Here is a 72,089-nt window from a genome sequence, read left to right as displayed (position 1 = left end):
TCACATAATTACTGTAAAATTAGCGGTGTTTCAATTTCATCGGGATGAAGCCTTTTAATAATGAGTACCATGTTTCTCGCACAGCGCCAATTTTTAGGTTTACAGACAAATTAGTTTGGTGGATTTTCCTTGACAAATACACGTGCTTTTTGTGCTCACTCATATAATTTTGCTCAGGTTAATGAGATCAATCGATTGGTATACTGTATGTCTCATCTTCTTTGGACTAAAAAAAATCGTTAAAAGCTGACAATAATGTAGAATTTAATAGACTTTAAATACTAGTAGATTTGAACAATTGTAGTTTTGTCTGTGCTTGTTAAACTAAAGATACATAGAACAGAACTAAAAGATCAAGGTGTATGCAAGGTGAACGTACCTACGGAAAATGGGGCTTTTGTTGACAAACATACTTGCCTATTAAGGTCAAACAACCCCTCCTTACGAGTGTCCTTGCTTTAAGGGTCATACTAAAAAGAAAATACTGAGGACAAGTTTTAGACCAATGGAAGCAAGATAATCGTTACTCTTTACTGAGTAGAGCAGAACCTGAATATTTCAAGTTTAGTTGTTGTAACAGTGCAACTATTGTTCAAAGTGCCTGGAGTACTTATTGTAAAAAGATGTTAAGCATTGTCTACTAAATGACTTAAACTAACAACTCTACCTTTCAACCTACGTACGTTAAAACAGATAGTCTTTTCTTCTTTCAACTGCCCACATTTGTAAGCATGAGTTCATAACGCTTGCGTCCAAATTACCCTTTCATTGTCCTGCTGTGGTCTTAAAGGGACGGAGGAACAACTCGGTTCATTCTTTCTCACGGAACTCTTTTTAAAGGACTTCGTTTCAGACAAATCTTACAAGTAATCCTCAAAAGGTTTTAATAATAATTGCTAATAAGTGCATCATTTCATGAAGCAGTTAGAAAATGAACTCTACATTTCAATACCACATGTTATCATTATCACAGTATATACATATCTTAACAGCTCTATTATGGGTAAGTTCAAAAGAATAGTCGCCATATTGGAAGAAACATTATCATGTCTTTATACGGTTAATGTGGAAGGAACAAGGAGGGTCTCACAAGAACTTCTAATACTGTCTTTCGTATTAATATCAGTAGCACCAGAAAATTAGTAACTTTCTGTTTCATGTCTTACATATTCTGTCTTAGAAGATATAAAGAAATGACGTAGAAGCAGCTTGGATAGGATTATTAAGAGAAGATGCCCTGTGAAAATGAAATGAAATCTTTAAGTTTTATGTCCCACGATTTTGCTGGGTAAGCTAAAGGAGACCGTGACAGGCCCGCAACCAAAGGGTGCTAGGGAGCCTGGCCCCCCTAAACTTTTCGTGACCCCTCCAAACCTTAACACAAAATGCTATTATTAATACAAAAAACACAATTATTGCTATTGGTAAGAGAATGTTTAATGACTTGGCCCCCTCTAACATATTTATGGCCCCCCAAACCTCTGTGGCTGGTTGCGGGCCTGGACCATAATAATGAGAAATGAATGAAATGGTGGAATGAAGAAAATGGTAGAACTCCAGAAAACCTAAGCACACGGTGTTTGTCCACCAAAAAGCTCACTTGGTGCGAGGTGAGATCGAACCAAGGACCCCATGCAACAGAGGTGAACGCTCTACTACTGATCCACCGCGGCCCCCAAGATTCCCTGTTGTTATTAATTATATCACATCTAAATAATAATAATAATAATAATAATAATAATAATAATAATAATAATAATAATAATAATAATAATAATAATAATAATAATAATAATAATAATAATAACAATAATAATAATAATGAAAAATAGCGAGAAATTGTAAAACTGTATCAAAATTTGGTCTTTCGCAGATCGACCTAGCATCGCTGAAGGGTTAGAGTTGCATCGTACTCCCAGATTTTTCCTCTGTCCTTCTTCGGAAATGCCGGAATGATATCTTTAGCGCTATTCGGTTTTCTATCGAATTCACTTACATTTTATTACGAATTGCTTTTACGGGAAAACAATAAGTCTTATGAATCCTGAACGTTGATATCGTAAATATAGCTAATGATTTCAACGTAGCTTCTTATTTATGGTATTTTATGGTTAGTATCATCTAATAATAATAATAATAATAATAATAATAATAATATCTAATAATAGTATCTAATAATATAAAAATGATACTGATTTTGTGCAATTGACCGGTAAACAGCTGAGTGATTTCAAATTAATTTTTGGATATAGTTATAATCTACTTTGAATTAGTTTTTGATTGCGAGATAGTATCCGAGAAAAATTAAGTACCTCACGAGACAGTCAAGAAGTGTGTAAGCCTGACTGCAGAGGGCGAGTGTACTATGTCAGGCATAAAAGCTAGACCTATTTTTGGAGTTGAAAGTGTGGCACGTGATTTGAAACGGAACACTAATATATTCATTCATCAAGACAACTTGGTTACAAAGAACATGTCACGATCATTATGTATTAAATTTTATCAAATTCTACTCTTGAATTCCAGAATCTTCTCAAAATTATGTGATGAAATCAGAAATCAATAAACGCAATTACTAATTTCACATACAGAAGTGCATTGAACACACACACACACACACACACACACACATATATATATATATATATATATATATATATATATATATATATATAGAAAGAGAGAGAGAAATTTTTCGAGTTAAGTTATGAAGTTCGGTTATTTCTCAATAATTCTAAATTAATAATTTGAATAACTTCTCTTGCTTGTGTATGGTAGCCCACTTAGCTAGATATATTTTAAATATTTGAACACACTCAATATGACTTTTCAAGGTAATGATATATATAGGATGTTAATGAACTATACTGACAAACTGTAAGAAGTAATTTCTTATACCAAAATAAGAGAATATCATACGAACTTGTCGGGAAAAGTGCATAGTTTTAGAGCTAGGATTGTCCAAAATCGTCGAAAAGCTAAATTTCAACACGTGCTATTTTGAATTGAAGTGGTGGTCCATATTAGCATAGAGGAACTCATACGTACGCGACCCAATAAAATGTATATTTCATCAACATGCAATTTGTGTGCAAGGGATTCCCTACATATTCTATAATCCGCAGACATAAGATCAACAGAAATCTCAGATATGCTCTGGTCTCAAGGTAGGTCCAAGGTAGCAAAAGGCAAGTCTTGACAACTGTGCACACGGAATGCTTCTCCGGAAAGTAGTAAGTATTAGAGACCGCCAGTTCCATGGTCTCTCGTGTTCGGAATAACGCATAGGCCTACTGTGTAGTATTTTGTCACGATATATTTAACTTTTTTTTTAAACCTCACATATAAACGTGAAACAAGACATCGCAACACGCGTTATTCCGAACACAAGGGATCGTGGTGCTGCCGTTCCCTAACTTCAAATATTCCTTATTCACTGTTGTTAAGGTTTGCCTTTTGCCTATTTTGGACCTACCTTGAAAGTAAAGCTTATCGTCAATTGTTCCGTAATGATGTTCTTTTAGAGAAGGTTTCCAACGGGAAAACAAAAAGAGGTCTCGGGGAGGCAAGTTGGGGTTGTAGAGTGGCTGCAACAGCGTTTCCATGTTAGATTTGGTCAGCTAGCTGGTCCACGACGAAAGTAGTGTGCGCTGGCTCGTTGTCATGATGAAGTTTCCAATCGCCATGATGTCTCGTCTGACGTGCCGGATCCTTACTCTCAGCTCTTGAGGACTTCTGTGTAAAATTTAAAGTTAACGGTTGTCCCGGGAGGTACAAACTTACAATCTTCCTGATGTTAAAAAACACAATGAGCATGGTCTTGATCTTTGATTTGCTCATTCGATCCTTCTTGGGGCGGGGGAACGCTGTGCTATGTTACTCAGCATCTTGCCTCTTCGTTTCGGAGTGGTACTGGAATATCCACGTGTCATCCTGGTGATAACATTGTCCAAAAAAAAAAAATCATTTTCACACATTTCCAAAACGTCTTGACAAATTTCCATTGGCAAGTTTGTTGGTCGTCGGTCAGAAATTTTGGAACAAGCTTCGTGCACACTTTTCTCATATGCAAATCCTTGGTCACAATCTCGTGAACGATAGTTTTTGAAATATTTAACATGTCGGGACATTAAACGAAAACTCATTCGACGGTCTGATTGCAAAAGTTCTTTCACACAAATCACATTTGAAGGTTAAGGGGAAAAAAGAAGGAATGTCACAAAATTGCATTTTCGAGAAAACGGCGTTTTAATATTGAAAACAGCGTAAAAAGAATAGCGTTACTCAAATTTTTTGCCCCTTTTTACATGGATATTTCTACATCTACTCATGCATGGCATATACAGTCAAATAGTACCAAAAGTCACCAACAGATAGGACAAAGCACCCGAAAAAGCACGCACATGGACATTCCTTGTTTTTTCCCCTTACCCTTCATTTTTGTTGTTTCAAGAGGTTGACGGGCGTTCAGTGCGGGATTTTTTCCAAAAACGTCTCGTGCCATCTGCAGACTTACCTTTCTGATAAACACTCATCCCCGGAGGCCTATTGAACCACTGAAAAAGATTCCGCACCAGACTTACCGATTTTTACATAAAACTGGATCCCTTATCTTTGTTTCAGTGAACGCTGCACCGCGGCTTAACAAGAGATGAAACAGAGGTTTACGAAAATCGCCCGTCCGTTACTTTCGAGAGCTCGGAGACAACTGAGCAAGTACTCGCTCGATAGTTGATTTACACTGCCATCAATCTCGGCGGATAGAGCATGCTGCAACATATAGTAGCTTTACAATAAAATGTAGGTATGACAATACTTTCCGAACAGACCTTGTATATCCTGTAGAGAATCTCTTGCATACCCATTCATATTGCTGAAATAAGAATATTTAAATTGCGTATGTATGTAGCTAATATGGATTGCTCCTTTAAGCTAATATGGATTGCTACTTCACAATTTCTCGTTGGAGATACGTTAAGTTGGGGAGATATAATTGAGGGTAGACAAATCGAGGTAAAGTGGTAGTCTCAGCACCTTTCCAAACATTGAAATCATTTGCAGGAATCCACTAATGAAGAATTGTCACTAGAATTCAACATATCATCATTGAGCACCTGTTTTGAGTCATTTAGCTACTAGAATCAAGGATTACTTCTCTCCAGCAGATTCTGAAAACTCATGGATAAAATATCCTTTTGAGTCTGATGTGATATAATTAAAAACTTTGTCTGAGGAGAGCACGATGCACTAGCTGATGGTACTTGTAATGGTTCATGTAGAATATTTTTTTAAAGGATGTACACTTAATCAGTTTTGGGCGAAAGTATTTTCTGAACATGGCAAGATAGGTTGAAAGTCATTGAAATGTGTAATTCCATTTTGTGGCACATTTTTTGTGAAAAAAAAAATTTCGATACTTTGTTTCCTGAAAACAACGTTGATGTTAAAACTGATTTAGAGCTAAGAATACCAAATATTGAACCAGGTGTGGAAGGAATTACCAAACTTAAAAATTGTGAGATTAACATTATGCCTTAAAAATTAAAAAAAGGGGCCCTCAAGTAATTTGGGACAATATTCTAGATATAGCTATGTTGATCCATCAGTCATGTTTAGATGTCTCAACGTGCAATGAAAAAAATACTAATTGTTATAGCCTTGCTTACTAATCTAGTGACTGGTCGCGTTCTTTTGATGCACGGGTCCTGATGTGGAGAGAATTGAACGTCTCAAGGCGGTTCGAATTCCACCTTAAACTGTAAGCCCGCTTCTCATACAGTCTCGGTGCTGAAAAGAGATGCTAAATTTCAATAAACAACATCCATTTGTTAGAGAGATTATGTGACTGTTGGATGACTCTGTATAACATTTGAAGAAAAAAACTGTAGTGCCATACGAGTAACTGAAAATTTAAGAACGAAAAAAAAAAAAAAACAGTTGAGAATACTCCAAGAGCAATGCCAAAAAGAACTTTAAAACAAAATCTTATTTACTTCTACAGGCTTTATAGCAATTGTTCTATGTACTTTATTGTTATAATCATTAAACAATTCTTGTGTACCTATTTAAAATTTCCTTGGTTACTAAATATTTTCTGCAAGTTTTGTTTTAAGAGTTCTGTTAAAACGTTCTACGATATGTTGTTTTACGAAGATACATTCTCAAAATGGAGGGCTCAAAATTGAAAAATTCGCAAAATATGATCTCTCTATGACCTACGGTTCCCGAGATATGGCTCCTTAAATCTTCTGAAATCTCAACTTTTTTGGTCAATATCTCGGGAACGGTGACTAGTTGGCCAGTGACCACCGGCTAGTACTTAGTACCAAAGTGTTCACTATCCTCTTAGGTATTGATAAACACCAATATGATCTCTCTATGACTTACAGTACCCGAGATATGGCTCCTTAAATCTCCTGAAATCTCAACTTTTTTAGCCAATATCTGGGGAACGGTGACCAGTTGGCCAGTAGCCACCGGCTACTATTTAGTACCAAAATGTTTACCATCCTCTTAGGTATTGATCAACACCAATATGATCTCTCTATGACTTACAGTACCCGAGATATGGGTCCTTAAATCTCCTGAAATCGAAACTTTTTTGGGCCAATATCTCGGGAACGGTAAGAGTGACACAAAAAATTCCATCACTTCTTTCAGATAGTTTTTTGATGCTCTATCGAATGGGGGGCTTATGAAAAATTCACAAATAACAGAGAGAGAGACCCACCCACAGATAGAGAATTCAGTAACGATTTTTTTTAGGTAAGTTGGAAATAACATATTCTAATACGAATATGAAAAAAATATACATAATCTATAAATCTATCATAACGATTATGACTATAAGCGTAAATTATGTATGGTGCTCAAAGATGATAGTGATCATGATATCTACTGCTAACAGCCTATTCTGAAGCCGGATATCCGGATTACACAATTTATCCCTGTATGAGTTTCAAATTAAATAAGATTAAAAAAAAAAAAAAAAGAACCAGATCATCAACTCTATATTCGCAAAATTCAATCTTCGTGTAACTGATCCACTGTCAACATGTCAAGTAATGGCAACAAAACCGGAAACTGTGATTTGCAGAGTTTATGCGATAACTCGTAAGACCACTTTTTTCTTCTTCAAGGACTTGACGATGGACATTGACCATCAGCCACTCAAGATAGGATAAAGAAAGAAAGAAAGAAAGAAAAAAAAGAAAAACTTACTATTCGCAATCTTGATGTGGAGTACGAGACTTTATAATAAAACAAAACGAAACAAAAACAAAGTGAAATGTCCTCTATGTCCATCCATTGTGTTTGTTATTCTCTTGAGCTTGTTTCTTTTTAAGTCCATCTTTCGTGTTTGTTGCTCGTGTTGCTGAAGAAAACGTAACTTTGCTGAAACTGGTCCTGATGTACAGTGTTGCCAGGTAGGAGAATAAATCCCATAGCGTTGGGATCTTTTGCGTGTGAAGCAAGCACCGTCATTTCGATTTAAATTGAGTTGAGTTGATTTTGATTTTAAAGTTTTTTTCAGCAACGAGGCTATATGAGACGTGGACCTACTGATTAACGTAGAATCCGAACCACATGAGCTCTCGCCGGGAATTAAGCCCGGGTCTTCCAGCCCAAAGGTTCGTACGCTAACCGCTTAACCACGAAGGAGCTCATTTAGAGTTAACTTGCGGGGGACATACGTCCCATGGAAGTAGATTTTTCACATTTTTTATTGATGAATGATTATCATATTGATACAAATGTATATAAATCTCAAAAGCATTTTAGAAGTTGCTACCTGGAGCCCGAAATGACGCCCCTAGTAGAGACGGATGGGATTAAGAAAACATTTTAGCCCGACGATAATTTCAGATTTTGCCCCGGTGGAACTTTCAATAATACATGGGGATAGGCACGTAGCCAGGATTTCGTGAAGAGGGGGGGAAGTCCGTGACATGAAATACTATGTCATCCTAGCAGGGGCTATCTGCTATTCTAAACTATTTTACTGAAACATATATTCGTTCGCTTAGACAGAATTTGGTAACGGAAGGGGGGTGAGGTGACATGAAATTCTGAAGGCCCAGAAGCTTGATCAATCTAAACCATTTTACTATCAACATATATGGCTTTGTTAGGACAATAAAATAAGGATATGTTGGCAAGTATTTTAATAATAAACTATGAAGAAATCTCGTTTAAAATAATAATAATAATAAAATCATATTGAAGATTTTACAATATTTACGACCTTCCTCAGTTTATTCAAATATAACAATTTTCCTTTCATTATGACAACTATTATAAAAAGTACATATTCACTATTATAAAAACTACACACTCAATAATGTTTGTAAACTATTTTACAATATCCGCGTACCTTTCTCTGTTGAATCAAATGCTAACAGAAATTTCCACACTAATTTTTGCTTTCATAATTCCACCACCTACTGTCGGTTTCAAATGATAGATTAAAGGAGCAGTAGAAATTCTTTCTTGAAATAACATGTTTGATATTGCAAGGATGCAATGACGAAAAATTATTATTAAAAATGTCAACTGTTACACAACGGCACTATGTTTTCAGAAGCTTAAAAACTTCCTGACTAGTAGCAGAAATTCTGAGAATTCAGTAACTTTTCTTGAAATTTCAAATTCCCTGACTCTTCCACGATATCTCGCTTATCTCGCCACCATGTATTTGGAAATAATACAAATTTCCTCATAAGAAAGAGTAACCACAAGCTTCCTGTAGTTTTTTATTTTTAATGTTGATCGTTCTTTTTCTCATTTCATTTTGTTCAATCCTTCCTTAATTTTTTTCATTTCTGGTCTCGAAGCGGGGGGGATCCGGACCCCCCCCTTGGCTACGTGCCTGATGGGGGTTCGGAAGATGAAAGTAGTATTTCGAAAATACTACTGATAGTCCACGTTAAGCACCCCGGGGGGAATTTCGTAGCTTGGAGAGATATCAAAGCTTTCTTTATTCTAATACAGTAGTTGGTTACTGGGCAGATAATTTTAGTAATTTCACTAGTTGTCTCTCGTCCGCGACATGAAATACTGTGGTCATCATAGCAGGGGCTCGATCATTCTAAACTATTTTACTGAAACATATATTGGTTCGTTTAGCCAGAATTTGGTAACGGGGTGAGGGATGGAGTGACACGAAATTCTGAAGGCCCAGAAGCTTGATCAATCTAAACTACTTTACTATCAACATATATTGGTTTGTTATGACAATAAAATGAGGATATGTTGGCAAGTATGTTAATAATAAACTATGAATACATAATCTATGCACACATAATGAAATATAATCGTTGGCCTTTCCTTAACAACCTTAAGGGCACGATGGCTCAGTGATAAAGCGCTTACCTCTGGTGCCAGGGTTCACTAGTTCGACTCCAGACCAAGTGAGTTAGTGACGGACAGCATAATGTCCGTGGGTTTCACCTTTTCCTCCCACATTCTCATTCCACTAATTCTTTTGTAATCATCCTCGTTTATTAATCATCTGTCTCCTTCGGCCTAAAGGGCATAAACGTAAAACTAGAAAGCTCATTCCATTCAGTTAGTTAACAGCCTTCTTCAAGGAACAGTAGAATAAACCTTAGTGTTGCTATATTCAGTTCAGAATGAGAAATAAACAGCAGTATTTATCGGTAAGGCAAGTGAAAAACAGATCGGTTATTGAAGTCACATTGTTATCTTCCTTATGATTTGTCCACTAGTACAGTGGTTCTCAATCTTCTCAAATCTAGTGTCCCCTTGGGGGAATGCGATTGTCCTGAATGCCCACTGTCACCTTAAGATGCCTCACCCCGACGAAATTAAAATACCGCTAATTTTACAGTAATTATGTGATATCTTCAATTAGATAAAAGGTCATCGAAATGTGGAACAAGAACGCCCTAGACAATATTATTTTGCATGAGGTACCGTTATCACAAGTCACCTAGTGGCCTTCCGTTTTCAACCGTTTAGAAACGCGAAAATAAATGCCGATTTTCAAAATGGCTGGAAATCGAAAGCAGATAAGTGAGTCGTGATAATGGTATCTGATGTAAAATGATATTGTCTAGGGCGCTCTTGTTCCACATTTCGATTATATTTTATCTATTTGAAGATATTACATAATTACTATAAAATTAGAGGTATTTTAATTTCGCTGGTATGAGGACTCTTAACTCAATCCACTCATGTACAAGCCTGAACGTAAGACTTGGACGAAACAGTCTAAGAACCAGAAAGAGGTTTCAATTCTTAAAATCAGCCTTGAAGAATATATAGCGAAAGGAAATTTTATTTCTGAACTTTCTTACTATATTTCTCTTCGCGAAAAATACAAATTTTTCCACTTTTTTTTTAAAAAAAACTTACTTTCCCCCTCCTCACTTTGCAAAAGAAAGTGACCAATGACTATTTCCTTGACCGACAGTTTTGAAGCTATAATAACCAAATATTTATCTTGGTTGCATATATTTCATCATTTCAAAATTATATAAATGCAGCAAAAAATTTACGCTTCAGAATTATTAAATATTTTATTTAATTGGAAAGTAATAATAGTAATAATAATAATAATAATAATAATAATAATAATAATAATAATAATAATAATAATAATAATAATAATAATAATAATAATAATAATAATTTGCAAAGAAGTCCTTTCTAATCCATTTAGAACTGACAATGTCCCCTGGGGCGCGTTAAAAACGTTGAAAACCGCTGCACTAGTATGACGCACTACCATACAGAGCAAAAAATCACCTAGTTATGGAGTCATAGTTACTGCTAATTATGTTTAGATTTGGTCTTGATTTGATTTTGAGTCTAGCTTCCCTTTCCGCAACGAGGCTATATAAGACGTGGACTTACAGCTAAACGTAAGATCCGAATCACATAAACGTCAGAAATCGAACACGGGTCTCCTATGTCGGATTCGCGTATCCTAACCGCTTAGCTACGAGAGAGGTTAATTTATATTTGGAGCAAAGATCATTATTTTCTGATTCATTTTGTGGCTATTCATTTTTATCAGTATCTTCACCTTACAGACAGTACCATAATTTAGAGAAAGATAGATATTGATTTTCTAAAATACTTTTCTTATGTTGCTATTGTGACAAGAAAAGTAATTAATGCCACGTTTTGCCATTTGTACAAGAAAAATCATGGATAAATCCCATTTATACTGATCATTGGCCATTTTTTCCATTGTATTCTTGCTTTTTAAATTTTGCCGAAACTTAAATATGCCGACCATTACTGAGGCACTTCATTAACACTTCTTACCGAAGGTAAATAATCATTGTTGATCAACTGAATATCGTGTCTTTCTGGAAAAGATCAATAAATAACATGTGACTACTGTTACAATTTCTTATCTCATCTTGTTTATTTTTTTGGTGTCACCATGCGTATTGCATTACCATGGGTAAAGTAAGGGTTATTTGATGTTTTTCTTTTCCTTCCACATTTTTACCCTACCATTTCTTTCATAATCATCCAGTTTCATTATTCGTACATCTCCTTCAGAGAACAAGCCTGAGACGTAAATTAAACAAATAGCAGTGTTACCAGCGTACACCACGTAAAGGAGTTTGGTTTACCATAATGTGAACCTTTAAGTTTGAATTATTGCATTTCCACTCAGCCTTCATTCCGTACTGAAAAACTTTACTAAAATTATTGAATATTTGAAAGTAGAAAATATTTAAATCTAGATTTATCGAAAAGAGATTCATTTTAGCATTGTATTCCACGGTCAGATAAGTATTTTGCATCCTGAGCTTTATATTACCCTGCCAATCTCATAGCACTGCAATATTAAGGATGATATTTATAATTACTCCCACAGGAATGTGTGGGAAATCAATTTTTGATTCTCCATATCTCGGGATTAACTGGATGTATCACCTCCATCAACAAACTCAATTTCCTAAGTTTTTCACCCTTTACATCTTCCAAAAATTGATTATGATGATTAAGAGTCTTCATTCCGGCGAAATTAAAATACTGCTAATTTTACAGTAATTATGTGATATCTTCAAATAGATAAAAGATAATCGAAATGTGGAACAAGAGCGCCCTAGACAATATTATTTTACATGAGATTCCGTTATCACGACTCACTTATCTGCTTTCGATTTCCAGCCATTTTGAAAATCGGCATTTATTTTCGCGTTTCTAAACAGCTGAAAACGGAAAACCACTAGGTGACTTGTGATAACGGTACCTCACGCAAAATAATATTGTCTAGGGCGCTTTTGTTCCATATTTCAATTATCTTTTATCTATTTGAAGATATCACACAATTACTGTAAAATTAGCGGTATTTTAATTTCGCCGGTATTAAGATTCTTAAGAAGTTCTTGAGATTCTTTTATGTCACCCAGACGGACAGACGGAGTAGGAGTTTTTGCTAAATGGAACTCTTTGAAAGTTTATTTAATTTTTTCCCCAAAATGTGGGGATTTCGCAGAAAGGGAAAATGAGGAAATCTGTAACAGAATTTAAAACGGATCTTTACTATGGTGCCAAGGAAGTACTCATTTTCAACGAACTTAAAAAGTACCGTTCCCGTTGGCCAAAAAGTCCCGATTTCGGGAGATTTAAGGAGCCATGTCTTGGGAACCGTGAGTCGTAGAGAGGTTACATTAGTATTGATCAGTATCTAAGAAGATAGTGAACAATTTGATACTGAATCGTAACCAGTGGCTGTTGACCAACTGGCCACTGCTCTGAGGTATTGGCCAAAAAAAAAAAAAAAAAAAAAAAGAACTTCGAGAGATTTAAGGAGCCATATCTCAAGAACCGCAAACCATAGAGAGGTGATATTTTGATATTTTTTTAAATTTTGAGCCCTCCATTTTGAGATGTGTCTGCGTAAAACAACATATTATAGAACGTTAAAGAAAACATGTAGAAAACATTTAGTACACAAAGAAATTGTCTATACAGGGTCTTTGAAAACAACATCGACTACGTTTGGGAGGTGATTCCTGACACCAAGATAAGACAAAAAGTATAGACCAACCTGCGTGCTCAAATGCTTCCTTTCGGAGTTATAGGCTGCCGAAAAAATGAAATTTAAAGGTCCATAGCTCCAACACTATGGGACCTACCGTAGTCGGATCAAGACTTCGCTTAGGAACTAATATGCACTCTATCCAAATATCCATGTTTCAGAATTCTGTGGTACTTTAGCAACAATTTTTATAGAGGTAGTTGCTGAGTACTTCAATTTTTATCTCCGTAGAAAAACCCCCTCTATAAAACTTGTTGTGTGGGTACCTTAGGACTCCGAAACTTTGATTTTTGGATAGGGCACATATTAGTTTCTAAGTGAAGTCTCGACCCGACCACGGTAGGTCCAATAGATTTGAAGCTATGGACCTTTAAATTTCATTTTTTCATATTTTCAGCAGCCTATAACTCCGAAAGGAAGCATTTGTGCACCCAGGTTGGTCTATACTCTTTGTCTTATCTTGGTGTCAGGAATCACCTCTCAAACGTTGTCGGTGTTGTTTCAAAACACCCTGTATATTAAAATGCTAGCTTTATGTGTTTGTCCCCAATGCTTTCGACAATGAGATCTCGAAAACCACACGTGCTAGAAAGGTGCCGTTTTCACTGGTCGGTTCCAAATTTTGTGTAGATTGTCCATTCTCATTCAAAATTTCAAAAATCGTGTTGTTATTGTTCTATTCAACATTTTAGGAGCCGTTTGGAGCCCATAAGATTAACATTGTTGCAGGCCGAAGTACGGTGTTAGGCAACCAGTAGAAAAGTTATGTATGGCGGGTTGACGGACATTGCAGGCGTTTTGCTTAAATCTGAATGGCAAAATCTATTGCATGGCAAAACCTATCTCAATAGCAACTTCAAAGGCCTCAAGAGACGCAATGAGGCGTACTCGGACGGAAATGGATTTATTAAAAAAATATTTCTACTTCATATCGTGTTACTTCTTCAAATTTGCTACAAACTCACTCCAACATCTATACATAGCAATTCACTTCCTTTGTGAGTCTCCTATCCTTTATTTGTGAGAGTAGGGAGACATGCACAGTGGGAAGGAGATTCATGGTCATAACAGAACGATTCGCTGAGTAGACAGCGTAGGTTCAGCTAGTAAATTGGTAAATATATTACAAGAATTGTTTAATGAGCATAATAATAAAATACATAGAACAACTTATATAAAGCTATAGAAATTAACAACAAAAAAAATAATTATTTTTAAATTCGTTCTGACAATGCTCTTGGATGTAGGTTAACGCATGAGCTTTTAGTAAATTAGTGACTAAAAATATAATAAATATATTCACTACTACAATAAAGAGTGCTAGTGTCTTACAATTTATTTTCCCATGTTGCCCGCCATTTTCAGTGTTTATTATTATTATTATTATTATTATTATTATTATTATTATTATTATTATTATTATTATTATTATTATTATTATTATTATTATTATTATTATTATTATTATTATTATTGACAACTGTTGACCACTAGTAATAACCTATGAATTTTTTTCCCCCACTGAGTACAAGAACATTTGACATTCGTTGGAGAGTTTCTTGTGCCTGACAGAACCTGGCATCACTGCGTTCGTTTCGTTCGTTAGCTACTGACTAGTTTTGAAGCTGCTTCTGGTAAATGGCATCCTCCTCCCTCAAAATAGTCGGTAGTTTTTCTTCTATCGTATATAACACGAGTGAAGGAAGGTGTCTGGAGGGCATAGCAGTCTTTCAGATCGTACATGATGATTGTGGGTAGTGGATGGAGTCTCTTGGGTTGAAGGTTACTCGGCAGGTGAGTTGCCGGTAGCTACAGTGCTAGAAGCTCCTTTAAGAAAAACTACTGCTGCTGCTGTGATCGTCGTAGATTCCAGGACAATTTGTTACCTCACTCAGACAAGGGAAGCTACTACCAGTGTTGTGAATTACACGCTTTTGTCTCCGAATCTTCGTGTTTTATCTACTACGCTTTTCTTCTCAAACAAAATGGGACTAGGGTGATAAATATCGGTCTGGCATGGAATATACACTTAACAAGGCTGTCCTTCATCCCTGTCTACGTTTTATTGTCTTTAAGTAATTGTGATGCTTCCCTTCACCGTAAAAAAATAATAAAAATGAACAGACAACTAAGTTTCTAATGTGTCTGCCTAATAGTCTGATATAAAAGCGGAGGAAATAATACCAGAAATTAATGGCTTGAATATGTGACCATTCCAGCACATACTCAGCTCCACAACAAATTGGATTTTTTTTGCGTACATTTTATGTAATCGGTTAGTAGACCCGCGTTGTTTCGAACGCTAATTCTGGTTGAAATATATATAGTGTAAATCAAAATAGCGTTTTGCTTCCTTGTGGTTACGAAGGATAGAATATACTCTTAAGCCAGCCGCTAATTGAGAGCAGAACAGCCTATCCTAGCCGAGGAGCAGTACAGGGAGGAAACTGTAAACAATAGAATCAAACCTCGTACAGAACATTTAAGCAAGAGCGGAGACGCGAGAAAACAGTGGATGAGTTTGTTGAAGCTACAAAATGCAACTTGTTGTTTGAAATAAAACAGCTGATGAGTTGGAAAAGTTCAGGGTACAAAATAAGCACAAGAAGGCGAATTTGAAATTACAAATAAATGATAGTCATTTATCAATCTCTTTCTGTTTGTGCATATTGAAAAACAGAAAAACAAACAAGCAAGGAATGAAAGTATTTGTTTTCATGATACTTGTATCGTAAACAAAACTAATATACAGGGTGTTTCAAAACAACACCGACAACGTTTGGGAGGTGATCCCTAACACCAAGATAAAGCGAAAAGTATAGACCATCCTAGGTGGACAAATGCTTCCTTTCGGAGTTATAGGCTGCCGAAAACATGAAAAAATGAAATTTAAAGGTTAATAGTCCCGGTATGGGACTTACCGTAATCGAGCCTCGGGTCCAAGATTTCACTTAGGAACTAGTATGTGCACTATCCAAATATCAAGGTTTCAGAATCCTGCGGTACTTCCGCAATAATTTGTATCGAGGTAGTTGAAGAGTACTTCAAATACATGCTCATAGCCATAGTTGAAGAGTACTTCAAATACATGCCCATAGCCAAACTCCGTCTATAAAAATTGCTTTGTGAGTACCTTACGATTTTGAAAAATGTAATTTTGGATAGCGCACATATTAGTTCTTAAGTGAAGTCTTGACCCGACTACGGTAGGTTCCATAGTTTTGGAACTATTGAGCTTTAAAGTTCACTTTCTCATGTTTTCGGCAGCCTGTAACTCCGAAACGAAGCATTTGTGCACCCAGAATGATCTATACCTTTTGTCTTATCTTGGTGTCAGGGTGTTGTTTTGAAACACCCTGTATAGATACAGAAATCCTAACATGTCTTAAAACTTACTCTCATGATTATATAATTAGTGTACGTGTCTTCTGTGCTATAGACATGGATGTGATTTGCAATGAGAGTTTATGTAGTTCGGATTGAACTTCTCAGCGCTAAATGATATGTTGGCTTCCAAATCAATCAAGGAATCTAACTCGTTTTAAAGCTAACAGTGGGAAATGAAGATGTCATGGAGACTGCTGAAAAGTCATTGTCGTTTACAGTAGATTATTATTCTACTTATTAGCAGAAAAGTTCAAGTATGACAAACCAATAGTAAGAGTTCCAAAAGTATATTGATATGAAATACTATGCTTTGGAAATACGTTTGCATGATGAAAATAACAATTGAAAATCGAAAATGGAATGAAATTTCTAGGTTTTTGTTCCTCACTTTAGGTTAAGAGACAGATGATTAATGAAGTGACTGATTATGAAGGGATTGATAGATTCGTATTTGGAAGGAAATTAAATAACCCTTAGAAAACCCATAGAGACAATGTTATTCATTAAAAAACTTACATTTTCTGCTATCGAACCGTGGATCTCTCGTACTAGAGGTGAGCGCTAAACTAGTAACACACACACACACACACACACACACACACACACATATATATATATATATATATATATATATATATATATATATATATATATATATATATATATATATATATATATATATATATATATATATATATATATTAGGGCGGAGCGAAAAATCACTTTTTTATATATCGAAAACGCAATAGTGCGGAAAAGTTGTCAATTGATATTGATAAAATACTGTAAAAATTTCGCTTCTGAAATCAAATATCTTCCGGTGGCGAATCGCCAAAAAATATTTTGTGTCTTTGTAGGGTATGCAAACCCGCCGTACACATAACTTTTTTTGTGTTTCTACAGTAAATGAACAAATTATTACCTATATTTCTTAACGTAAGCAGTCTATAAAATTGAAGAAATAATTTCTAGATGATTTAGGCAGATTTGGAACCATAAAATAGCCCATTTTAGGAAAACAAAATATTGCATATCATATACTGTACTTGTAGTTTCTTATAAGGTTCTAGCATTAAATTAATATGCCGATAAATGTGTTCATTGTTCATTATAATTTTTCCTTCAACACTCTTTTTCCTTTTAAAAATTCTCGTACTGCTTTATAGAGTTTAACTTCCTCTCCTGAATAAGAATTCAATTTAGACTAGTCCAATTGATAGCAGCAGTATAAAAAAGAAACAATTTTAGTATTCGATAACATTGTTCGAGTGTGGAAGACGATCTTTTCAAGGTAATTTTGGGGTGTTAACATTACGTTTTAGTGTTTACTTCGTTGTGCGTAGTTGGTACGTGTATAAACAGTTTGTTTTTGTACTGTGAATTAAACTTTATGTAATGTGTGTGAGATCTGTATTTTATATCAATATTGAAACTCTAACCATGCCGAAGATAAGAACAAGATTAAGAACGACTCGGCCCGTGCTTGGACATTCAGCTGAACTTTCAGGTGTGTAGTTGGCCACAAAATTAGATGTAATGAAGCATTATTTTCAATTAGCGAGCTGGAAAAGTGTGAGAAAGGGTATGATCGTTCTGTAAAGAAGTTGGCGACGGACGTTGCTCAATATGTGGAATCTGTTTAGGGCAAAGCTTCCATCCCTACTTTGTTGTTAGAACGTGTAGTTCAGTTTCTACTTGCTTTGCACGGAAAGTATATAAGAAGTTTGTTAAATCTGAGAAGAAAACGAAAGTTTCTGCTAGTTTCCAGAAAAAATGGAATTATTTAAACAAGATTACACGAAGTCTTTTGATATATGTTCCTGTAAATGTCTTGAACTTTCCATGTGCTCATGTGAATTAAGAAAGAAAATACCTAGGAAGGAGTCGACATTTCTGTAAGAACAGAGAACAACACGAGTAGCCAGAAAGAGTGAGTTGACAACGAGGAGACTTTAAAACTAATCATACGCACTAAAAGTAAGTCACGAGAGACCACCCATCAACAGTCTTCTTGCACATCACAAACGAGTACTTCTAATGAACTCCAGACATCATCTTACTATGGCGATGAGTCAGGTGTTGATGATTACTTTGCAAAACAACAGGATATTAGAGAAAAAAGAAGCAAGCAGCAACGACATGTCCTTAGTCTTCTCGGTATGCTGGCAGATCGATTTCGAACATCTGATCGTGCAACTGCTTTGATAGCAACATCTACATTGCAACCTTTTTGAATAATTGATCCACAAAATGCTGGCTAGATGATAGATTTCCCAAAAGTCCGGCGAGAGAGAGAAAATTAGGACAAAAGGAAGTGCTAATGGCCAAAGGAAAGGATCTTAGAGGCTTGTACTTTGATGGTCTTAAAGATAAAACTCTATGCAGGAAAGAGACTGGAGGTCGCTGGTTTTCAGCAAAGAGATACGCTACTTGTAAAGATGGAGCTAAACACTTGTGGTTAATGAGAACTTCTTCAAGGTACATACCACAAAAGGAGCGGCAATTGGTTCAAGAAGTGCGTAATCCAAAATAACTGTTATTTCGCACACCCGGAGAATATATTGCTTTCTATGGTTGACGATGAAATACTTTACGTCAGAAAAGAGGCATAGAGAAAGATAGTCAACGTAATGGGAAAAGCTAGGAATGAGAAGAGCAGATATTATGACAGTAGTATCAGTAGGAAGACGAAACGAGCAAGACCAGCTGAAGAAGACAATGAGTCACATGTAAAAAAATGTATGCTACCAAAGCTCAATTTCAATGCAAACGATTACAAAGACCTTATTAATTGGGAATCAGTTGAAGTGAGGCATCCTCCAGCGTTGTCTTGTTTGCCAACAAAGAAGTTGAAATCTACAATAACAACCGTGAACATCCAGTCATAAAAAGATCTTTAAAATATTCCTGTCACATTACGAGTACAGAACGCTGCATGAAACTTGTAACAGAAGCATCTGCAGCAGTTTGTGGCAGAGATGGTTTTATCAGATTTAAACTAAAAGTACCGATTTATAAACACAAAAGTAGGAACAAAGGCAAACTATGCTCTGCAAATAACCAAAGATCTAATTTTGAACATACTTGTATGGATGGTAGGGTGGGCATGGGTAGGCTCGTCGTGGGTCCTGGGTCGTTTCGCTGAAACAAGCAGAAAGGTGCAGAAAAAATATGTATTTTGTATTAAGTAGATTGTTACTTTGATCAAATTGACTAGTGTGTGATACAAAATGTGCCTAAATCATGCAGAAAACATTTCTTAAATTTTATATATTACTTAACTTAAGAAATGTAGGTTATACTTTTGTTCATTTACCGTAGAAACGCAAAAGAATGATGTGTACGGCGGGTTTACATACCCTATAAAGACACAAAATCTTTTTTGGCGATTCGCCACCCGAAGATATTCGATTTCAGCGACGAAATTTTTACAGTATTTTATCAACATCAATTGACAACTTTTCCGCACTATTGCGTTTTCGATATATAAAAAAGTGATTTTTCGCTCCGCCCTTATATATATATATATATATATATATATATATATATATATATATATATATATATATATATATATATATATATATATATATATATATAATTTTATTCAATCCTTTCTTGTCTTACACTTATGAATTTCTATCGGACTCGACAGTGACACGATCACAGAAAATTCTAGAACAATTGGAGCCAATGTGGCCTATTGGTAAACGTCTCAGATTTATTCGTGCAACCTGAGACGTTAGGTTGAATGATAGCGAGGCGAAACCCATTGAAGATCCTACTCGCTCTGAAGAGCACGTGCGCTATCTTCAATGTCTTTGAGTTCGTGTCCTTGTTAAGTCTAGTAGTCATGAAAAATATACAAAAGAGAAAATACAGGATTTATATGCAGGCGGGATTCATCGTATCTAGCTTAACTGTTTCGAAAATTTGGTGATGAGTTTACTATTTTATAGTAGTAGACTTGCAAAGCATTAATTTTGGAAAATATGATATTCCAAGTTCTAGTCGGAATACCTACTATATCAAGCTGAATGAATGTATTTGTCAGATATGCAGATTCACACAGATGAACCGTTTGAAAGGAATTTTGAGAGATAGTAGTTACCTCGAACTGGGTTTCTAACACGTCATCTCAATTATATTGCGTGGCCTAAGGAAAGAAAAGTGGAAAACTTATAACCAAAATATAGAATCACAGGGAGTTGAAACGCGGTTCATTAAATTTCTAACTAAAAACACTTGCACACATGGCCCAACTTTTTTTTTTAAAAAAAAAAATCGTTTCTGAAGGGGAAAAGGAAAACAATATATATTTTATTTCCCATTTTGTATTCATAAAATGGCAAAGTAAGAAAACGGTTAAACCACTTAAAATTAATTTTTGGACACAGTTACGGTAGCACTTGAATCTACCAGTTTCTTTTTTCATTATACTTTGATCGAAGCTTATTCTAATTTTGGGAACGAGATTTAATTTCTTGTCGCAAAGAATAACGGCTGTACCGTTTCAAACATTTTTTTGAATGTAGTTAGTTTGTATCAAGTTGGGTTTTAATAATTTCACTTTGATTTGAATACGTGTCCTGAGAGGGAGAGAGATTAGAGATTAGTATATGTATATATTACAAGTAGAAACACAAATTCATTAAAACTAGTTTTTACTAGGCCCGACTAGAACTTCAGTTAGCAATATCAAGCACGCGTTTTTACTAATACAAACTAGAAGATACTGCTGTGAGCAGTAAAAGCGAGAACATATACTCAAACTTCTAGTATATAAAGGTTTCTTCAGTAAAAACTAGTTGTTTCCGTTTGGCTCTTAGTACATACAAGTTTTTGCAACAAATTCAATTAGACAGTTTTACGAGACCATCTACAAACGATAGTATTTATTTATTTATTCTTATTAGTTTGAAGCAATGTGCCAAAGTTTGTACTATTCTTATTGGACAAAAGTAATGCATAACATGATTGAAGGCAAGAAATCATGAATATGTCACATATACAAACAAAATTATACAAACTTCAAAATATTTTAAATAACATAATAGGTTGACCTTCAATTGAAAAAAAAATCTGAGTTTCAGTATTTGCATAGTGCAAAACTCGACAAAACTCTTCGCTTATTTTTCACAAACATATTACAATAAAAAATTTAAAAAATTGAACTTAGAGTTAGTCGCTACATTTGGAACTTCGGAAAAAGATAATTATGGCTAATCATTTGTTTTCACATATAGTGCGGTTATGGCATTTTGAATTACATAACTTTTTTCTTTAACCACAGTATTTTATGTAGTTGCACTTATCAAGTCCTTGTCCAGATCTAACTACAAAAAGAAAAAAAAATGAAATGAAATCTTTGAGTTTTACGTCCCGCGGTTATGCCGGTTAGGCTAAAGGAGACGGTGATTATGAGAAATGAGTGAAATGGTGGAATGAAGAAAGTGGGAGGAAACGGGAGAACCCCGAGAAAACCCACGCACACGGTGTTTGTCCACCAAAGATCTGAGGAAGAATTCCTGTTGAATATTCATATCAGAAGTGCTGATGAAATTTTGTTTAACATGCGTAGATCAAATTCCAATCTTGAACGCAGTCAAGACGCCTTCCTCTTCCTTTCTGCATAGAACAACATCTAGTTCATACGGAGCGAATCTTTGGTCTTATCAACGTCTACAATGGGAACAGTTACATTTTGTCCAACGTCAGCTCCTACATGAGTTTCCTTACTAATTTTCATTATTCTCTTTGCTTGCTGCACTAGTCTAATGTTTGCTAGAAGTCTTGTTGTTTCTATTTCAGTTTATCACCTATCTTGCAAAACCTTTTCTGCACGTTCCGTGAATTGGATTGTTGTCAATCGTTGATAGAATTGCTTTGAAATGTACTTTTACATGATTATACAATTACTGTTTGTGATTTCACTTACAATTTCTTCTAAATCTTCCTCTTGCTGCAAATTTGATATCACATCTGAGGGTAATTATGATGTCGATAGACCTACTTAGGGCACAATCCCAAACATTCCTTTGTGCGGCCTTCGATTTATTCTTGAGTTCCAAGCTATAAATTGAACAAAAGGCAAATCCTTCAGACTACTGAATCATGCTGACTTTCATCCAAACTGCTAGCATGTTTTCAATATCCTAGTTTTCGCTTTCAATGAAAATCTGTGATTGGCTGTCTATTTTAGTTCCGTGATAAGTGTTCCATTTCTTCAAGATGATTGTTGTCAAACTTCCTATCACTATTGCTGTCCAAAATGGGCAGTGCATCAAATATCAATAATATATGAAATAATTTACGTAGCTTACGAATTTTTGACTGAAATATAAATGGATCTTTTGATCCAAAAACAAATTAATTATCGAAACAGTATCGAAACATTAATTACGTGATTAATTGTGCTACAGCTATTATACAATTCAGACTTTTCAATCTTTAAATACTTAAGCTTTATCAATTTATATTTCTGTTTTTTATGTTTGACTGAATAGCCCCAGCCCCAAAACCCTCTTTCCTACTCTAGCAGTCTGCCACTGCTTCTGTTAATAAATGACTTGTGCAACAAGTAATATATAAAGTTCTAGAAGTTACTAAAAAGAGAAACGGAAACAACTAGTTTTTACTACAGAATACTAGAAATCTTGAGTTTGTGTTCACGTTTTTAGTGCTTGAAAAAGTATCTTCTAGTTTGTACCGGCCAAATAACATGTTTCCCACGGCGAATAGGAGTTTCTGGTTTCACCTAGTAAAAACTACTTTTAACCAATTTTGCGTTTTTACTGCAACACACAGGGTGTTACAAAAATTTGTCATAATATTTTGGGAATATATTCCTCACATCAAAATAAGAAAAACGTTCAGATGGACCTGTGGTCGGAAGTGCCGAAGGTGCCGAAAACGTAAAGAAATGAATTTTAGAGGTCTATAGTTCCACTACTATTGGACCGATCGTAGTCGGGTCAAGACCACTGAGAAACTAGCATGTGAACTAACCCAATTATCCATCTTTCAGAATCTCCGGTACTTGCACAATCATTTTTAGAGAGACTGTTTGGGAGTACTTGATCGCTCTCCACCTACTCTCTAAAAATTAGTGTGCAGGTACTGGAACATTCTTAAACATGGATAGTTTGATAGTAGTTTCATAGTTCACATACTAGTTCCCCAGTAATGTCTTGACCAGACTTCGATCTTTCCAATAGTAGTGGAGCTATGAACTTTTAAAGTTCACTTATTTCACGTTTTCGGCACCTTATAACACCGAAACCATCCAGAGCACAGATCCATATGAACTTTTCTCTTATTTTGAAGTGAGGAGTATGTTCCCAAAATATTGTGTTTGCATTTTTTGTAACATCCTGTATACATTATAAATAATTTCCCTATACGTATTCATTCCGTGCCAACAACGAGTATTTCAACTAATGGAATAATATTAGTGAAAGTGTACTTATACTCATACATTGCATTGTCCAACATCTTCCACTTTATCTAACACTATATAGTACCTAGGTATATAGAGTAGAATAATGCCAAGAATTCTTACAAAAATGCCTTTCCTTCTTTAGTTGCGTGACTCCTTTATCTGCCATGGAGATGAGAGATTAGTTCTAACTTCCATTGAAGGGGAAGGGATAGAACTTTATGCAACAAAACAACACATCCCACCTCAAGCACGAAGTTTAATATGATCGTCGCAAGAGTCAGCCAGAAGCGTGGCTACTGTGATGTTTTCCCTTTTTAACAGAACTGAGACGGAAAGGGTGGAAAGAATCCAGCTGTCCTGATTTTTTAATGTGATTATATGAGTTGGTGGTGACCCACAAGGCTTATCGGTTTAAAACTAGTCGAATAACTTTTATCATCTGTTAAAAAAAAAAAAAGAAAAAGAAACCTTCAAGATATCCCCCGGTTACACACCTGACGTGTGGTTTCAACTTTACCTGGTTTGTATCTTTCATGCTGCACCTACTCCTTCACTGCATGCAGCTGATAGGATGTAAAGAAAGAAAATCTGCTCAGAGGCACATCTCCTGAATATTTTAAGCTTCTGGAATTTACCCATTTCATCTGTCTTTCTCAGTTGATCAAAATTCATCGTCTGCCTCTTGCCTACTATGGTCATGTCTAATCTTGTACACGTTGACACACTTTGTGAGAGAAGATACAGGTAGCGTCTATGATACACGAAATCTTTTCTTTTTCCTTCTTTCTTTTTTCAAGGAAGTCACAGTTGAAAAAAAAAATTAATACTACCTCACTGTAATTTAGACAAAAGACATTCATATGTTAATAGTTTTATAGAAGGCAGACAATGTTGCGAGTCTCTTCTTCTCCACCCCCAACAGCTGTCTACATGTCTTCCCAATAGAAAAGAATGGAAAGTCGAATGAATATGGATGGACTATATATAGATAAGATTTCGTGATTTCCCTCCAGCATCACAAAAGAGTCTTCAGAGACACACTTCGCTGAGTTTTTGAAACAAACAGGAATATTGCCCCCATTTTCAGTCGGATAACGGTTGGCTAAATTAAGGAAAAACGTGTATAAAATGTAATTGGGTCGTTGTTTGTGAGCAAATTTATATGTTCCATAATTTGAGGACACAAATTAATATTTACACAGCTCATAGTTGTAATGTGAGCGTGAATCTCCTTTCCACTTCTCACTATATCTGTGCTAGTCCTTTTATGAACACAAGTAAAGGACAGGAAAACTCTCAAAGGGAGTGAATTGCTATAGACAAACATATAAATGTAGTATTTTAATATATAGAATGTTGGGGTGAGTTTGTGGCAAACTTGGATAAATGATAGATGATACCAAATGCAAATATTTTTTCTTATAATTCCATATCCGAGTACGCCTCATTGTGTGTCCACAAGCCTTCGAAGTTGTCAGCTTGCAATAGGTTTTGTTATTCAGATTAAAGCAAAACGCCTGAAATGCCCATCAACCTGCTATACGTAGCTCCTCTGCTGGTTGCCTTTCACAAGGGTATCAACCTTAACGTCCTACTGGCAATGTAAACTAATAGGGTCACAACGACGCTTAAAATGTGAAATAGGAAAACAAAGACTTTTTTTTTTTTTTTTTGAAAATTTGAATAACTGGGAAATCTACATAAAATTTTGAATAAACAGGGAAAACAGCGCGTTTCTAGCACTTGTGGTTTTCGAGATCTCATTGTCGAAAGGATTGGCAACAAACATATAAACCTAGCATTTTAATATATAGATATTTTGTGTGTATGGAGTTTTTTTTTTAATGCATAATATTTCAATGTAAACGATACATACATTCCTACAGCTGATGGGTTGACCACACATCACTCAACTGAAAGGTTATCTGACCTACCATAGGTCTTTGTTGAGTGTCACGATAGGCAGTTAATAATAATAATAATAATAATAATAATAATAATAATAATAATAATAATAATAATAATAATAATAATAATAATAATAATAATAATAATAATAATAACGTAAATATTCTTTTAGTTTGTCAAGCATTTACATATACATCAAAATTAAACACTCCTCCCCCACCGGTGATCTAGTGGCTAGCGCGCGTTCCTTGGACAAGCGAAGTTCTAGGTTCGATCTATCTCCGTTGGCATAGCATTGAACGGAAGTCGGGGGTTCGAATTCTACCTTAAATTGGACGTCTACTTAGAAACGTGGGGTCCATTAAGGCTATAAGGCTAAGGCTATCCAACTATTTATGCGTCAAATTCAAAATAATACTGCTGATCTTTAATACAATGTAACCCATTATAATAGCTGACTGTGGTTAACGCTAATTCGTAATAGTGAACAATCGCCGCTTCGCTACGTTTGCTCGACCAGTGCAATATTTAACAAGCTTAGCTGCCAAGCCACATGAAACATTACCATTAACACTCACTATTAAATGGAAATAAGCTTGCAATGAGATATTTAAAATCCACAAATATTTATTCTACATCAAGCAGAATATAATTTAGTGGCAAAACAATATGAACACAGTATATAAACTATAGTTGTTTATTTAACACAGATCGTTTTAAAGCTATTAATAAATTATATTCTAGAATCAAAAGTGATTATTTCAACCCACGAAACGTTACACATTTATCTACAAGTAGACATATATGCGGTGCAGATTAAGAATAGGTGTACCCATACATAATAAATACCTATGTCCTGCCTTCTGGGCAAGATACTCTCAATATCTTTAAAAATGATAACTAGATATGTACCTCTACTCTGCAGATTAAGAATAGATGTAGCAATGCAAAATAATCACACATATTCCGCCCTTTGAGCAAAATAGACTCTTAATATCTTAAAATATGATATTTTATAGATGACGTTACATTCTTCATAGGTTTACTTTATATATGGCCATAAATACAGTGTTTGTGGACTGCCAGTATTCTATTCGAACTGCCTTAAGATCGGACTAAAAATTTTTTTTACTGTAATCTATATACCGCATATGGATAGATGGATGAATGTGTGTATATTCCAGCATAACTCTGGAGTTTGGATCAATTTCAACCAAACTCGGTACACATATGACTTACGGCCTGAAAAAGTTAATGTTGGGGTAAGACACAGTCCTTAAAGGCTGGAAACGGATGACATATAGGAATAATGGAGAACGACCGATATTAATATCGAATCCATAGATTTCGGAGTCGTTAAGCTAGTTGGTGACCATTCCGATTAGGCGATTACATTTAAAGTCAAGTTTATTCAAGGGAATAAAACATCCCTAGGAGTGTGGACAGTGACAATGCTAGAAGGGACGAGGAAATATCGGTCCTCGGTGTCATTGTCTGCGTCCCAAGACATGCGATATTGCAAACTAGGTCAAGTAATATAAAACTATTATTTTTGGTCGACAAAACAATAGCTGCCACTCCAAATTCATCTGCTCCTCCACTTGCCACCCCAAGAAATTAAAGCTGGTGTCGTCTCTGAGTATGAGTGGGAAGGGGCTGACATGTAAAAATATCCAAATATTAGTGTCGAATTTATAGTTATCGGGGTTGTTGAGATCAATAGTGCCATCAGGAACCGAGATTATCTGTCGTGAATTACTGAAATTTTGTGGATTCAGTTTTGATTCATGTCCTTATGCAACACCGCACTGTGTGGATGGGACTTATATTTATTTACATGGATTCGAAATCAGAAGTACACAGATCATAATTCATTCCACATTACCTCACATTGATTACAGGAGCACGTAACAGATCCAGTGGCGGATCACCTCAGGGCCGGGGGGACCTAGGTCACCCAGTTTTTTGAGTAACAAAAATCATTTAAGGTATTATTTATATATTTTTGAAAGTTTATCGTAAACTCATGATACTTATACCTGTCATAGTCTGGGTTATGGTTGACTCCCCAGTATTTTTTTTTTTTTTTTTTTTTTTTTTTTTAGATCCGCCACTGAACAGATCCCAAAAGAGCCCAACGAGCCGAAATGGCGATTGGCATAGTTTTACAAAATGTAGAACTCGGATAGAAATGTTTAATTCCAATGTAAATTCCTTTCTCTTTTGTCAGGTTTTGATCGAATTAAATCTTTGTATAACAAAAATTAAGCTGTAGAAATTGAAAACTTGTACAGACAAGAAATTCCAATAGAAATCATGAGATATAAACACACACTTTTTTCTTTTTTTTTTTTGATTCAACAGCAGAGGCAAACGAACAAAAATCACGTGTCGTGTTCCACGCTTTCGAAACTCCTTCAGCCGCTTCGCTTCAGTTGATCCTTGCAAATTACACGTTGGAGAACAAAATAAACTCTGTTCAACCTGTTGTTATAGGCAATTGCCGCCAGAGCGACGCTCCTGGTGATGATACATTGCAAAGATTTATTTAAACAAAAATCAGTCTTCTTCTTCTTCTTCTTTTTAATCTTTCGTGACCAAGGTTTTTTGGTCGGAGCTCATGGATACACACTTACATTTAATATTTTGTGACTGGTTGTCGTAAGGTTAAGAAAATAAGATATTTAAATACCAAGGAAAGATAGATTTCCCGCCTTTTTCGTTTTTCTAAATTATTGTTGTTTCTGATATATCGTGAACCTCACTATTATACTAACTTACGTATCTCAGAACTAATCTCAAATATTTCCACGTGTGCATATATTATTCTTCCAATATTTGGACACTTAAAAAAGTAACAAAAATTCAGTCAAATTATTTGATACGTACGTAATTTTAGTTTCCGATCTAGTCAGTCACCGTTCATTTAGCGATAAGTTCCGATTGATAGGTAGATAAGATTCGTCAGTTCTGATTTTAAAAAAAAAAAGAAAAGAAAAGAAAAAGAAAAGGAAAGAAAGAAAGAAAGAAATCCAGTTTATGATCAAATCTTGGTGAACGAAATTCTTGGCAAAGATAAAGCATCCAACTAGTTATAGGAGATAAATATGGACGGTGTTATGCAATAACCATTAAATCCAAGAGTCAGTTTTGAGGAAATCGCAATTATAGGTTTCTCGACCCATAAGGTATTACCAAGGATTGACTTTTCTCTTCATAGATGGCAGATCGATCGCAAACGCATTACTAGGATTTTTTAGTATGTTCGAATCCTCCAGCAGGGTTAATTCATTAAAAAAAAATGTGGGTTGACTGGTTGTTGCATAACATCGCCAATAGTTGAAAAATATTTAAAATTAAAGAAGTTTTGAGAAATTTTATCTAACAACCAACACTTTTTATACATATTTACCTGTCTATCCGTGTCTCCCAAAGTTGGCGTGGGTCAATGAAAACTTGACCCATGACCCATTGACCCACCACCTACCAAGACCCACAACCCACTGGAATCACGACTCACCGTCACCCACTTTGAACCACAACCTACACTGGCCCATCACTCTCCAATTATGTGAGATTGTGTGCTATAGCATAGGTTGCCCACAAGACAGAAATTTAGACTATCTTACCTCGAAAAACTATCGTGAAAGTAATGTTTCGTCTCAAAAAGTGTTTCTCTTTCTATTGGAAGAGCTCAGTCCCGTCACGAAAATTGTCTCGTCTCTCTCGAGGGCAACCACACTAGTATTTGTGATTTTGGTTCGTTGGTTGAAGTTTCTCCACCGAGGTTGGGTGACGTGGATGTACAATTTAAGGTGGAATTTGAACCTTGTTCAAATTTTAAGGTTCTCCCGCCGGGAATCGAACACGATTCCACGTATACTAAAGGCGCTAGTGCTAGCGACTAAACAAGCGGAATGGGCTCATTTATGTTTTTATTTTCCAAATACAGTGAAACCTCTATTAACGGACACCTCTGTAAAGCGGACACCTCTCATAACGGACATATTTTGTAATCCCCGAACACTGTAATAGGAAAAAACATGTTGACAAACCTCTCTAAAGCGGACACTCTCTAGTACGGACACGGACAGTCTTTTATTTCTCGTATAGGTATTATTTACCTCCATATTACGGACACTTTCTCTAGAAACAAGTTGAAAAGCACAGAAAAAGTACATTTTCAGGAATGCATACATGTATCACCAAGGAAGCATTGTAATAACATTTTTCCTCGTTAACTGGCAGTTCAGAAGCTCAGATGAAGCGTATTTGATTAACAACAACCTCATATCCTTTGCTTGCACTCCACTCCCACCCAACCTGTTTTAGAATCAAAAGTGATTGACAGTTGTCTGCCATTTGGGATGACACATCATTCTACTGTTCCGCTGGAATCAAGCAGAAGAAAGCATGTTTGGTATTTTTTGTCCGCGTATACGCATATTGTCTTAGTGCCTCTATTTGCAGAAGGAAATCTTTTTAAGTCATTATTCATCAAATAAGCAATAAGGTGTAAGTTGTTGTGAGCTTTCGAAATGCCACGAGAAGCGCAAGTGTTAAAATCAAATTGATTGAATTTGATTGAAGAATACTGAGGTGTGTGAAGGATAGCTAAAAATTTTTGTATCGGTAAAACACAAACACCTTAGATAATATAAAACCAAGACAAGTTAATTAAGTTGTGGTGTGAAAATGACAATGAAAATAGTGTCTCATTGCTTCGAACAAAGTTGGTGTGCAAGTGAATGGTTTTGTAGAGTGTGGAATGAAAAAAAAAAAAAAAAAAACTATGTTAGGATCGATGCTTAAAGCTAAGAATTTGGAGGTAGCAACAGAAATGGATGTTTCAGATTTCAAGGTCTCGAACGAGTGGTTAGAGAAGTTTCGGATTAGAAATAAAATTTCTTTCAAAGCGATTTGTGGAGAATCCACAGATGTCGACATGCCCAGTCAGAGAACGGTTTGATAAATTATCTTCAATAGTTTGTAATTACATATCACCTTGTTTACTAATTTACGTAAAAACAAAAAATATCGAAACCTCTCTAAGACGGACACCTCTCTATAGCGGACAATTTTTGATTCCCCACTGCTGTCCGCTTTAGAGAGGTTTCACTGTATACAAATTTTGAATTAAATAGAAAGACTAATAGTTTGAACAAAACTTGTTGATTCTGTGCGTGGGTACTTACAGTGAGGTGCAAGAAGGGGCTATTGCCCTCTCCTGCATTTTCGAATAGGGTTCAGTACTTCGAAATTCACGTCAAAATATGTTATAAATGCTTACTTTAAATATTTACTGTAGTTAATAAAGTTATGAAATATGCGCCAACAATAGATAAATTTATATATGCGCCAACAAAAATGCTCAACTTGTTTTCGTATTAATTTTTTTTTTTCAGGCAACTTACCTCGTATGATCACCCTCAGGCATGAATACGGGAAGATATTTCGGGGGTCCAAACTCAAGATGAGGATAAATTATATTAAAATTTGTTAAATCACCCTTAAAATTGTACTAAATTTACAAGAAAGTCGGAATGTTAGAGAGAGTCCGGCCCCCCAGGACCCATCCCTGCATATGTTCCTGATCACCCTTTATATTGATTCTTTATGCAGCTGTGAATAAATATTATTGATTGATTTCTTTCCGATATCACAGAAAATAAGAAAAAAGCTACTCGAAAAGTGCGAACGACTCACGGACGTAGGTAAGGGCTCGCAGACCCTGCATTGCGGGTAGGCTCCAAGCCATCAGGGGCCCCCAAATTGTGAACTGGGACGTAGAAAGGGGCCCCACACCACGCTGTCTGCGGGAGGGCCCGCAAGCTTTTAGTTACGCCACTGGAACGACTTAAGTTTTTTATTTTTTTTTTATTTATTTATTTATTTATTTTTTTTGTTTTTGTCTCCAGATATTTGCTTCGATAACATACATGAAGAAAACTATTGTTGTTTGCAGGAGAAAAGGAATGACAATTTGCCATTAAATTACGTGGATAATCGAGGACGAAAGTTGAATTCGAAACGTAATGGAGGAGGGAGGAGCAGACCTGTTGTTTTCTTGTACGACCTTGAACTCCCGAAGAGTAAGTACCTGACATGGTGACCTCCCACGCACCACCCTATTGGAATTCAAGTTGGATGCTTTTCGGCCATAGGTGCTAAGGAATGTAAATGTGAAAGAGATGTGCCGGAGAGAAACTGACGCTGGACCAAAAAGAAACAAGTCTTCTGCAAATTCTTTCACGTATGTCGCGGAAGCCCATACATACAATGTATACACTATGTACCTGATTATTAACAAATACCGAACATACATTGAAATGATCACATCTATACATAATATCAAGCGTCCATATACTCTACTAAACTTCCCACACATAGTAAACCAGTTGGGAATGCTCCAAGAGCATTGCCAGAACCAAGTTAAAAATATTTTTTCTTATTAACTTCTACTGGCTTTATACCAATTGTTCTATATACTTTATTATTATACTCATTAAACAATTTTTGTAATATATATATACACTGTAGACGCCAATTCAAAAATGATGGTCACCAGTATCTCTCACGTACAAATTATGAGAGGTTATCCCCCTCCCTCACTGCCTATGTTTTGGTTTACATCAGGGCGTAACATTTCAAAACCAGACCAAGAGGGGCGAATTACAACGTTGTGAAGACTTCATTTTCCATATCGGTTGGGAAGACTGCATATTCCGTGTTTTCTCTCACTCAATGATAATTATTTTTACGCGAAACAGAAACTGCGCAGCTCTCTCTGTGTTTAGACAGAAACCATTCCTACTGAACACTGGTCGCCAGGTCTAAATTTTTAGTCGCCAATGGCGACCTGGCGACCGGAAATTTTGCGCCCTATTTATAATTTTCTTGACCACTAAATTTTACCCACGTGTTTTTTTTTTAAGTTCTGTTAAAACGTTCTACGATATGTTGTTTTATGAAGACACATGCCCAAAATGGTGGGCTCACAATTGAAAAATTCGCAAAATATGATCTCTCTATGACTTACGGTTCCCAGATATGCCCTCTTAAATCTCCCGAAATCGGAACTTCTTTGTTCAACATCTGGGGAACGGTGGCCAGTTGGCCAGTGGCCGCTGGTTACTATTTGATACCAAAATGTTCATCATCCTCGTAGGTATTGATCACCACCAATATGATCTGTCTATGACTTACAGTTCCCGAGATATGGCTCCTTAAATCTCCCGAAATTAGAACTTTGTTGGTCAATATCTCGAGTCATAGAGAGATGATACTGGTGTTGATCAATACCTAAGAGGATGGTAAACATTTTGGTACCAAACAGTAACCAGTGACTATTGGCCAAAAATATCAAATATTTACAAAGTGAGCCAGATATTAAATGTATTATTATTATTATTATTATTATTATTATTATTATTATTATTATTATTATTATTATTATTATTATTATTATTATTATCTCTTTAATACGTGGGGGGCACAGCTTAGGAAGTCATTATTGTAGAATACTCAAATATCTGGAATATGCGGAAAGTACTGAAATCAATAATTAATTCATTAAGTAGCACTTTCTAAGTAGTAAATAGCCCACCTTAAAGTAAGAAGAGTAATTTATGTTGTACGAAAAATTCCGTTCTATCCCCAGTGAAAGTTCATGTTGCTCGAACCTAGGAGTGCTCTTATATGGCTTCCGTAAGTTTTACGTCTATCTGGTATGTTTTACGTTATGTTTTTTACGAGGGTGGATTGGAAAGTTCGTAATCTGAGCTACAAAATTAGAAAATATTTCGTTAAGTTGTTTAATTTTTCATGCAATCCCCCTCGACCGAGAAACATTTACGCCACCTCTTCGGTAACTCTTCTATACTACTTTTAAAAAAATGATTCTTCGAGCCTTGCCAAATATCCCAGTACAACACTTTTTATCTCTGCGCCCGAAAACAATCACTGACCCCCCCAAAAAAAACTTTTTAGGTTTTTAAACAAGTTAAAGTCCGAGGAGGCCAGATCAGGCGAATAGGCTGGGTGCAGCAACAGTTCGAACCCACAGGACTGGGTTTCTGCCATGGATGCAAGGGACGTGTGAACACGCGCATTGCCCTGGTGACTTTCTCCACGTCAGAAATTTCTGTCATTTGCGCCGACTTAGCGCTTTATATAGTCTCCTCACCTGAAACAATAGTAAAATGAAATTTTACACAGTGACAAATGTATATAGTATACAAACATAAAATAATTGCTTTCTTCCTAGTTAGGCTACGAACTTTCCAATCCACCCTCGTATTTTTCCCTCAAGACGATTTCGCCTATTTTATTTAAAAGTAAGATAAACACTATTGCTGAATAAAATATTTTATAAGTTTGTACAAATAATAATAATAATAATAATAATAATAATAATAATAATAATAATAATAATAATAACCCAACCCAACCCAACATTACCCAACAATGTTACTTACTGTTCAGAAGGAGAATGCAACATATGGATTTTTTTTTTAAAAAATCTTGTATCTAATCAGGACCCAACGTTATGGCCTGATCAGAGCCGTAGCTAAGGGGTGGCCAGCGGGGCGCCCGCCCCGGGCGCTGATAGCAAGGGGGCGCCGAACGAGCAAGGAGAAAGAAAAAGTGGTGTTGGACATGAGTAAAATATGAGTCGCCCCCAGAAAGTATTGGTGCCCTATTAGATCAATATTGCTGTCGGTTATAAATGAAATCGCAGATTTCTTAAAAATTTTCTTGCTCGCTTCGCTCGCAATCCAAGAGTTTAAATAAGTCACAAGTTTTTACTTATTACTTAAAGAGTTTATTATAGATGATTTCTTAATGACATGTGGTATACAAGGTCCCGAGTAATGACTTATAGTGTATGCAGGATAGTGGCGTATTTACGATTTTGTTTCGGGAGGGGCTTTGCTAACTTTCGGGGGGGGGGGGCTTTGTCTGAAAATGTGAAAATTCTGCAAGATATTTCATATACTTTACTATAGTAAGTAAGATTTCGGGGGGGGTTAAGCACCGAAGCCCCCTTAAATACGCCACTGATGCAGGAGCATTTTAAAAATCAGAAACTATCAAAGTCGTGTTCGGCGTTTTAACAGTGATGAGTTTGCTTAGTTCAAAACGTTTTTTTTTAATCTACCCAATCAGATTAATCACGACGCACAGTGGGGCCAAAGCACTGAATTCTTGGCAAAAATAAGAATTCGCAATATGAAGCAGAAAATTGAAAGAAAACCAATTAGTTTGGTGTGTGCAGTGGCTACAATAATGTTATTTTGACATTATTTCATCAAAAGCATAGAGTTTTACATCATAAAATGAAATAGGTCTATTCCTTATATTCGCGCCTAAATTAAATAACAGATTATGTGATTGGCATAAAGAAACGCGTGGGCAATATGCTTTTATTTGGCAATTTACGATTGGCTTATATTCTTACGCATGAAAGGAAAAAGTTTACTTATTCATTTTACAACTGAAGAGTAATAAAATTGAAGAAAAGTTCTTGTTTCTCAAAATTATTTCAAAGTTGTGGAGGATTCGTTATGACAATGAAGATGCAAGGACGCTTCAATACATAAAAATTATCTCATTACAAGTTCTCGATATGAATATATTATCAGATATATTAAACATATTATGATTTACAAGCATCTGTAACCTGTCCAGGTTGTTTTATATATTGCATCGTGCATTACGTGAGCTCATTTCAGGGCTTGATTGGAACATTCTCAGCTGGAGCGAGCGGAGTCTCATTACAGTTGATTCCAATGTCACTTCTGTGCACGCATCACAAAAAACACAATACTAAATTGATCAACACCATTTTTAATATGGTTCTACGTTATGGTCCATAGATTGTTTAGCATTGGCGTTTCAAAATGTCACCACCATTAAACAAATATATTTGACTAGAGTTTAGTTCTGTTGGTGAATGCCAGAGAAGTATGACTAGATATTGGGAACAAGATGGGTCCTGGAGGCGAAACCCCCAACGAGGTCTGGGGGCAAAATTCTCAGAATCGACCTATATTCAACTTCGTCACTGCGTGCATGGGGATCACACGTCTAATAATCTAACACTTACTCTCACATTCATCCCAGCTAAATTCAAAAGCAGCATTGCATCCAGAATGCGGTTTTCTTCAAACATTTTCATGTGCTATACTTCCCAAAAGTGCGAATATGTGCATGTTTTCTCTTTGCATACAGTAAGAACAATGTTTCCGCTACGACATATTAAAAAATCACAGACATTCGTATTATGCCATATTTTCTACTAAAATGCCGTTCTATCGTTTGACCATAGTTTATATGCTTTCAGTATCACAGCATTTTCCAAATATGATATTAAGTAGGAGATTATCATAGGAATATGATAATGATATTAGCATCATTGCAAATATGACTATTGACTACACATCACATCAACATTCTAAATATACAAAACGATACATACATGTCGGTCGTGTCACCATGTTTACCAGCCACTGAATATCTACACGCAATGTAGGAATAGTCGCATTCAAAGTCAATTTCCTATCTTCTGTCGCTAAGCAGCGCCTCTCCGGCTTCGGCGGATAACCACATATACACGTCCCATGAGTTCATTGTAAACTGCTATCACTTCTTTTCCTGCACACTATCTTATGTGTACACTTTTAAGCTTTCATTATAACAAATCATATCGAGTAAATCTTTAACTTCATTTTTCGAGTTTTTGCTCAGAATTGCCGCGTTTGGACCCACTTTGGTGCGACGGTGAGAATGAAGGTATGAAAGTGAGAAGAGTGTAGGGACATTCAAGATGCTGTTTGCGTGGAGTATTAAAAATAAAGGTAAACAAGGGGAACAATAACATTTTCGAACTTCAAGCAGTTGTAGAATAGGGGCTTAAGGGATCAGAACTTAGCCCAACGAAGTTCGACTTTTTCAGACACTAGTCACTACTAGGGATGTGCGATGCTTCGATATATCGATCGATCGATCGATATTTAGTGAATATCGAAATTTCGATATTTTGTAAATATCAAAATCGATATATCGATACTTCGATATTTTCGATATTTCGATACTTCGATATTTTTTGATATTTCGATATTTTTCGATACTTCGATATTTCGATATTTTTCGATATTTCGATATTCTTCGATATATCGATACTTCGATATTTTTCGACACTTAAATAGTTCCATATTTTTCTATATTTCGATATACTTCGATATTTCGATACTTCGATACCATTCGATATTTTGATAATGGAGGTGGTCTCCATAATTACTAGAAAACATGTTTTAATTACAAAAAATAAACAAAAATGTTGCGTGCAGTTTGCCCGTAGTATAAATAGATGGCTGAGCGCCGCAGATCAATAACTGATATCAAGGCATATTTTGAGTTTATACTGAAATGGCTGTAACATATTCTGTGTGCCAAACATGATCAAAGCCCAAACAATATAGTCAACATGATGCCAGAATCGAGAAAATGTGGCGATCCATAAGGGCCCATATAATCTGCAAGCCTTATCCTTAGTTTTCTCGAAACTTCCTTGATGTTAGTCAGTCATCTGTGGCGCTGAGCCGTTCAAACACGACATTGTGTAACAGGAAAAGAGCTGAATAATGAGTACCTGCTGTGTTTATAAACTCTGGTATAATTGGATAGAATAGATATATTTATACAATATTCCAGATATATTTATACAATTTCTACATACTACTCCTCTTATGTTGTCGGAAACGCAAAAATTACGTGAACTACAACTAAACTTGCACACAAACTTTTATAGTATACATACTACGAATCTTTGTTTCTTACAAATGAGTATAACTGGTGAACAGGAAACTTATTGAAGTGAATATACAAGAGAAAATGAGATTTTCGTAAAAATAATCCTCACCATCGTGATAGTAATAAGAATTTAAGTAAATGCTCAAAACTTGCACTAAATAGGAATTAAGATTAACTTTCTCTTCCTTACACAAATCTCATTAAAAAAGAAAAAAAAAAAAAAAACAATAATGTTATACCACCGGACTGGATAAGCGAAGTCTTACTTAAATGTTACAGTGCTATCTTTAAAAATTACACAGTACTCTTCTGAAATCTAACATGTTTTTGTAAACCTGACAATATTTCAATTCTTTTTTAAGAGTAGGTAGTAAAACCTTACCAATTTTTATTTTGTAAAGCATCATACAATTATCATATTTGTCCTATTCAAAATATGTTATGACGTGTTCACAACTTCAAAAAACAAATATTTTAATATTTATAAAAATGATAGCTACATTTTACTATATACCAAATAATTCAATCAGTTCTGCTTAAAGAAATTAGTGATGTAATATAGACAAATAGACTTGTATGTCAGTATATCCATAAAGTGTATGATTTTACTTATAGGGTGTGACAATGAATCGGGCCATTTTGAAAAACGTTATTAAGAAGAAATGATGAAATTTATTTGGGTATAACACACTGGAATATAAACTAGATATGAAAGCATTTATTTATTTGTGAATTTAAGTCACCAGACAGAAAACAATCTTGCACAAAAAAGAAAAACAGTGTTGCACCAAAAAGTTACTGTCCAAAAATAACATCTTGCCGATGACCGCCATTTTGCACTACACTCTCAGTAAGTCTCTTCCTAAGGTCACACGTTACTCTCTGCAACATATCTAGGAAAACCATGTTATCGCTAGATTATGGAACATCCCAGTTCACCCGATCTTGCGGGAAGTGATTTTTGCTTAGGAAGCATCTGAAATTCAGTCTTCAAAGTTACTGCACCACATAAAATTCCAGAACTAAAACGTTGCATTCAGAATGAAGTTGCAAGAATTTCCCCAAGATATGCTGCAAGAAATAATAAATTACCTTAGGAAGAAGCATAGTGAGCGTGTAATGTAAAATAGCGGTCATAGGCAAGATGTTATTTTTGGACAGTAAGTTTTAGTGAAACATTTTTTTTTCTTTTCCGTGTAAATTTGTTTTCTGTCTGGTGACTAAAATTCACAAATAAGTAAATGCTTTCATGTCTAGTTTGAATTGCAGTTTGTTATACCCAAATAAATGCCATCATTTCTTCTTAATAACATTTCTAAAAATGGCCCAATAATTCACTGCTGCAGCCTTCACTTACAGTAAATATATTAAGACACAGAGAATACTGATACGCCCTTCACAGACTTAACATTATAATGTCCACTATCATTATCAGTACAATTGGTTAAGAAATACAGCAAAACAAATATTTCTGAAATAACCAAGAACAATTGAACATCAACGCCACTAATGATATTAAATACCGAGGTACAATGCTGTTTTAAAATGTATTGAATTAAAAGCACAATTTCTTTTTCATCTTTCACTAACATTTCTGAACCTTTCAAAATTCCTAAATTAGAGTAGACGATTTACATCTGAACATTTGAACATTTGACTTTTAATGTAAATGTACTTCTCATATTTTATATTTGTTTAGAACTGGATAACTTATTTACATCCAATTGGATTTGTTGTTACTTGAATAAACCTTTAATCATTCAGCACTGGGGAACAAATTTTTTGTTCATTGCGAGAAAAATCAACTGCTCAGCATGAAACCCAGTAAAAGCAGTTCGGTTGTCTGTTACAACATTTCCTCCACTACTGAAAACACGCTCAGATGGAACGCTGGTACCTGGTACACACAAATATTTTTTAGCGAGTTTGCCCAAGTGTGGCGGAACTGACTGGTGATTACGCCACCAAATAAGAGGATCGTCATTCATACAGGGCTGTGGCATTTTTAGATAGTGATCAATCTCTTCTGCAATTTCATCTTTAGGAGTTTTACGATACTGGTGTTCCTTCTTTCTTTTGGCAAACACTGCCTCAAATCCAGACAGTTGTTTTGCTGAACGCTTTTCACATGTCGGAAGTACCTCCATGGTGTTTGATTCATTGGCTGATGAATCTGGACAAAGCTCGTCAATTATTGCTGATATCACAGAAGACATTTCGTTTTCATTCAGGTAAATTTCTCTGAAACGGACGTCCAAAAAAAGTGCTCATTTGCAGTAGTTTACAAGGAGGTTTCAAATCTTCAGGTTCATTTTCACTTACATCACTTTACCTTTTCTTCAGAGCGGAAAAGACATGATGCTTGAGTTCTGGTATCAATGGATCCTCAGCTATTGGTCTTGCATCCAATTCGATGTCAGGTGGACTTCTATTTTCATCAGCTGAGCCACAGACACTTCCGCATCGTCAGATTCTTCAATTATCGACAGAAGTGGAAGGATTGCACTTACTGTGACTCCTCTCATGAGCTGAGACATTTCCTCGAATGGTTTCAGAAGTGCTATAACTTTCTTCAGCAGTTTCAACTCTGAGGGATCAAGGAGCATGTCACTGTATTTGCCCTTATAATATGAACTGAAGAGCTCCACTAACCCACTGTACTGAGATTCTACAGCTTCCAGAAGGTGCAGAGTGGACCACCAACTAGTAGGTACAGCTGCTGAAAGTAGTCTTGGTTGTTTGCTCAAACTTTCCATGACATTTTTGAAATCTCTTCTCAGTTTGGAAGATAATGAAAGTGTTGTCTGTATCTTCTTACACTTAATGATCACACTAGATAGTGGTTCCTCTTTCAAGACCTTTTCAATTCTAATTTGAAGTGTGTGACCGAAACAGCTAATGTGGTTAAATTTCATTAACTTCATTGCTGAAAGAATATTAGCTGCGTTGTCTGTGGTAAAGGCAACAACAGATGCTGTAGCTATCTCCCAGTCATCGAGTGCACTTAATAGGGCATCCTTTAGGTTTACTGCCGTGTGATCAATATCAAGGAGTGAACAATTAAGGCACACACTTAGTAGTTCCCAGTTGTCACTGACCAAGTGTGAAGTCAATGAGATGAAAGGATTTTTCGCTGCAGAGGTCCATGTGTCAGTAGTTAAAGCTACTGACTTCGCTTCTTTCATTAACCTTGTTACGTGATTTTTTGTTTCTTCATAAAGTCTTGGAATGTAAGTATCTGTCATAGATCGTCGCCCTGGACATTCAAAACCAGGTTGATTTTACCTGTAACGAAAACCTGGCTTATCCACAGTACTATATGGTTGCATTTCTGTAGCAATGAAATAGGCCACTCCCCGTGTACACCTCTCCTGTGTTCTTGAGTCCAGTGGTCGGTAATGTTGAAGTGTACGTTGTTTTAACTGTGGAAATGAACTCCTATCCTCTGCCCTACGCATTTGATTGACAGTTGATTGATGAGAACCAGAAGAACAAGACGATGAACTTTTTCTGCAAGCAAAGCACGGAAATAATTAATTTTGCGACATGCATGTTTAAATCTGCATATATCTTTCATAAAACAATATATTTAGGCTGGAATTTGGGTAGGAGGAGGGGATTCGGAAATGTTACTTGTAATTCCACTACATTAAAGTACCCCACAAGAGAATTCGGTTAAAAATGAGAAGTGATATAGTGAAACCGTTATTATGTCCAAATTATAGGGGGATTCTGGCCACATTGTAGTTCCTTCTATTTCTCCAGCTTTGCAGTGGTTTGGCTGTCCCCTGGCTGTTTAGTTGTGGGGAATGTTTTTAAGAAAAAAAAAAAAATTGGTGTTTAGCTTAAATTTGGAATAATGGGCATTCGAAGTTGCCGTTCATTTCCATCAAATTCGACATACAGAGCTGAATATTTTACGAACTGCTTATGCAACAGAATGAAGTCAAATGGTATCAATGGTGGGACAAGGGAGAAACATTATGACGAGTTACGGTCGTCGTACGCCATCTTGGTGGCGACCATATTGGATTCAACGTTATTTCAAATAAGAACATTGTCATGTAATATATCAAATGACACTCTCTCACAACGGTGTAGGCGCCAACAAACAATTTGTACATTAAAAAATCACTGTTTTGCATTAGGTGGCCTTTAATCAAGTTGGCAGAGACAAATTAAATCATACAACAATCGAGTTGAAAGCCAAAATGTTAAACCGGATTCTGAAGTTGTATTGTAATCCACATGTCTTAGTTGTATAACCCTTATCTCTGACCTTTGAAATTTCCCACACAGAAGCAAAATGCCCTATGTGGCAAAGAATAGTAATGATATTGGTTTGCTTCATAGAGAGAGGTTTCCACCTTTGCTGCAAATGTTAAATTTGTCTCTCCCCTCCATAAGGCTAAAGACAAGCAGTGCTTAAATACAGCGGGTGCCTCGAAATGCTGATAACCATGAAGGACCCCGGCACTTTTTTTCGTCGTGAATTTAACAAGTATAAAAGTCAATCAGATGCGGTATTGCATTTGTTAAGGAAGGTAGAGAGGCTTATTTCATTTATTTATGTGAAAGAAAAGCAAAAGTTTTTATCACGTGGAGGGAGGTAAAAGAGTGTTTGTTTCATGACTTTTTTGTGCAAGAACAAGAAAAAAGAGCCAAGAAACAAAAACTTGGACTTTAAATACCCAGTGCTTTTATTACATATTCTTTCATCATGGTCGAGAGAAAAAAAATAAGTAAAAAAAACGAGAAACAAACGAGTCTCTTTTTAGTAGTACTGCTGTAGTTTTAAAAGAATCGACTCTCGTTATCAGTAAACAATCACCCTACTAAAGAATAAAAGGTTTAACAAATGCAGTTCCCCACTGCGGTGATATTTTGCTTCTCTTGTGCCCTTTGAAGTGTGTTTGTGAAGGGAGGGAAAATAAATCTAACAGCATTTCTATTACCGCGAGCCCATCCTACAATCCCTTGATATCTTTAATCGTCAGATAAGTTAGAAAGATGTCGCGGAAGTAGCGCTGAAGGCTCACTTTACCCATATTAGTACTGTGATCGGTTGTATCATCCCGTTGCCTTATCTGACGGTTAAGAGATATCGAGACATTTTATTAGAACTGGCCCTGAAAGTGGCTCGAAAGCTTAGAAGTAAGCACTGTAATGCCCTACTTTCTAATATCCATAGCATTTTTTCTTCGATATTTTTCGATACTTCGATATTTCAATATTTTCGATACTTCGATATTTTTCGATAGATTTTTCGATATTTAGATTTTTCGATATTTAGATTTTTCGATATTTTTCGATACTTCGATATTTCGATACTTCGATATTTTTCGATATTTTCGATATTTCGATATTTTTCGATATTTCGATATTTTTCGATATTATCGACCGATATATTATCAAACCTTCGATATGTCGATATTCGATATATCGATCGACTTTCGATATTTGGTCGATATCGAAGTTCGATATTCAAAACCGTATATCGCACAGCCCTAGTCACTACCTATGATTTATTTTAAAATTCCATTGACATATCAAATGCTTCCAATTTGGAGGAATTTATTGGAGTCATTTTTTCATCAACTTTTTGTATGGCCAGCATATTATTTTGTGCATACGTCTCTAGTCGTGTGATGTTTTTATCTATCTACATACACACATTCTTTATATATGTACGTGTTAGTGTATTTTAATATGTCAATTAATAATAAGTACCTTAAATTCGGAACTTTCATTCATTAAGAAATTAAGTACTAAATAATTACTTTAATTTCAGGTATATGTAGTAGTCAAATATATATAGGGTTTTCATAAAGTCTGGACGGATTTAGTTTGCTTATAATTTTCTCATATGAATCAAATAAAGTGCTAACGGTAGCAGAAGGATTAAATTTCAGCTCAGTTCATTCACCGCCACACCTCCAACTGGGCGCCATTTACTTCCACATATTACGGTACATTTACGTCCACACATTGATACAGTAAAAAAAATAGTCATCTCAGAGGAGTTTTTCATTTATTTATTTCTTTAAAGACACACACACCAATACAGCTTACAACTTACTTTTAACAGTCAACATTGAAACAACAATGAAAACAACAATGGATGGAATTTGGTAAGAAACTGACCCTTGCGCTCCTTCTCTCTCTCTCAACGTGTTCAGAGTTGCCGCTTATCTAACAGTGTTGCCAACTAAAATTTAATCCTTCCGCTACCGTTTGCACTTTATTTGATTTCATTATGAGCATTTTTATGAAAATTATAAGCAAATTAAATCCGTCCAGACTTTATGAAAACCCTGTATTTTGGATTTTAAGTACAAACATTGAACATATTCTTCACCTATATCGATCAACATTTAGAAATTCACAAAGAAGGCTCCTTCTGAATTTCCATTACATTTCACAAAATATTTTTTACCGTAAAAAGATCGAAATTAAAATGCTATTGATGTCGTCACATACAGAATAAAATTAAATAGTTTACAGTTATTACTGGCAATTAATACTGTCACTCATTTCGAACAATTAAAAGAACATAGTCTAAATGTATTGAAATTTCATTTCTTATCGTTAGTACGAAGCATTGTAAATAGTAGTAACTTTCGATAACTGTTCTCCTAGTGAATTTGTATACAACCAAAGGTAGTTTTAACAAGTTTAACAAAAAAGTCCAAAATAACACTCTTGAAAACAGCTCTTATTTGAAAAAGGTACATACTGATCGCGTTTGGTTCTTGCAATGGTCTTTCCAAGAAGATTAATAAAAATTCAAAATAGCATAACAACAAAAGCTGTTTTGCTTATATATATATAATGATTGGTAAGTTGAGTGTAGGGGGGCGCCGAATTCTGCTTCGCCCCGGGCGCCGAAATCTCTAGCTACGGCTCTGGTCCTGACTTAGTATCAGCAACTTAGCCTTCGCTTGTCAATGCCATCTCGATGTTATATCGTCAAAACGTCGCTTTGTGTTTGTTCAAAATTCCCTTTTTCCTTTTCGCTTTTTTTAAAATTTGAAAATATGGTAACGTTGATTCAATCCGGGTCAATATTATACATATTTATCCGTTACTTCAATATCAATTTATTTTGCTAGAAAGATAAAGGAAATAGATTAGGCTATGTATATATTACGTGACAATTGATTTGTGTATAAGTTTATAAGCGTAGGCGTTTTACTTGATATGAAACGTGGAACTGTCACAGTTTATTACGTCCCTTAGCTTACGTTAGTACTAGTTGCAGCATTTCAGATTTTGTGACAGTTCCGGATCAATAGGAACTCTTTCACGTGGTATTCACTCCTTGCAGAGCTGTTTCATTCGAGTCGCATCTCTAAAGATGCTTTCTCCTTTCACTTGTGCAGGAGCAAAGCTTCGTTGCGCTTTTCCGGAAAAGTACAGAATTAAAATCTCTGAGTCAGAGCATCGGTGGTTCAGTGGTAGAATGCTCGCCTGCCACGCGGGCGGCCCGGGTTCGATTCCCGGCCGATGCATGCTTATTTTTAATTGGGTACATTTTCAATTACACAAATTATGTGATGCCACGTTACCGATCACAATTTTTCTGCATTTTTTGATTATGTGAGCTTAATCGTCCTTATTATGACTCACAAACAATAATAATAACAACAACAAAAAAAGAAATATCTTTAGTTGCTAGTATTACTTCAAATTATACTTTCAGGAAGGTTCTACCCCTTCTCCAGAGTTGGCCAATAACCCTATGAGCAAAGGAGAAAAGAGCTTATTGCTATTGCAAATATATCAAAATATACCACAAATGTATCTCACTGCAGCTCCCTCACATTTTGATTTTACCCACACCTGCACAAAATTAAAAATAAAAAAGCCTGCTAACTGCTCATTAGGTAGACCATACAAAAGGCTAATAGGGCACGTTGGCTCAGTGGTAGAGCGCTTACCGCTGGTGTGTGGTGTCCCTGGTTCGATCCGCGGCCAAGCAAGTTTGTGGTGGACAACATCGTGTTCGTGGGTTTTGTGAGGGTACTCCCGTTTTCTCCCACTTTCTCATTCCACAATTCTTCCATCATCATTCCTTCCTTTAATCATCATCTCCCTTAACATAAAGGGCACAATCGTGGGACGTTAAACTCAAAGATTTCATTTCAAAAGGCCAGCATGATTTGGGACTGTTATTGCAAACAAAGTTGAAATATACATTGGCTCAACGCAGTTTATGTAGCACGGGGGCTGAGGCCCTTCTCGAAAAAGTTGCTTCGGCCTTCCAGGACCTGGATACATTTGCTTGAATCGTAACTTGGATATCTGACAACAAAGCCACATATCTGAACGTCCCATCCTTCAAAATTAACAGAAATCGGAGAAGCCAATTTAAAATATATGTTGGCTAAACTACAATTTGCCGTCATTTATCTAGTGGTTTTGTATTGTACTCCCAATCCTAACTTAACTTGTTTCGTTGGAAATAGGTTGGTAGTTAAGTTTATTGGTAAACTCTCGGCTTAGTGGTAAATTGCAGCGTAGGACCATGAGTTTGCTGGTAAATGCTCGGCAAAGAAGTAAATTTCAGCGTAGGGTCTTGAGTTCGTTTGCAAATGCTCGGCAAAGAGGTAAATTGCAACGTAGTGTCATGAGTTTGTTAGGAATATTCGGCAAAGCAATAAATTGAAGAGTAGAGCCATGAGTTTGTTGGCAAATGTTCGGCAAAGCTGTAAATTACAGCGTAGGGGCTTGAGTTTGTTGGAAAATGCTCGGTAAAGCGGCAAATTGCAGCGTAGGGCTATGAGTTTGTTGTCAAATACTCGACAAAGCAGTATATTAGAGCGGAGGGGCAAAGTTGACGGATGGGTAATCTACCGCTTTCCACTGATGTGTGTATTGTCCGTACTGCTAGAGATGTAAGAAATACGAGAAGATTCACTATCGATTCACTGGGCGCAATATATTGAAATCATTATCATCGCGAGCAAGTACAACATTAACCTATAAAAAGCGGCTTCATGGAAAATCGTTTGATGGAATTTATTGCTAAACAGCTCCAATGGTTTTTGTTTCACGTCAGTTGGAGATGCAATATTAGATTTGAGCTTACTAAATTTCAAGATATATAAACATTCCAAATTCCCGTTACACAAAGTACCTAAGTGTAAGTCACTACACGTTTAAAGAGTTTCCTGCATTTTTTTTAAAATAAGGAATAATGGATACAACCAATAATTTTACTTATTTGCTTATTTCTTAAGCACGTAAAACCTTTATTAATATCCGATACTTTGATTAGTTTATTGGAGTTAAACGTCTAGTTTCAGCATCGAAACTGTATAAGACAAGGCTTACTGCAATTATTAAGAGGAAGGATCAGAAACTAAGGTTACAAGGGCCATATTTGTGGAGTTTCGTCTTTTAGAGAGGAATGAGGAGTGTGGAGTAATTTTAACACACGGAGTTGGCAACTGTGCAGAATTCAGTTGTATGTAAATACAAATGGCAACTCGTGTGGGAAACTAGTCTCGCAAAGAAATTCGCTCAATTATTCGATTTCTGTGGGTGAAACATGTAATCGCGGCTGAAATTTACCAGCAGCTGGTGAATGTTTACGGAGAGATTGTAATGTCTCGTCAGCATGTCGCAGAATGGTGTCGAAAGTTTGCGAGCTGGTAGAGAAAACGTCACAGACAAGGAGCGCAGTGGCCGATTCAGCACGGCATCAATAGATTTGAACACAGCTCGCGTGAAGGAGCTCATTCAGGACAACAGGGGAATCACATTACGCTGTACCTGTTCTCACACTTGAAGGATAACCTAGGAGGACGTCGCTTCGCTTCATACAAGGAGGTAAAACACTTCGTGACAACATGGCTGAACACACAAGGATACGACTTTTACCAGGAAGAAATCTTCAAACTCATCCCATGATACAAGTGCCTCAACCGATGTGGAGACTATGTCGAAAAATCAAGGATCTTATAAAATAGAGGATCTGCCCATATATATATCTTCATCCTATTAAATAATGAAGCCAAAAAACAACCGAGCATCGGCACGTCTGATTGGCTACTCTCGTTTCCGCCATCGTCTGATTGGCTACTCTCGTTTCCGCCATCGTCTGATTGGCTACTTTCGTCTTCGCCATGTTTGTTGGCTCAAAACTTTGCGATCCCATTGGGTGGTGTGGGCAGAGTAGGGGTGGCGAAACTGTGACGTATGGCTTCAAGATTTTGTTGTAAAGACAGATCCTCTATTTTATAACATCCTTGCGAAAAATAACCTAATGTATATACTCTTTGTTGGCTGTATTGGTTGTATGAAATAGTATATATACACGTTTCACTGCAGGCTTAGTAACCTTACTTTCTGGTCACTCTCCGTACAAGTGTTGGTCACGAGACAAGAAATTTCTCTTCTCATCTCGATTCTCCCCGAACTACTCCAGTTCCGGATCAAAAGGAACTTCTTATATGGTATTCAGTTCCGTTCCTCTTTCATCTCGGAAGATGTTTTTTCCTTTCACCTTGTGCAGTGTTGACTCACTCTGCTCCTGTCCTCAATAAAACTAGAAAATTAAAAGCTTGCAAGTAGGGCATCGGTGGTTCAGTGGTAGAATGCTCGCCTGCCACGCGGGCGGCCCGGGTTCGATTCCCGGCCGATGCAGCTATAAATTTTATTTTTAATTAAACTTAAGTTTATCTTCAATTACACGGAATGAAATAGAATATTTGAGTTTTACGTCTCACGCCTGAGCTAAAGGAGATGCTGATGTTGGTAAATGAATGATATGGTGGAATGAACAAAGTGAGAGGAAACGGGAGAACACAAGAGAAAACGCACGCACACGGTGTTTGTCAACCACAAAGTCCACTTGGTGCAGGTTGGTATTGAACCAGGAACCCCACACACAAAAGGTGAATGCTCTATTACTGAACCACCACGGTCCGCACGAATTTAATAATACAACATTATTCATAAAACTTCAGGGCAGACTTCAAGTTCGTACTCCTTCCCATATAAATCAGATATCAGCTGCCTAGGGACCAATTCTGCTCACGTTTATGATACCCTAAAATCACCAATCATCAAATCACCAATCACCAATTGTATAAGAGCTCTCTCATGCTCATATGGTTAACATACGTGTCTCTATCGCGAGAGACCCGGGTTTGATTCTCAATAGGAGCCCACGGGGTTTGAATTCCATGTTAAGCTGCTGGAGGTTCACGTCTCATACAGCCTTGCTGCTGAAAGGAACGCTAAACTCTAATAATTGGTATAGCATTATGACCAAAGTTGAGATTTGCAGCAAGCTCTAAGATTTTTACTCGTCTATCATCACGAATCCGTTTGTCAAATCCTGAAAGATTTGCTTTAGTATTCACAGTTGAGAGTTACCGACCACGTGCTTTGTCTTCGATACTTTTTGTTTTGCTGCACATTGCTCTTTTTGATTATTTCTTCTTTGTACATTTTTTTCCAATCTGCTGTGATCTCAGTGATGCCATACACCCCTTCCTTGTAGAAAACTCTTAACAGAACATTGTATATACTTTACATCTGTTATTTACCTACAAGAAAAAAAGGGGGGGTATGATGTGATGTCTGCACAAGGGAAGTCTTACTTTCCACTATACAAAGCTTAAGTTGGTAAATAACTAAGCTATGAGGATCTTTCCATTACTTTCGATACACCCCTTGTGTTTAATTTATTCACTCCTGAAGAGACGACTTTCAAATACGTGGTTATAATGAAGTGTACAATGCACTTGTATATGTAAACTGCAGTGATAATATTATATTTCATTTAGTGGGAAACTTTCCAAAAAAAATTGCTTCGCACAAACAATAAAATTATAAAAAGGAAAAAAGTCTCGTTATCCTGGAATGTTATACAATCTTGTTTAAAAGATTTGTTTTGTTGGTTGCAGAACGACGAAACAGACTTAAAATAAATGATAAAGATCTCAGTGCTTCATGCTAATTTCTATAATAAATAGTCAGCTAATAGATGTCGCTACGTGTGCTATCACTTGCCTGCCTGACGCTAATAGACGTCATTACCTGAGGAACTTTTGTGGAGAACAAAATCTCTGAATAATTGTATAAAAAATATATGGAGTTTGGGATTGTCGATAGGCAAACATAAAGAAAAAAATAAATGCAAACAATTAGATCTTATAAGTAATTTTACGATTAAAAAAAAGTGAAACCTTGCAGTTTGACGTCCCATAATTAACTCCTTTAGGCTTAAGGAAACGATTGCAAGTGAATGATTATGGAAGAATTGGTGGAATGAGAATATGGGAGGAAATGGGAGTACCCCGAAAAAACCCGCAGACATGGTGTTGTCCACCATAAACTCACTTGCTAGAGGATTGAAGCAAGAATCCCACGCACCAGAGATAACCGCTGTACGACTGAGCTACCATGCCTCCGATTAAGACAAGTGAACGATGATGGAAGAATTGGTGGAATGAAAATGAGGAGTAAACCAGAGTAATCCAAGAAAACCCACGGAGACAATGTTGTCCACCACAAACGTACTTCTCCGAGGATCGAACCAAGGACCCCATACATCAGAGGTAAGCGTTCTACCACTCAGGATCCTGCCCCTTATTTACGATTTTAACTTTTAATGTACAGCGGGCCGAAGGCTTGGGAACAACTACTAGTATATACAACGTAGAAATATAAACTTTTCCTATTACATCAGTTCCAGAAAGAAGAACTGTCCGTAAAAATATTTTTCATCACATACCTTATGTGAAAGGTATCAGTAACAGTACTCTTGCTGAATACACTAAAGAAAACGCCGAATATCATGCCTTTAATCTTTGAATATTGATATTTATTTATTTATTTATTGTCCTTCAACGAAGAATAGAATCTCCAAGTACAGAAGGTACATGATATAGATAATTAATATAATATTTATATTATTATACATAATAGTAAATATAATGATACTGACAAAATTCCTGTAGATATCTGACAAAGACAATAATAACTATCGTAAGAGTATAAACCGTTAAACGTGAAGAGTATTACAAGTAAAGAAACCATTAAAAGTCAAATAATTGGTTTACACATGTATATGCAAATACATGTATTCACATTCTAATACAATATATTTTTCAACTTCTTTGTATACAGAGACAGAGGTAATGCTAAATCTAGATCTTTGTTTAATACTGATATGCTATTAAACCTACTGCACATTCTATATAATGGTGAGCCTTTATACATTTCAGTTCTTGGAACATCTAGTCAACAGATGTCACTTACGTAGATAGAATGGTCTAGCATTGAGTCCAATTTTTTGTAAGAAATTACTATTGTCAACATAAGAATTCATAATTTTATAGAGAAATAATTGTTGAAGAAACTGTTGAAGGCTGTTACTCAAACTAACATAGTTAAATTTATCTAGAAGGGTTTTATACGATATTTTGTTTCTTATAGCGGAAGCTCCCATTGTTTTAAAATAGAGATACCTTAGGAATTTCTTTTGAATACTTTCTATTTTCTCCTGAAGATTTTTATAATATGGAGCCCAAACAACGCATGTATATTCTATTTTGGTCCGAACCAAGCTATTATACATCATAGAAATAGCTACAACATCATTTAAATTTCTGGTGTTCCGTATAATGAAACCAAGCTGTCTATAGGCATAAAGAACCACTTCAGTGATATGGTTATCAAATGATAAATTACGTGTAATTTTTACCCCTAAATTTTCACATGTGGTAATTTCTTCCATGTTTTCACCATTAAGAGTATATGAATAACAATTAATGCGCTCTTTCGCTCTTGACATAATCATAAATGCACATTTTTTAATATTAAGGTTAAGCTTATTTTCTACACTCCATTTATATACTAAATCAAGATCTTCTTCCAGGTTTATTGTATCTGTAATACACCTTACTTCTTTATATAATTTTACATCGTCTGCATAAAGTATTTGGAATGTTTTATTGAGAACTGTAAGTCATTAATATACAATAGAAAAAATAATGGACCCAGATTTGATCCTTGAGGTACTCCCGAGGTAGCTACGTATTCTAATGATTTCGATTGTTTGTATTCAACAAAATATTCTTGCTGTACTGTGCTGTGGGGTTACAACCACAGTTATTTGCTCAATTATCAGTTCTTTACTGAAAGAATGTGGGGATAGCACTTCGCATGGCAAGAGAGAAAGTACGTGGGGATCTGAGTAGTACAGCGCTGAATTAATTAATTGGGGATGAATGAAATGAAATGCATGTTTTCTAATAGAAGAAATCACAGAGACGCAAAGGTTAGGAAAGGAAAGGGTTTTACTGTACCTCAGCCATTTCGATATGATGAGCCTCTTCAATTATCGAGTGAAGCCTTATCCTCCAATCCGTTGAGTGTTTCCGTCTGGTATCGATCCCGGACTTCACGTTCGAGAGTGAAGAACCTCTCGATCTCAGGGCAACAGCTTTCAGATGTCCTGACCTCTTCGGAATGACACCTCTGTCATGCAGTGGATGGTGAGGGCCCAGGCGTGCCGACCGTCTCCCAATTGCTGTTACGACGACTCTTCTGAATAGGGGTCCAAAGTATGTTTCTGGCGGCTTCTGTCACACTTCTCACCTGGAGGGTTCCGTGTCCCCTGGTTTTGTTCCTTCCTAGCTTTCGCTTCTTCCTGGTGCTCCGCACGTGGATGACTAGCTCATCACAATTATGTTGGTTAATAGGGAAGTTTAATTGCTGAAACGGCGTGGCTGAGTTTGTTTTGGTGAAGTTACGGAAACTAGGAAGAGAATGGTAAGCATGAATTTGTATTGGGATGAGGTGACAACATAGGGAAGTCTCTTCTTTATTATTTAATAATTACAATTTCTTGTTTGAAGAACAAAATAACTACATACAGGGAGAATTCAAAATAGGCGCTTAGTCTGATATCCTCTACACTCCCTGCTCTATTTCTCCACGACGATTTTGAAAAAAAATTCGGAGTGTTCTCCTGGAGAAGAGTTTGATGACCCAAAGATGCTGTAGTAATTCTCCAATGTCCTTAAGATGGCGGTCAGGTATAAATCAATTATAATATGTTGACGAAGGTTGCCCTCTGGCGGACGCTTTCATTACTACGTAGAAACTGAAGATGTAGAAGGATAGAATTCAAGGTTGCGCTGATTCAGATTTTTTTTTTTTTTTTTGTACATGAAAGAAAAATAAAACGAATTAGTTTATAGTACATCAGGAAGTGTGGTGTTATGCAATCTTGATGGGAGGTAAGTATAATAATTTTGATATGGGATTATTAATATAGATTATGGCTGAGATACCAGTGAGGGGTTAAGTGGGAAGGAAAAAAATGACATTTGAAAGAAAAATTAATTGTAACTTGTTTATATACAATAATTATATGATTCCTTAACCAAATTGTGATATATAAAATAAATATATGAATATATGTAATATAATAAGATAAATTATAAATAATAAATAGCATATAAGATAAATAATATATATATTATACATATGCAAAGTAAAATCTCTCTAAGTTTAGGTATTCGTATAAGTTTGTGTTAGTTAAAATTGATATTCGTGGGAATGTTAGAATATGGGAGGATACAATTAGATTAACTAATTTGGTTAGTAGCATTTCCTCTACTAAGTGCCTGAAAAGTCCGATATACCGCGGACTACTCGGTAACGGTATATGAAGAGTAGCACTATTCCAGATTAGTTAAATGACTGGGATACCACGAGATAAAATACGTTACACATAAGGGATGTAATTGTTTAAATACGATGCTGAGATATTTCTCGGAGTGAGTTCTAGCGTGGAGTGATGCAAGTCCTCGCGTGTCTCCGTTGAGGCATTGTTTCTAGCAGTAGCAGGCAAAAATCTTGGAAAAGTACGATGAAGAGATGGTGGTTTCTTTTGTAATAATCGGAAGATTTTTATTAACACAAATAACATGAGAACTAGGGTTATAAAGATGAGCAGGTCAGTAATCCCTAAAAAGCTTTGAAACGCCGAAGATAATTCCATTGCTCTCACAGGCTTGGAACAAAATGGCAGAATTAACATTTTGTTTTGTTTGAGAACGTAAATTACGTAAATCGTGAGTATTAATTGCCAAAGAAAAATGATTCCGGGAACAAACCATTCATGTTCAAAGATAGGACGTTTAAATGATGTTTCAACCAATGAAAAAGGTGTTACATTCATGTGGCGAACAGATGAAATCCATAAATCATTCACTAATGTATTGACGTTAAAGAAAACATTGGGTTTGAATTTTTGTCCAACGAGAAATAAATCATTGTTTACAATCATTGCCGGAAATAAATGTAGAAGTTTAGGTTTTGATAAATCATTATCGAAGCAGGGAAAATTTGTTTTTACAAAGAGATGCTGAGTGACTTCCAATTTGATGTTACACGGTAGAGTTATTTGTACAGCACCAAAATTCAAGTGATCAGGTAATGAGAGGTTGGTTGGGATACTATTATTCCATAGGGTAACAAATTTTGGAGGGTGCGTTAATAAGTATTGGTGGTCATCTAATTCCATTATTTGAACTGTTGTGACTGATTCACATCGAAAATCGCAAGTAGAAGTAATATCCCTTACAGTTTGTCCTCTATATCCATGCGTAATACATTCTGTTTGGCGAGAATTTGTAATAACGTGGTTGGGAATTTTACATAAGCGAGTAGTTCGAAACTGGCAACCAAGCATATCAGATCCTATTATGGGAATTATAGTCTTTTTGTTTTGAACGGCTACAATAACAGGTTCCAAATTGACGACACATGTCTGATTTCTAATTGCGAACGGTATACTTCTTACAGAGAAAATTTCAAAGCTAGAATCTTTTTCCAGGATAGGAATTTTCAGTTGCAAAAATATGTAATTTTCTGTTATAGAACATGACAGCGTTGAAATGGTGTAATAAATTTCTAATAGGTTTCTATCAATGGCTAAAACGAACCCAGATTTAATAATAGAAGATTCTAAAGCTAATAGTTGTGCATCAAGAACATCATATGGTATCGTATTGGCATTGAGTTTGCCATCTCTACAGCTTTCTACTAATAAATCATATTTATAAATTTCCAAAAATTTCAAAAATTGTGCCGTGATTTCATAAAATTCAGAGATAAAAGCATACGATTCAGCCGTCACTTTAGAATCTAGCGTGTTAAGAGATTTGCCTAATCTTTTTTCTTGTTCTACAATGTGTTGGGAAAAATTTCTAATTCTCTGGAAGTTGTTTTGAATTTGAGCCTGAAAATTTGAAAGTTCTTGAGATGAGTTCTGTAAAAATATGTTATTTTTCATTAATTGTTTTTGAACTTGCAATACAGTTTCTTCTAACTTTTCTTCCTTTTGATGCAAAGCATCTACAGTTGATGATTCAGCTACATCACAACAATATCCTAGAAGATTGCCAATAAAACCCAATAACGCTCTCTTAGATTTCTTAGGTGCCGGCTTATGAAACATAGGTTTCGGTATATGCAAAAAATTTTTCAAAATGTGATCGTGTAATTGTTTAAGCGTATCTGCGGCTTTACATACATCAATGTGATAATACTTTTGTGTATTGCAGTGTAAAAATTTATACAACGTAGAAGAGTTTAATTTCTCCGGGAACACAAAACTGATATTGAAAGTTAATGGTACTGAGTGTTGATAGGTGACCATATTACTTAACTTTTTAAAATAAAATCCAGACGAAATACTGAATTCTAAAGTTGCTACTGTAGTGACAGCAGTTATCGTCACAAAAAGCAGCATGAGATATTTTGCCTGCAACAAAGTGAGAAAAGTGGCACATTAGAATAGAAATCATGCCTAGTTCTACAATTAAATATAGATTTGAAGCAGTATTCCTGTGTTTACTTCATAACTTCATGGTGAAGAGCTATGAGCAATAATAAAACAACATTAAAATTATCTACTATATATAGCACTAGAAACATCTGAGTGCTTTGTTCCCTTATATCGTCTAATATGTACATATATATTTTTATTTATTTATTTATTTCCATGTTACTTGAAGGTTCACTGATAGTGAAAAAACGACCAACAAAAAGGTCAGGAAAGAATATGAAACATATTCAAAGAACACTTATCATGCAACCCACTACTCATACACAATAAATAATACTCAAAATAAAAGGATTATGAAAATATCCCACAGAAACTAAAAAGTAGTTTCAAAATTATCAAAAATAGAGTATCAATACTTCACTATACATTACTAATGTATCGTAATAATAAGATTAGCTTATTCACTCATATGCTGAAGCTCACGTTTTTTTTTTTTTTTTTTCACACAGGAAAATATTCATGCATCAAATGTTCATAGATTCGTTTATTCTGTACATCGTAAACACAGAAAATAATTTTATCGATGGAATCCAAATTTTCCTCCAAGAAATTTCTCACAGTTCTTAAGGCTATGTGACATGCTGGTGTTTTAGGATATAAAAATGCACCTGTTGAAATGGTGGGCAATGCAACTGTACGAAAATCATTGTTTAAAACACTAAATAAGATTTTCTCGTAACAAGACTGTAATGATTTGCTATTTTCACCTTTAGGTCCACAAGTGTGTATTACGTGTTTAGCTGGAAGATTGAAGCCTTCTGTAATTATGCACGAACCTTCTTTTAATTTCCCAATGCGTGCACATTCTTGAGTTAATTGTGGCCCTGCTGCTAAGTGTATTGCCCTGTCTGCGCCCCCTATGGGTAATAAATCCGTGTTGCTTGGGTTTACAATGGCATCGCCCTGGAGTTCTACAATGCTTCCATGGTACAAAGCTACTTTAGAATTGATCTCAGTGTTCACACCAAATTTTGAAGAAACTTTGGGCGCATTATGTAGCGTACGTCTGGCTGTGACATCCCACGCCGGTAAATGGAGCATAGAAATGGCATTAACGATATTGAGGCACGTGTAATTGTCAAATTGATCATCTTTTTCTTCCTCTCCCTCTTTCCTTCCAGTGAATTCAATGATAAACCTAGATGTTGGTAAGCCTGTTTCGTCTTCATCATTCCGTGGAGACAGCTGATTCCGTTCCTCCTCATCTTCTGTACAGTTTTCTTCAGGGGGTACGTTCTCTCCTTGAATGGCTGAGTCTCTGGCTTCAATATCGTCACTGGTGGGAGGCTTCTTGCGTTGATGGTCGTGATCTCCTAACTCGTCCAGAGGCGACGGAGGGTAATATTTCTTAAGACGGTCAACCGTAATGGAGTCTATCTTCTGTCTTCCTGTGCCAGTAGTGAATTTAACGAAGTAACTATTTTCGTTATTCTTGCCCTGTATCTTACCTGGTCCAATGTATTTCCCAGTGAAAGCACGTGTCTGGCCCCGTTTCATATTATCTACATATATCCAAACAAGATCTCCCTTCTGAAATTGCACTTGTTTATGACGCTTGTCATATGATTTCGCAGAAGTTTGGAACCTTTTGAATAATTTTTCAGCAGCCTGCTCTCGAATATCATTAAGATGAGATAGCCTGACTGCGTTGTCTTGAAATTGACACTGTGTGTCAAACATAGCTTGATGTATTAACCTTGGTTTGAAACCATGGAGTAATTCAAAACTGGAGTATCCCATACTTGTGTTAATAGAAATATTATGGCTAAATGTAACCTTGGGAAGTAACTCCACCCAGTTTCCTGAATTATCTGGGTCAATGTTGAGCTTCAATTTTTGTTCCAAATTACGTATTGTTACCTCAGCAAGCCCAATAGAAAAATGTGCTTTCACATCTGCAAATTTCAACGTAACACCACAAATATTGCACAATTCCTTAAATATGGCGCTTGTAAAAGCAGCTGCCCTGTCTAGGCAGAGTTCATAAAATAACCCATATTTTAAAATGACGTCATTAAAAAGGAATGATGCCAAAGTATTGGCAGTGGTGTCTGGAATACTATCTGTTATACAAAATCTTGTGGCTTCATCCACACAGACTACAAAATATTTGTGTTTCAAAATATTGTTAGTGCAATAAGGCCCAGCTACGTCCAAATAAAGCCGGTAAAAGGGCATAACACTAGGGTGAGTTTGCAGCTTACCATAACTCAAACCAATTCTTTTCTTTAACATTTGGCAGTGAAGACATTCTCTACAGCGTCTATATACAAAACGTTTCATGTCAGGAAAGTATACACTGTTAACTAATAATTTATATGTTTTACTAAAAGCAGAGTGATTGGCTCCCAAAATCTCCTCATGACACTTCTTAAAAACCGTTTCCCGCAATGACAAAGGAATAGCAAGCAAGTAGTTCATACCCATAGGTGTTTTGTTTTTCCTGTAAAGAATGTTATTGTGCAATTCATAACAGGAAGCTTGTCTTTCATACTGATTGTCTTTAGATTTGCCCTCAAGCCAGTCAATAATGTGCTTAAGAACATTATCTTTTCTCTGAGCTTCGCTAATATTAATATCGGTGTTATCTTCTAGAAAAAAAACACAGGGGTCCTCTGAACTTAACTTTTCATCTTCGAGATCTCTTTTATTGGAAGCAAAACGACTGATATTATCGGCTTCTATATTGGCGGTTCCTGAGACATGGGATATTGTAAAGTCAAATTGCTCCAGTTGAGAAAGCCACCGAGCTAGCTTGCCACTAACATTTTTAGATTGTTTGAGAAATGTGATCGCTCTACAGTCCGTTTTTAGAAAAAAATGTCTTCCTATGAGCCAGTAACGAAAAGAACGTAGTGCATATAGCACCCCAAGAAGCTCAATCTCATATATTGAATAATTTTTTTCTGTGGCATTTAAAGACCGGGAACAATACCCAATAGGAACTAATTCACTGTCAGGGTTATCATCAATTGGTTGCTTAGCAACCGCCCCCACCCCAGATTTACATCCATCCGTGTACAGAAATAATGGTCTGTTGGGGTGATAGTTCATTAAAGTTGGTGAATTTATGATTGCTTCTTTGAGTTTTTCAAAAGCATCCTGTTGTTGCTTTTTCCAGCTATATTTAGCATCACGCTTAAGTAATTGTAAGAGAGGAGCTGAAATTTCACTGAAATTCTTTACAAAGCGTCTCACGAAACTACAAGTGCCGAAAAATGACTTTAGTTGTTTCTTAGTTTTTGGACGTTTGTAACATTTTATAGTGTCAATCACTTTGTCAGATACAGAAATACCATATTTATTTACTTTATGTCCAAGAACAACTACAGAAGTCTGTGCAAACTTGGTTTTCTTTGGAGACAATTTTAAACCTCGCTTGCGAAATGCATCAAAAAGTAATGTGCATAATTCTAACATTTCCGGTATGGTGTCAGCTACTATAAAATAGTCATCTAGGTAATTCAATATATGGGGCGATGGAATATCGGCTAATGTCAGTTTTATGAGCCGGTTCAACGCCGCAGAAGAACAAAGTAATCCCTGGGGAACCACATTATAATGAAAGGATCCCTCCCCCGGAACAGAAAATGCTGTGATTGGTTTGCTATCTTCTGTAATGCGGATTTGGAAGAAGGCATCTTTTTGGTCACACATTGTAATGTATTTCTTTCCAGAAACACGATTTAACACGTCCTCCATGCTAGGAATCGGAAAGGAATCCACCCTACAGTTTACATTTACAGCCCGAAAATCAGAAACAAAACGATAATCACCTGTTCGTTTTTTAACTAAGAGAATAGGTGAGTTCCATGGGGATATAGTTCTCGAAATGATTCCTCTTTGTAATAAATTGTCCAGCTGTTTTTTAACTACAGCGCGCAGATGGTACGGAATAGGTAGGGCTGGTTTGCATATAGGCGTGTTGTCTTTGAGCTGGATTTGATATTCATAATCCTTAGCAAAAGAAAAATCTTGATCGTGCCACATAAAAATATCACTATAACGATAAGCGAGATCATAAAATTTCTCTTTATCACTTTCAGAAAGTTCGGGGTTAACCTGAATTTGTGACCTATCAAACAGTTTTCTTTTTTCTAAAATTTCCGGTGACAATTCCTCCTGAATTTGACCTACTAGATAAGCAGAGTCTTCCTCTGATATTTCTTCAAATTCTTCGGCTAACCCTATTTCTTGACCCTCGTTTAACGTTATGTCTTTAACAGTAGGATTCGTAATCCATACACAAGGCTGAGATGGTGACAACACACAAAAAGGAATAAAAATTTCTAATTTATTCTGCAAAGAAATATTTGGCACTAAAAGATTCTTATTCCCTCCTATATCGTAACGTTTAGTGAGAGAAACTCGAGTATGCGTTTTCGCTGGAAGCACTATTCGTTCAGAAAGTGTGTAAATAGCTTTAGAAAGAGATGCTAATTTCTCTTTTAAAGTTTCAGAAATTACACCCTCATTGTTATTACGTGGAAGCTGGTCTACAGGTGGCTTCCCAAATCTATTAACTGAAAAAATATTGTTCTGAAAATCCAGGAAAACATTATGGGATGTTAAGAAATCCTGACCAAGCAAAGGCTTAAATGGAAACCGAGGAATTATTCTGAACGGATGCGTAAAGCTCTTTTTTCCTATGAAGAAACGCAAAAAAACAATATGAGATACTTCAATTGTGTTGCCCGTCACTCCCTTTAATTTTGTAGTAATTGCAATTTTCTTTGCTCCTTTAGGAACTAAATTTTCAGGGAGACAAGAAACTTGTGATCCTGAGTCGATTAACAATGGAGTGTACACGCTCCCTGCTCTAATATTAATGTATGGGAGTTCTGATTCCTTGAATATAGGGACTTGTAACACAGAATGACGAATAGTTGTGTCCCGACCAACTATTCCGTTTCTTCGTTTAAAAATGCGCGACAATCTCGGGCTATATGATTTAATCCTTGGCAGCGCCAACAGACAATAGTAGAACGTGGTGGTTTAGAAGTTCCCACAGCGGGGCTTGAACCCTGGTCACTCGAGTTATTGTCAATCGCGTTACCCCTGTCACTATTACTCCCTTGATTTTGAGCATAATTGTTGTAGTAGCGAGCTTGGTTTTCCCCTCTACCTCGGCTTCTTCTTCCTCTGTTATTACCACGAAAAGATGAATTTGCATTTCCTGTGTTTGTCGATTGACCTTGATTTGCAGTGAGAGACGTAATATTTAAAGAAAGTTTCTCTAACTGTTGCTGTATTTGCTGCAGTGCATTGGAGTCAGGGACCTGAGAGTTTACATGCGCGTCAGCATTTTTCTGAGCAGAAATTTTCTCAACAGCTCTGGACTGTGTGGCAGGCTGAGAGCAAGAATGCGTATTCATCGGGTCAACATTCGTATTACTAGAAACTAATGAAGACTGCAATATTGACGAATTACGCTTAATGTATTTCTCGATGGTTTTCCGTTCTAATAAGATCTTTGTTTTTTCCTCAGTTATTAAATCTGATATCAGTTTTTCAACTGAATCATATTCCTTGCGAATAACGGCCCTAAAATACTCAGGTTGCAAACCTTCTATGATTAATTGTGTTTGTTTCGCTGGGGGGGCTTGAGGGTCTACCCTCAGAATGAGGTTGAGTTTAGAATAAACATAATCAGATATGCTTTCAGTTTCTCCTTGTTCGCGAGCACGCATTTCACTTTCTGTCAACTGAGGCATGGTGTTGCTCCCAAAAGCTTCTATTAATTTTGCTTTGAACTCATCGTAAGTCCAATTAGCAAATTCGGGTTTTTTGGAAGTATTGTCCATCCAAAATTCAGCCGGACCCTTCATCAATGTACATAGGATTAGCTTTTTTCTTATGCCTGTCCAATTATTGATGGAGGCAATAGCCTCGTATTTCTGCAAATACCGCGTGATGTCTTCTCCTAATTTAGCATAAAATGGTTCGGGCCTTACTATCGTATGAATCGAGGTCAATGAACCTTCTACATTCTCACTATTATTCTGGGCCATGTTTAAACTGTCCGGTGTGAAAGAATAAGAAATACTTGAAACTGGGGTAGATAAATGCAAATTGTCTTTAAGATTGGTATAAAAATTTCTAGTAACTGGAATGGCAATCGGTGATGAACAAATTATAGGTTCAAAGTACTGCGTAGTGGAAATATCGTTTAGATCATCAAAAGGCTGTAGATACTGTTCAGCTAATAATCGAAACATACAGAAAATGCTAAGTAAACATGCACATAAAATCAGTGTCAACACAACATACTTAAAGATAAAATAAATCCAATCTTTGCGTCACTTCAAAAAATAAATAATAAGAAAGACATGGTTTGATGTAACAGAATTGTAACAAAAAAATGATATGACAAAATCGATGAATTGACGTTAATTTAAAAGTCTTATGGTTCGGAATTAATAATAACAATGTTTCACAGAGGCTGCATTTCTATATTAGTAGAAAAAAAATTCCTAAATGCTAGGCAAAGGCCTCAAAAATCTTCACAAAGTGAAGGTCCACATCTCCACCATCTTGCTGTACTGTGCTGTGGGGTTACAACCACAGTTATTTGCTCAATTATCAGTTCTTTACTGAAAGAATGTGGGGATAGCACTTCGCATGGCAAGAGAGAAAGTACGTGGGGATCTGAGTAGTACAGCGCTGAATTAATTAATTGGGGATGAATGAAATGAAATGCATGTTTTCTAATAGAAGAAATCACAGAGACGCAAAGGTTAGGAAAGGAAAGGGTTTTACTGTACCTCAGCCATTTCGATATGATGAGCCTCTTCAATTATCGAGTGAAGCCTTATCCTCCAATCCGTTGAGTGTTTCCGTCTGGTATCGATCCCGGACTTCACGTTCGAGAGTGAAGAACCTCTCGATCTCAGGGCAACAGCTTTCAGATGTCCTGACCTCTTCGGAATGACACCTCTGTCATGCAGTGGATGGTGAGGGCCCAGGCGTGCCGACCGTCTCCCAATTGCTGTTACGACGACTCTTCTGAATAGGGGTCCAAAGTATGTTTCTGGCGGCTTCTGTCACACTTCTCACCTGGAGGGTTCCGTGTCCCCTGGTTTTGTTCCTTCCTAGCTTTCGCTTCTTCCTGGTGCTCCGCACGTGGATGACTAGCTCATCACAATTATGTTGGTTAATAGGGAAGTTTAATTGCTGAAACGGCGTGGCTGAGTTTGTTTTGGTGAAGTTACGGAAACTAGGAAGAGAATGGTAAGCATGAATTTGTATTGGGATGAGGTGACAACATAGGGAAGTCTCTTCTTTATTATTTAATAATTACAATTTCTTGTTTGAAGAACAAAATAACTACATACAGGGAGAATTCAAAATAGGCGCTTAGTCTGATATCCTCTACAATATTTCCTTCTAGATAAGAATGATTTAATTAAATTCAAAAAAGGTTGAGTTAATCCATATTACAACACCAATAAATTCAATTATCATGAAACAATATATTATCTTGTATTACACGTATCAATAGGCAAGGGTCTTTGTCTCAGATCATTATAATTTATTTTGGCAAAAAGAACAGTTTTCAGGAACGAAGAATATTCATATCATAGAATTGAAAGGATGCTGGCAATATAAAATATGACCTACGATTGGATTCACTTTGAGTTTAATATCTCTCTTTCAACACCGAGGCTACATGAGATGGGACCTAAGATTTAACCCTTTCAGAACCATAAAAACTGTAGGCTTGGAGAGAAAAAAATAAAACAGTTTAAACTAAAACTGGCATATAGGTAACAAAAGACCTAACCACAAGTCAATCACTACAAAGGTTACTTATTTATGATCTAGAATAAATATGCCACAATGATCAATAAAGGGATTTTCTTAAGTAATATGCATTTGCTCTTCTTAGTGTTAGCAATTACAATGTGTGTGTATGCCAACAGTAGTGTTTCCTACCGTTGGAATAAGGTATTTCATAAATCCATAACTTGCTGCTAAAATTTGTATAAAATCAAATGCTGATAATAAAAAAAACTATTATAGAGCGATTTATAGGTATATTTATACTCATTTACTCATATATTCAATATCATTTAGGTAGTTTCTCTATCTTTAACATCTAATATCTACACAAACACTGAACTTTTCAAAATGATCAAGCACAATTTTAGTACAATTTTAAGGAAATGAGACAAGTACATTCCTTTCTAAATTCCACTCCATTCTAAATTCTCCATCTCTTAATTCTTCTTGATTGTAAATCCTGCATCTCTTAATTCTTCTCAATTCTAAATTCTCCGTCTCTTAATTCATCTCGATTCTAAATTCTCCGTCTCTTAATTCTTCTCGATTCTAGATCCTCCATTTCTTAATTCTTCTCGATTCTAAATTCTCCATCTCTTAATTCATCTCGATTCTAAATTCTCCGTCTCTTAATTCTTCTCGATTCTAAATCCTCCATTTCTTAATTCTTCTCGATTCTCAATTCTCCATCTCTCAATTCATCTCGATTCTAAATTCTCCATCTCTTAATTGATCTCGATTCTAAATTCTCCGTCTCTTAATTCATTTCGATTCTAAATCCTCCATCTTAATTGATCTCGATTCTAAATTCTCCGTCTCTTAATTGATATCAATTCTAAATTCTCCGTCTCTTAATTCATCTCGATTCTAAATTTTCCATCTCTTAATTCATCTCCATTCTAAATTCTCCGTCTTAATTGATTTCGATTCTAAATTCTCCGTCTCTTAATTGATATCAAATCTACATTTTCATTTCTCTTAATTCATCTCGATTCTAAATTCTCCATCTCTTAATTCATCTCGATTCTAAATTCTCCGTCTTAATTGATCTCGATTCTAAATTCTCCGTCTCTTAATAGATGTCAATCCTAAATTCTCCGCTTCTTAATTGATCTTGATTTCAAATTCTCAGTCTCTTAATTCATTTCGATTCTAAATTCTTCGTCTCTTAGTTCATCGCGATTTTAAATTCTACATAATTCAATCCGACTAACTAATTAACTCACTCTACAACTATGGGACCAGGCCTGTTCTGCTTAAAGATAGGGTAAGATCAAAAAATTTGCTACAAAGTCCTGTAGGGTTATTAGGCAGAACAGGAAGATATCTGTTTTAGGTTTTAATTCCTACACTTCTCCTACCTCCACCCGGAAAAAAAAATATGGAAGAGAACCTGACCAGCTGCCAGGAAGACGTAGTGTAGGTTGGTCAAATATTTTTTGTTATTTTTACGTATTACAAGTCAACAAATAGATACTTCGACTACTATTTCAAAAAGTGTAGAACTACAAAAAGTAAAATTGGCGCGAAGTCATGTTGCCTTGGCCTTTATTTACACTTCGTCTTGTAGTGCAAAAGCCTAAACTAGTCCTGCCAGCACTGATTTGAGCTTTACACATCTTATAAACAGTAAAAGAGAGACACACTGTCGTTCCTCATTTTCCTTCCGTATGCATAAATATTAAGCTGTAAATCCTATCACTTTGGTTTCTTTTTTCTTGTCATGTATGAGTATCCACTTAAATATCTCTTTTTGTTAATGGAATCCGAGAGTAGTGGAAAAAAAAAGACCAAGTGTGTTTATGGTATGTGAAAAAGGTCGTTGAATCGTTTCTTTCTTTTTATGTACTTTTTCGTCAGTGAAGTTGAAAAAAAAGACGGTCCATGGTTAATTGTCAATATTAACTAACAGAGAGTGGCTTTGTTTGTTGATGTAGAAGCAGCCTTTTTAAATGGTTGTTTGTTTGATCTTTTGAAGGAGCATGAGAATTTTGATTGACAACCTCAAATGAGAACACTAAACGAAGGTTAGTGACCGAACGTTTCTTTCTACAGCCACGTGGGTAAATACATCTTCACTTTGCTCACTGTTCTGACGTAATACGTATCACACACAGTTGCCAACCATATACCACATATTGCTTAAATATCACTTGGTTCCCATATAGTCATTTTGCTTTCCTTTTAGCAAGCACATAACTAAAAGTATAAGTGATTCAAAAACTAGTTAACCGGTTAGGGTTCCATTTAAGGTTCAAACTGAATGTGTCGTTTTATTTCAGAAACCGAACTGTAATATGGTTCGGTTCAGTTTGGAAATAGACACTAGATTGACACTATTCAGAATATTCTTACATATATTTGTGGTAGACAAACACCGTGTGCGTGTTTTTTCTTGGGGTCTTCCGTTTCCTTCGACTTTATTCATTCCAGCACTCCATTCATTTCTCATCATCACTGTCTTCTTTAACCTAGCCGGCAGAAACATGAGACGTAAAACTTAAAGATTTCATTTTCATTTCATTTCTTACATATTTTAGAAAAGTTTCTAAAGATATGTAATGCTTTCTTTTTGGTCAAGTAATTGTGAATTTTCTGTTTTACTTTTGAATGAAATTACGATTCACCGTGTTTTTCTCTTAATATTTTGGGGAGAACACGTTAATGATCAATAGGAAATAGAACTGAAAGTACGCTTTATGATTCTTCGAACGATCCAGCTCTAACTAAAAGGCTTATATAGGCATTGGAATACGTTTAAAATCAACGTTGGAAGGTTATTATTATTATTATTATTATTATTATTATTATTATTATTATTATTATTATTATTATTATTATTATTATTATTATTATTATTATTGTACTCCTCAATAAATTATTGTAAAATACATGGTAAACTATATAATATCGTCTCAATGCGTTTTAGTACTACTCCACACAGTTTGTGCGCTTAGCATTTGACTTGGTTGGTTTGAGTTTGTGTTCCTTTTCAGTGCCAAGACCTACTTTCGATTCCCGTTCGGGACACTTGGTCGGAAAGATGTAAATACGTTATCAGGCATGCCATCCTCAGTGAGGTTCTTCCTAGGTTTTCGTCATTCACACTAGGCAAATGTCGGGATAGTACCTAGCATAAAGGTTCCAGACCGCCTCTTTCCTTTCTTCGATCATCACTTCCCTGGGTATTGTAATTGTTGAGGAAGTGATTCCTCATATGTAGCGGGTTAAATGGGGACACTTGGTCGCAAAAGTGTAAAAGCTTTTTCAGACCAGCCACCTCGAGTGAGGTTTTCCTTGGTTTTCCACCAGGTAAATGCCGAGACGGTATTTAACATAACGTTCCAGGTCTCTTTCTTCCTTCTCTTTCCTCGATAGTGTGATTGCAGATCATCATCCCTCGGGGTAATGTGGCCATATATGCTGAAAGCCCAGAAATTTAATTCCTATTCTTAATCCTAATGACGGGCTAAAATGGACATAAATACCGGAACTCTGGAAATATAATTCCTAATTTCCTAATACCCTAGGACGTACAGTTATGGTGGTGTAGACCTACGGTCTAGTGGAATCTGAATCACTGTTACGTGTTAATTTTAATTATCTCCTACCGGGAATTAAATTTGGGACACCGTGCACTAAAGGTGCGCGCGCTAGCCAGTAGACCAGCGGTGAGTGCATCCGTATAGTTTGCCCATTTCAGCATTAATCTCTCTAGTGTCTCTGTGAAGCCGAGTGGTTAATGTGAGTGATCCGGGTTCGGTTCTTGATGGAGTACTGGCATAGGACACGAACCATTGCAGTAGTTAGGATTCCACTTTAAACAGTATCGAGTCTCATATGGTCTCGGTGCCGAAAAGAAATGTTAAATTTCAGTCAACCATTTTGTAACGTTCACTATTTTAGTTTACCGAAATTTCTTTTTTTTTCTGTTACATTTATTCCCCACAGTTCGAATAATAAAATAAGCCACCACAATCAAGCACCTTAATTTATACACATAATTACAAGAATTAGAGAACACATCACAACTACCTTTTATTCTCAAATCTACATGGATATCCCTTTTTTAGTTGTCATAGCAACACGAAAACAAAACTATCATTACATGACTATATATCTATCCCAACATATATTCTACATTTTTCTTCTTCTTCTTCCTGACAGATTGTGCACTTTTAAGCGCTGTTGCCCAAAATAGCTACAATTAAAAAATGAAAATAATTCACAGATATCATTTATACGTTGTATATATGGCCCCCGACTAAGACTTCTTAAATTGGTTACAATTGAAGAAAGAATCCTGGACCATTACATATTTTACATACTTGGTTACCTTACTTTCCGAATAGCCCTCATATATATAAATTATAATACACACACACACACACACACACACACACACATATATATATATATATATATATATATATATATATATATATATATATATATATATATATATATATATATATATATATAAATTTCACTTTGTCTTAGTAATATTCTTACATTCATTTAACAATCAATTCCATTTTAATTCTATAAAATTATCGACGAAGAGGACTTATTCAAAATGCGATCATTTTGCTAATTATTTAGGTCCTAAAATAGATTCTTTAACTCTAAAATAGAACCGAACCCAATTTAAGAAGAAACAGAAATAGTAATCGTACAACATTTAGAAATCAGGCAAACAACAGATCAAATTTTCCTCGAAATGGGTTTCGTAGTAATTTCCTAGTAAAACAAAACAATGCACTGAGCAAGTCAATTGACAAATTAAATTAAAGTATATTGAAATACTACATAACTTATTTCTTTCATTTGGGCATCATTAAGATGATTATAAAAGACTTTGGAAGCACAATATTGATAAGTGAAGCGAATTGCAAAATAAATCATAACAATACTCAAAATTGAAACAAAACAATAACTAATTAAAAATATTTTATCGGACGCCATAACTTTAACTCAAGTTACATTACCAAAAGATTCGATTAGGTTGCATTGAATAACACAATCTTGAGGAGTACCGTCCTGTATGTTATTTATGTCTCCTGTTCTTTGATTCCTGTTTTGATCATTTCTGCCGCCTAGAAAATTAACTATTCTATCAGACCTCGTTTCCATTTTGTATTAAAACAAAAGAATACACTGAGCAAGGTTATGTGATAATATGTAACAAAACACACAATCACATAACAGTTTCGACACTTGCTCAGTGCATTGTTATGTTTTACTAGGAAATTACTACGAAACCCATTTCGAGGAAAATTTGATCTGTTGTTTGCCTGATTTCTAAATGTTGTACGATTACTATTTCTGTTTCTTCTTAAATTGGGTTCGGTTCTATTACAGTTATAATTGAATCTATCATTACTTCTTACATTATGACTGCATTCTTCTCTCACATTGATATTTCGGATCGGAATATGATTGGCATGGTTTCGGTTATTATTAGCTTGGTTTCGATTAGTATTATCTTGCATCATTGATTGATTTTCAAAATTTTGCACTATCATAATTATATGATTGAAATTAATACATTGTGCAGAAATCAGTATTTGCTGCAACCTAAAAGGTAACAATATCCGGATCGATGCTATAACTCGTGATTCCTGTTGGTATGGATTAATTAATTTCAACTCATTATAGACAGAAATCACAACATCAGTAAGACTCTTATCAATTTTTGGATCATAACGTCTGTTTCGAACCAAAGCGTCTCGGTTTGCCAACATAAAATTTGAAAGCAGAACGTTCTTGAAATCTAGATAATTACGTAAACTCCCCCTGATCGCTTTGAACCAAACAGAGCAAGGTGGTAGTGAAACGTGAGGCAAAATTTTAAGAAATCTGGATTTGTCTACACCAATTAAGTCACATTCTTCTTCGAATTTTTCCAAAAATGTGCTTGGTGGTATGTCTTACGACCTTCCACTAAATTTGGTTAAAGATCTTATTTCGCTAAATCTAAAATGATGACTATTATTAGACTGTTTTAAATGTGTAGACTTTACGCATTTGGTTTTCCTACGATGTGGCGAATGCTGTCTTCTCTCTTCTTTCCCGATAGTAGAGGCACTATCATCCCTCTCAGAATAGCTTTCAGCTGTATCACGTTCTTCTATAGCTAGTCCGGGTTCATTTGTCACATGGTCTATGTTGATGATCGGATCAGGATTACCATTTACGGTGCTAATCTTTTCCTTGACAGTATTTATTTCGTCCTGTAATTCTCTAATCTGATTGCTATGCTCATTAAATTGAGTTTCATTCACTTCCACGGAACTTTGTACGATTGTAAATCTGTGCAGAATTTGTTCCATTCTACAATCTGTTCGTTCTAGTTTAGTGTTTATTTGCTGCGTTATTTGCTCCAATTTATTATCCATTTGCTCTCATGGACTGTGTAATTTTTCAAATTTGGTATCCATTTGCTGAAACTTAGCATCCACCTGTTCAAACTGAGTATCCATTTGTTGAAACTTTTGTTTAAATTTAGTATACATTTGTTGTGTTTGTTGTGTTAGTTGCTCAAATTTAGTATTCATTTGCTGTGACAAGGTTTGACCTAACTGTTTTATAAGGTCAGCCACAATCGTTGTTGTATCGGATCCTTGTGTTTCAATATCACCAACTTCATCATTAATACTTTCGACCCTGGGTATATCCATTTTAAAATTCCGATAAATTTTCCTTTTACTTCATAATAAAGTATACTCCGTGTTGGTGGTTATTTATTAGATTGCTTACTTTACTTCAAACAAATCTCAAGGTATTTCCTGGACGGAAAACACCATCTAACAATGTAACGTTCACTATTTTAGTCTACCGTAATTTCTTTTTTTTTTCTGTTACATTTATTCCCCACAGTTCGAATAATAAAATAAGCCACCACAATCAAGCACCTTAATTTCTACACATAATTACAAGAATTAGCGAACACATCACAACTACCTTTTATTCTCAAATCTACATGGATATCCCTTTTTTAGTTGTCATAGCAACACGAAAACAAAACGATCATTACATGACTATATATCTATCTTAACATATATTTTACATTTTTCTTCTTCTTCCTAACAGATTTTGCACTTTTAAGCGCCGTTACCCAAAATAGCTACAATTAAAAAATGGAAATAATTCGCAGATATCAGATATACAATATCGTTGTAATTTGTTTTTAATATGGCAGGCAAACCGATAATTATATTCTGGCGATTACATGTGGACAAGGTCTTCCAATCAGTCAGATTGCTCGTGTATGCTGCGCTGGGGGCCCTGGGGAAAACGAAAGTTTCTTCTTGAAATTAGCAAAATACCACTTATACAAGAAATTTTCCGTTTTCAAAGCAGGACCGACCCTAGAGGAGGAATAAGATCCTTCGGTGATTATCTCTATCCCCCGACTCTCCTCAGATATATTGTATAATAATGTTTGTGAACTAATATAAAATTATCCTTTTCGGTTTCCAAAAACAAAAAAGAAATCTGTCCCCTGTTCAATTTCTCTGTCTCTACGTTTGCTCCTCTTCCCAAGAAATTAAAGTTGGCATCGTCACTGTTTCAAAGCTTAGAAATGCTTTCTAATTACCAGTCATTACATCTAATTGAAAGTTCATTATTTTTCTTCTCTATTTATTCCATGAATGAGGAAACAGAAATGACCTAAGATTAAAAAGAAAACTGTAAGTCTTGAGATAATTGAAAAATGTCATATTAAATTTGTCGCAATATTACATGTTATAGGGTGATAATTAATGAACTATCAGAAATAAAACTATCATAATTTCAGAACGGTTCCTGTTATGACGTCCAAATTCCTTGGCTGAACACAGGGATGATGGGAATTCGTATGTGCATGCGCACGCAATGTGTTGATGTAAGCCATTTGCAAATGAAAATGTTACGGTATAGTGAATTTGGGGGACTGAGAATCCGCATTTCGCAATGGAGAAGTTCCTTCATGCTGAATAGGTGACGGTATGGTGTGCAATGTCCAGCCATGGAATAATTGGTGCGATATTCCTTGACGGCACTGTGACTACTGCGCAATACGTGACGGGTTTGGAAAATTATTTCATGCCCATTATTAAAAGTGACCCTGATTTCGACAAGATGTGGTTCACGCAAGACGGAGCTCGACCCCATCGGATCATGAAAGTGTTTGACGTCCTGGAGGAGTATTTTGAGGACCGCATTCTGGCTCTGGGGTACCCAGAGTCCACTGAAAGGCAACTCGCTTGGCCGCCATATTCCCCGGATCTGAACCCATGTGACTCATTTTTGTGAGGCTATGTTAAGGGCAAGGTGTACAGCAAGACCAAACCATTGCCGAACTGAAAACTGCTATTCTGGAGTCATCGATAGCATCGATGTTCCGACACTTCAGCGGATCATGCAGAATTTTGCTGTTCGTCTGTGCCACATCGTCGCCAGAGATGGCAGACATATCAAATATGTCATAACCTAAATTCGAATGTCTGTATTGCCGTTTACATGTGCAATATAGTTTGTGTACTACGTAGTTTGTTACTAATTTCCGTTTTATTCCGTATAGTTCATTAATTGTCACGCTGTATTAAAAATACTGGTACTTCGTAACATGTTGATTAGTCAATATTTCAAGCCTTATTTTTCTAGCCTAACGAAAAATAAATTTGATAAGCAAGCAAGTCTTTCAGTCAGGAGATTGTGATGATAAAGGCAAATAAGTTAACTTAAAATTATGAAGTGGATTTAAATCCACGTAACGTACATTCATTAATTATCCTCGATGTCCCATATGCCTCATACCTCTCCCGAGACATTCAGGCTTGAAGTAGAACTTTAAGGTTAATGGA

The 72,089-nt window shown here is 35.8% G+C and overlaps 1 protein-coding gene and 2 non-coding genes across 3 annotated transcripts; 2 read left to right on the top strand and 1 right to left on the bottom strand.

Moving 5' to 3' along the window:
• Nucleotides 1-39,970: 39,970 nt before the first annotated feature.
• LOC145670008 (E3 SUMO-protein ligase ZBED1-like) lies at nucleotides 39,971-40,825 on the bottom strand. The gene has a single exon (XM_081738349.1). The coding sequence runs from the start codon at nucleotides 40,823-40,825 to the stop codon at nucleotides 39,971-39,973; it is 855 nt and encodes a 284-aa protein (XP_081594475.1).
• Nucleotides 40,826-45,020: 4,195 nt separating this feature from the next.
• TRNAG-GCC (transfer RNA glycine (anticodon GCC)) lies at nucleotides 45,021-45,091 on the top strand. Its single transcript has one exon. It is a non-coding gene; the product is annotated as a tRNA-Gly (tRNA).
• A 3,068-nt stretch (nucleotides 45,092-48,159) lies between these two features.
• Nucleotides 48,160-48,230, top strand: TRNAG-GCC (transfer RNA glycine (anticodon GCC)). Its single transcript has one exon. It is a non-coding gene; the product is annotated as a tRNA-Gly (tRNA).
• The last annotated feature ends 23,859 nt before the right edge of the window (nucleotides 48,231-72,089 follow it).

The sequence above is a fragment of the Thermobia domestica genome, chromosome 14, assembly GCF_964235325.1.
Source record: "Thermobia domestica chromosome 14, izTheDome1.hap1.1, whole genome shotgun sequence".
NCBI lineage: Eukaryota > Metazoa > Arthropoda > Insecta > Zygentoma > Lepismatidae > Thermobia > Thermobia domestica.
The sequence above is the reverse complement of the archived record's forward strand: the minus strand, read 5'-3'. Positions and strand labels throughout refer to the sequence as shown.

Coding starts and splice junctions, on each gene's coding strand:
- LOC145670008 (XM_081738349.1), bottom strand. CDS start 40,825: ATGACAGATACTTACATTCCAAGACTTTATGAAGAAACAAAAAATCAC.